Below are 70,922 nucleotides of genomic sequence, written 5' to 3' on the forward strand. Positions count from 1 at the left end.
GCGAAGGTTCACCAGACTGATTCCCGGGATGGCGGGACTGACCTATCAAGAAAGACTGGATCAACTGGGCTTGTATTCACTGGAGTTCAGAAGAATGAGAGGGGACCTCATAGAAACATTTAAAATTCTGACGGGGTTAGACAGGTTAGATGCAGGAAGAATGTTCCCAATGTTGGGGAAGTACAGAACCAGAGGTCACAGTCTAAGGATAAGGGGTAAGCCATTTAGGACCGAGATGCGGAGGAACTTCTTCACCCAGAGAGTGGTGAACCTGTGGAATTCTCTACCACAGAAAGTTGTTGAGGCCAATTCACTAAATATATTCAAAAAGGAGTTAGATGAGGTCCTTACTACTAGGGGGATCAAGGGGTATGGCGAGAAAGCAGGAATGGGGTACTGAAGTTGAATGTTCAGCCATGAACTCATTGAATGGCGGTGCAGGCTAGAAGGGCCGAATGGCCTACTCCTGCACCTATTTTCTATGTTTCTATGTTTCTATTCTGAGGCGCATCCTAGTCCTCCTCTCAAGATTTATTACACTGAAGAAGGTGTGGGTCTTTTTCCACTCCATGTTCTCCCCTTCATCTCCTCTTTGAAGATGCTGACTTGGGGTCCTGATCCACAAGGGTATCTCCTTGACCCAAGTGGCCATCCTCTACGTTTGAATCTGGATGGTGAGTGTTGGCTTGCTATTTGACCACAAGGGGGCACTGTAGCCAAGCCTAATCCTGTCCACACAAGCACACTTCCCAGCAGGACTCAGTGGATGGCAGTCAGGAGCAAGAATCCTGGCTTGTATTGTTCCACGTACACTGACGGCAATGATAGCATTATCAATGCTGCTCTGACTAAAATCAGCAACAGCGCTGACTTGGGATTGAACATGGGCCTTCCCGCTCTGTATGACTGCTTTCCACACTGGGCAGTGCATTTACCAACTGAACCATGAAGACAACCTGTTGCTTATTTCTTTAATAAAGAGCCTATACAAATCTCTCTTGCCCATATCCTAACTTGCACCAAGCTCTGTTCACCCATCCCCACTGTGCTCACTGACCTACAATGGCCCTTGGTCCTGCAGATTTTATAATTCTAATTCTCATGTTCAATTCCCTCCATGGCCTCACCCCTGCACATCTCTGAAGCTTCCTCCAGCCCTAAAATCCTCCGAGAACTCTGCGCTCCTGGAACTCTGGCCTCTTGTGCGTCCCTCAGTTCCGTCGCCCCACCTTTGTAGGCCTGGCCTTCAGCTGTCCAGACCCTACACTCTGGAAATCCCTCCTCAAATCTCTTCGCCTAATGTCTCCTTCTTTGGCTACCGGTATCTGAAGCGCCTGTGAAGCACCTTGGGACGTTTTACTATGTTAAAGGTGTGATATAAATGCAGGTTGTTAACAATTGGACAGTTATTGGAGACCCCGTAAGGAGGATTGAGATGGCATGTTTGAATTGTATTGCTGGCTGAATGGAAGTCATTGACATACTTGCCACTGGACCAAGACCTAGCTCTGTCAAACCCGTGTGGTGGCTGGTGTGCAACGGCCACCCCATGTTAAAAAAAATTCATGCACAGGCATCTTCCACCCTTCAGAATGTAGTTCGGGTCCTTCATTCGAAACACCTGTGAACTCGTCCTTTTTTGGTGTGGAAGCAAGTCATCCTCGTTTCGAGGGACCGCCTATGATGATGATGATGATGGCATACTTGTGTTGGAGAGCACTATAGGGTATGGGGAGAGGAAGAGAAATGGAAGCAGATAGTTCTGAGTCTGGGCCAGTGGATGTCTGCAGGCTCAGTGCTGTACAAAGACTTACTTAATATCCATCAAGCGGAAACAGCAGCAAGTTCTAGAGAGCAGCTAAAAATGAAACCTGTTGCCCACAGAGCGAGTTACCGCTGATTAAGGATAAGAGCAGGGTGCAGGCCAGATCAGAAAACTACTCACTCTGACACAAGCTGCTCTCATGTGATTCCTGGTGACCAGTTATAGAGCTATTCCCTCAAATCAGAAAAGGGAGAAATAATTATGAAAAATCTGGTCTAGTCAATATTTCTAACTCAGCCAATGATTTACAGCTCTTACCCCATAGGGGGCAGTAGGGTATTAAACATGCGCACCGCTGCCAAAGGCTTTATGTATGAACAATTTAAGTTGACTGGATTAGCTGCAGTAATGTTATTTTTACAACTTGAGTAATTTACTGTCTGCCTTGTTGTTATTATCCACCTTTTATCAGCCTATTATCCAATCACATTATTATCTTATCCAAGATGCATGCGGAGTTTAATCAGGCATTGTTTATGATACAGAATCTTATTATTGAGTGGCCAACGATTTTTTGTCCCAACACGTTGTGCTCTGTGGTGACAGGAGAGGAGTTTAAACCCATTACCGCACAGCAGGGTATTGGAGTGGAGGTGGGGTTTGGGGTAGAGTGTTAGCTCCTAGCGGGGAATGTGAGTTTGAGCTAAACTTCTTCATCTCCCTATTGCCATCCCCCCTGAGAGAGTTCATTTGCGGGTGAGTCATAGTCCTGTTCATTCGAGCAGGCAGTTAAGAGTGACATTAGAAAAGATTGGGGAGCAGACTTAATTTAGTTAGGCAAATGGCATGTGACCTGAGTGAAATTACAGAAAGGAGAGAATAAAACATAAAATAACTTACACCAGGAAATGTATATATAACGGATAGCTGGGAGTGAGTTACAGGTGGGGTTCTACTTGAGGTGTTAAGATGGTTTATATATGGTGTAATGAACACCTGGGAGTAAGTTAATGGCTGGAATCTAATCATATGGTTTATATAAAGAAAAGAAAGACTTGCATTTATATAGCACTTTTCACAACCTCAGGACATCCCAAAGTGCTTTACGGCCAATGAAGTACTTTTGGAGTGTAGTCACTGTTGTAATGTAGGATATGTGGCAGCCAATTTGCGCACAGCAAGCTCCCACAAAAACCTTTGTGATAATGACCAGATAATCTGTTTATTTTTGTGATGTTGGTTGAGGGATGAATATTGGCCAGGATACCAGAGAGAACTCCACTGCTCTTTTTCGAAATAGTGCCATGGGATATTTTACATCCACCTAAAAAGGGAAGATCTTATCTCAGCTGACAGACATCGCCTCCAACAGTGCAGCATTCCCTCAGTACTGCCAGCTTAGAATTTTTTTGTACTCTAGGCTCTGGAATGGGACTTGAACCTGTAAGCCACAACCTTCTGACTCAGATGCTGGAGTACTAGCATTGAGCCACAGCTGACATATATAGACTAATACCTGGGACTGAGTTATAGGCTGGATTTTAATTGAGGGATTTGTACAGTTTATATATAGAATAATAGATACCTGGGAGTGAGTTTCAGGCTGGATTCTAATTGAGGGATTTGTACGGTTTATATATAGAATAATGGATACCTGAATGAGTTACAGGCTGGAAAATAATTGAATGGTTCAGATGGTATATATAATAATTCAAACCTGAGATTAAATTATTGGCTAGGATCTAATTGAGTGGCCTGAGTGGTATTCTAAACTATGAACTTTGCAAGGTATTTTATTCAGTTTTGAGTACTGTGCTAAAAATAACGCCTTGGCATGAAACCAACAGACTCACTCCACTGCTGTACGTGTGCTTTGTTTAAAGCAGGAATTTGTGGTTTGCAAGAGCCATTTCTGCCAAGATTCCTTTTACTGTTTAAAACAGCTTCTGGGAACGTGTAAATGATGTGATGTGATTTGACCATGGTCATCAGATTCTTTTCACTGGTGATCTTGCTTCTGTTACACACCGGGGCAGTACTGAGGGAATGCTGCACTGCTGGAGGCGATGTCCTTCAGATGAGATATGAAACTGAGGCCATGTCTGCCCTTTCAGGTGGATGTCAAAGATCCCATGACACTATTTCAAAAAAGAGCAGTGGAGTTCTCCCTGGTGTCCTGGCCAATATTTATCCCCCAACCAACATCACAAAAAAACAGATTATCTGGTCATTATCACAATGGTGTTTGTGGGAGCTTGCCGTGCTCAAATTGGCTGCCACTTATCCTACATTACAACAGTGACCATACTTCAAAAGTACTTTATTGGCTGTAAAGCACTTTGGGAGTTTGACCTTGAACACTTTGGGGATTCATTTAGCCTCCACTTGGACATCTCCAAAACCTTTGACAGGATATAGCACATCTGAACTTCCACTCAACTTCTGTCTGCAGATATCCCCTTGCCTCATCAGTGGTTCTACCTGTCTACAGTTGATGCCCCATCCTCTGATTCTTTCTGTCAACTCAGGAGTTCTCCAACGATCTGTTCTTTCCCCGTATCACTGACCTCGTCCACTCATCGTTTAACACTATCTACTCTTTGGCCGATGATTCCATGTATTCAGCAGCTTCCTTCAGATTGCATTCAATCTCCATTCCTTTCACTGAGCAGTGACTGAATTGCTACATCTATTCATTTAATAACACTCCCAGTTCTCCTCCATTCTTGGCTCAATGGTAGCATTTCCACCTCCAAGTCATAAGGTTATGGATTCAAGCTTCACTTGAGCAATAATCTAGCCTGCCAATTCAGGTCACTACTGAGGGAATGCTGCACTGTCAGAGGTACTGCCTTTTAGAGGGAGTGTTAAACCGAGATCCTATATATCTATTCATGCAGTGTCAGGATTCACATGTACGCTGACCACTCCCAGTTCTACCTTACCGCCACCTCTCTCGACCCCTACATTTTCTTTAAATTGTCCGACTATTTGGCCAGTGAGCAGGAATTTCCTCCAACTAAATATTGGGAAGACCAAAGTCATTATCTTTGGTCCACAAATTCTATTCCCTAGTCACCAACTTCATCCCTCTCCCTGGCAACTGTCTGAGGCTGAACCAGACTGTTCGCAACCTCGGTGTCTTATTTGACCCCGAGACGAGCTTCCGACCACATATCTGCAGCATAACTAAGACCGTCTATTTCCACTTCCATAACATCGCCCGTCTCTGCCCTTGCCTTAGCTTATCTGTTGCTGAAACCGTCATCCATGCCTTTGTTACCTCTAGACTTGATTATTCCAACACACTGCTGGCTGGCCTCCCATCTTCCACCCTCCATGTACCTCCAATCATCCAAATCTCTGCTGCCCGTATCCTAACTCGCACCACGTCCCGCTCACCCCCCCCGATTCCAATCGCTCCACCATTGGTGGCTGTGCCTTCACTATAATGGCCCTAAGCTCTGGAATTCCCTCCGATAATATCTGTGCCTCTCTACCTCTCATTCCTCCTTTAAGGTGCTCCTTAAAATCTACTACTTTGACCAAGCTTTTGGTCATCGGCCCTAATATCTCCTTATGTGGCTCGGTGTCAAATTTTCTTTGATAATGCTCCTTTGATAATGCCTTGGGACGTTTTACAATGTTAAAGGCGCTATATAAATTCAAGTTGTTGTTGTTGATGATGATGATGATGATGATGAGCAGGGGAGTGCTCCTGCCCAACATTTACTCCTAACTCTCAATTAGGACACAAACAGATTAACTGGTCATTATCCCATTGTATTTCTGGGAACTTGCTGCGGAAAAATTGGCCACTGTGTTTATGTGACAATCCTTTTTCTTAGGCAGTCGCTCGGAGTTGAGGATGACTTTCTTCCACACTGATATGAGTTCTCAAGTGACTGATGAGTCCAATGTGGGACCTACAGTATCTGTCACAGGTGGGGCAGATGGTGGTTGGAGGAGCGGGTGGGTGGGGTGCTTGGGTTGCCATGCGCTCCTTCCGCTGTTTGCGTTTGGCTTCCGTGTACTCCCGGTGAAGAGACTCGTGGTGTTCGGCACCTTCCCAGATGCTTCTCCTCCATTTTGAGCGGTCTTGGGCCAGGGAGTCCCAGGTGTCGGTGGGGATGTTGCAATTTTTCATGGAGGCTTTGAGGGTGTCCTTGACGCGTTTCCTCTGCCCACCTGGGACTCACTTGCTGTGTCGGAGCTCTGAGTAGAGCGTTTGCTTTGGGAGTCTAGTATCAGGTATGTGACAATAGTTCTAAAGTAAATCATTAGCTGCAAAGCACTTCCACACATTCTGGGGACATGAAAAGTGCTATATAAATGCAAGTTCTTTCTTTCTTGAGAACTTCCAAGAAGCTTTGTTTTTTTCTTTCATGTGATCAAGAATAAAGAACTCGGGATGTGAGGTGAGGAAATTTCATGATTTAAGTAACAGAGAATTTAACCAATACCATTAGAAATCTGGGAATGGGGACATGGGCCCCTACAAATGCTACATACTTCATTTCCCATAACTATTCTTACCTCTCTATAAAGTCCAAGTTTGTCCAATACTTGAATACTGCTCCCATATCAGAGAAGCTCTCATACCAGCCCCTCTCTCACACTCCACAGCAGCACATAAAAGAGGTCTCATTTGATAGATGATCTATTTCTCACCTACAACAACAACTTTTATTTATATGGTGCCTTTAACATAGTATAACGTCCCAAGGCGCTCCACAGCAGTATTATAAGACAAAACAAATAAATTTGACACCGAGCCACATAAGAAAAAATTACAGCAGATGTTCAAAGAGATAGGCTTTAAGGAGCATCTTAAAGCAGGAAAGAGAGGTAGAGAGGCGGAGAGGTTTAGGGAGGGAGTTCCAGTGCTTAGGGCCCAGGCAGCTGAAAGCACGGCCACCGATGGTTGAGCAGTTATAATCAGGGATGTTCAAGAGGGCTGAATTTGAGGAACGCAGACATCTCGTGGGGTTGTGAGGCTGAAGGAGATTACTGAGATAGGAAGGGGCGAGGTCATGGAAGGATTTGTAAACAAGGATAAGAATTTTGAAATCGAGGCGTTACTTCACTGGGAGGCAATGTAGATCAGCGAGCACAGGGGGTGATGGGTGATCGGGAATTGGTGCGAGTTAGGACACGGACTGCCGAGTTTTGGATGACCTTAAGTTTACACAGGGTAGAATGTGGGAGGTCAGCCAGGAGTGCATTGGAGTAGTCAAGTCTAGAGGTAACAAAGGCATGGATGAAGGTTTCAGCAGCAGATGAGCTGAGGCAATGGCGGAGGCGGGCAATGTTACGGAGGTGGAAATAGGCGGTTTTAATTATGCTACGGATATGTGGCTGGAATCTAATTTCAGGGTCAAATATGACGCCTCGGTTGTGAATAGTCTAGTTCAGCCTCAGACAGATGGTAGGGAGAAGGATGGAGTCAGTGGCTAGGCAACGCAGTTTGTGGCGGGGACCAAAGACAATGGCTTTGATTTTCCCAATATTCAATTGGGGAACATTTCTGCTCATCCAATACTGGATGTCGGACAAGCAGTCTGACAATTTAGAGAGAGTGGAGGGGTCGAGAGAAGTGGCGGAGAGGTAGAGCTGGGTGTCATCAGCGTACCATCATCATAGGTGGTCCCTCGAACGAGGATGACTTGCTTCCACAAGCGTTCACAGATGTTTCAAAGAAGGACCCGATGTTCCAGTCCTGAACTCCAATTGAAGGGGTGGAAGATGCCTGTGCGTGGATTTTTTTAACATATGGTGACCGTTGCACACCAGCCACCACACGGGCTTGACAGAACTGGGCCTTTATCCAGTGGCAAGGGTTAACCAGGGTGACTGGAGACCTGCTTTGCTCACAGACCTAGTGTGCACACATATCACAGTGTGGGCTGGTCCGTGCTGCCCCTGGACCCTCAGCTCCCCTTCTGGGCCCCGTACCCTCATTCACCGCACCTCCAACACGATCCCTCACCGCTTCTCCGCACCTCCGCCACGATCCCTCACCTCTTCTCCGCCACAAAGACACTCGCCGCACCTCCGCCACGATCTCCCGCCGCACCTTCACACCAAACATTCGCTGAATCTCCGTCATGAGCGTGCATGTGGAAACTGACTCCATGCTTTCGGATAATATCGCCAAGGGGCAGCATATAGATGAGAAATAGGAGGGGCCAAGGATAGATCCTTGGAGGGACACCAGAGGTAACGATGCGGGAGTTGGAAGTGAAGCCATTGCAGGTGATTTTCTGGCTACGATTAGATAGATAAGAATGGAAGTGCAGTCCCACCCAGCTGGACGATGGTGGAAAGGCATTGGAGGAAGATGGAATGGTCAACTGTGTCAAAGGTTGCAGACAGGTCGACGAGGACGAGGAGGGATAGTTTACCTTTTCACAGTCACATAAGGTGTAATTTGTGACTTTGATGAGCGCCGTTTCGGTACTATGGCAGGGGCGGAAACCAGATTGAAGCGATTCAAACATGGAGTTCTGGGAAAGATGGGCAAGAATTTGGGAGGCGATAACATGTTCAAGGGCTTTGGAGAGGAAAGGAAGGTCTCCTACCTAGTCACCAACCTCTCTGCAACATTTCTTCTCTCTATCACTATCTTACATCTCTAAACTTATCTCATTCCTCCTAATTTCTGAATGTGGTATTCCAACACATTTTCCTCTTCCCTTCAACTTGTGTTGAAATCAAAACTGATCACACTCCGCCTGTTCTCATTTCAAAACTTCCTGCTGGGGTCTAGAGGCTTTTGAAATGCAAGCTTGACCTCACCCAACTAATAACTTTGGTTTAATCTGGTTCACCTCTCCTGTCTGTTTATCAGCCATGATAATGTGCTACATTTAGGGATTGACCCTTCACTTGGGTTCATTAATAATAAAGTGTGTCAGCTGTGGCTCAGTTGGTAGCAATCTTGTTGAAGCCCCACTTCAGGAACTTGAGCACATAATCTAGGCTGACACTCCAGTGCAGTACTGAGGGACTGCTGCTCTGTCGGAAGTGCTTTCAGATAAAACGTCAAACCGAGGGTCTGTTTACCCTCTCAGGTGGCACTATTTCGAATTGGAGTTCTCCCTGGTGTCCTGGTTAATATCCATCCCTCAACCAATATCTAAAAAACGATAATCTGGTCTTTTATCACAGTGCTGTTTGCGGGAGCTTGCTGTGCAGAAATTGGTTGCCACGTTTCCTACATTACAACAGTGACTACACTTCAAAAGTACCTCATTGCTGTAAAGGGCTTTGGAAGGTCCTGAGGATGTTGGAATTCAGAAGAATAAGAAGTGATCTTATCGAAACGTTTAAGATTGTATAAGACTATGAGGAACTGCCTATGATGATGATGATGATAAGATTATGAGGGGGCTTGACAAGGTGGATGCAGAGAGGATGTTTCCACTGATGGGGGAGATTAGACTCGGGGGCATGATCTTAGAATAAGGGGCCGTTCATTTAAAACTGAGATGAGGAGAAATTTCTTCTCTCAGAGGGTTGTAAATCTGTGCAATTCGCTGCCTCAGAGAGCTGTGGAAGTTGGGACATTGAATAAATTTAAGCCAGAAATATACAATTTCTTAACCGATAAGGGGATAAGGGGTTATGGGGAGCGGGCAGGGAAGTGGAGCTGAGTTCATAATCGGATCAGCCATGATCTTATTGAATGGCGGAGCAGGCTTGATGGGCCGTATGGCCGACTCCTGCTTCTATTTCTAATGTGAAAGGTGCTGTATAAATGAAAGTCTTTCTTTCTTGGAATAGAATTCTCCATTCCATGTTTGGAAGCAAATGGTAAGGTGTTGGGGAGATAGTTTCAGTCAAACTGACCAAGACCAGGGAAGCTCCCATTTCCCTCCACATACGGTGCTGGAGTGGCCACCCTGTTGCCCCGGGGATTGCTGGAGGCGCCTGATCCCAGCACCCTGCGCCACGTGCGTGTGTGGGCCCTTCCTATTGGTTGTATCCGGGCCAGGGGGGGTGGGGGCGGGGCTCCGAGCCCGGAGGCGGTGCTGGGGCAGGCACGGCCGCGCGCCTCGGCCTTTCTTTATGAATCAAAGCGGCGGTGCGCGCTGGCTGTTAACGGCCGCGCGTGCCCGTGCGGCGCGCACCCTCCCCCCACGTGCTCTCGCTCCCGCTTCAAACACAAACATTCGGCGCCGCTCAGTTCCCATTGGCCGCGCGGGGGACGCGAGAGGCGGGATCATAACAGACACCGGCAGGGGACCGGACCGCACCGGGACCGTGATCACACCGGGCGGTGAAACAGACCCGGGACAGGAACAGAGCCGGGGCACCGGGAGAGGTGCCGGGGCTCGGGAGGGGGGGGAAATAACGTGCAGCGAGCGGGCCGGGATTCACCCGCCCCGACCTGAAGTCCGGGAGCGGGCGGGGAGGCTCGGGAAGCCCGGGCACCGCGGCAGCCGGTAGCAGCACCGGGAAAGAAGCTGGCTCCAAGCCGGCCCTTGCTGGCGGCGGGAGACGGCGAGCAGCCCAGAGAGCGGGGCTCGAGCATTGCACCGGGGGCTGAGTGAGAGAGAGAGACGGCTGGCCAGAGCCCCCGGATCGGCCCGGCCCGGCTCGCACCCAGCCCACGGTAAGGACACCCGTGTACCGCGGAGATGGGGTCTCCTGGCCGGGGCTGGATCGCTGCTCCCTGCCCGGCCAGGGCTGCAGGAAACGCGCCCAGTGACTGTTGTAAACATTCGTGTAGAGGAACAGCTGGGGTTCCGGGGTGCCCAGCTCCAAGACTGACGTTTGGTTTATTTAAGCAGTGACTGTATTTATAGTTAGTGTCGGTCTTTGGGGATGAAATGCCCACTCGGCCCTGGATTGGCAGCAGCCGGGGCTCCAGAACCTGGCAGTTCCCTGCAGCAATGTTTTGTGGTCGGTGTTTGGACATCGCTCTGCTGTGCGTGTCGCGTTGCGGGGCACCTTGCAATGCCTCACTGCCGCACGTACACATGCCCACGTCAAACACAAACCCTGGCGTTTGTAAACAAGCAGCTGGATGATAAACTTTTTAAACAAATCCATCCCTTTGTGTTTACTGCCTCAACACGTTGGCCAGACCTCCATGAGGCTGGAGGTCTGGCCAACGTGTTGAGGGTTAATTGGTTTCTTTGTGGAGTGCCCTGGCGACTTGTGAAAAATTAAAGCCCCGAGTCGCTTTAACGACGTGCAAAGCCCTTTTTAAAAAAGATTGTTAAGGCTAATTTTTCTTAAATAATGCAGTCCATGTGTAGACTGCTCTGGCGAGACTTGTTGCCACAACTATATGTGGGCATAAGTGAGACTGAATGTGTTATGTAACTGGCAAGAGTTGATGCAGGATGAGTATTGAATGAGTTAGCATGCGGGAGTGTGTTTACTGGGTCTATACAATGGGGAGCATCAGTCTCGGATCACTTCCCTTTGGATATATGTGTGGATTGGTTGGCACAGCAAGGTGCGTATGATGGGGTGGATTTTATACATGCGCAGGGCATATATCGCAAGGCATACAAACATGTGTACGTCGGGCGAAAGGTGCATTGATCTGTTTGTGTGTGTGTGGATATCGCACCGCCGGTACCGTGCAGGAATGAAATGCATGACTTTTATAGTTGCAGGGCTGGAATTTGGGGGTCGGTGCATGGACACGGTAGACTTGTGTATGCGGGAGGTAGAATATTAAATGGGTCCTGGGTTATGCAGTTACGAGGCACGTCATCGGCTGGCAGTAATATGCCGGCTGTATTTTGAGGTGTGCAATAGTCTTTCTGCATCTGCACCCCCCGAACCCCAACATTCTGCTGTTTACACGGAAGTGATGTGCGGTCCCGGGAATCAGCTGTAGCGATGATTGACGGCGCGCCTCGTGCGCTGATTGGCCGCACTGCTTTAATTGACGTGGGAAGTTGCCCCGTGCTGCGGCGCGCTGATTGGCTTGTCGGCCTGGCTCGGCCGCCGCGGGTTAATTGGCTTGCCTAGCTCGGCCGCCGCGTGCTGATTGGCTTGCCTGGTTCGGCTGCCGCGCGCTGATTGGCTTGATTGGCTCGGCCGCCGAGCGCTAATTGGGTTGCCGGGCCCGGGCTGGCCGCCTCCCCGGGGCTGGCGATTGAAGAGGCTGCTGGCGGGCGGCTCAGAGGCTTGCGCGTCCCGGGCCATGGGCAGGCGGCTCCCCCGAGTGCTGAGCGGCGCCGTGCCGCCGTTGTAACGCTGCTGCCCCGAGCCCCCGGGCTCCCTCCGCCTGGTCGTCACTCGGCAGCCTGACGTCACTGGCCGCATTTGCAGGCGGCCGCCCGCTCTCTCCTGCCCGAGAGCCCGTGCCCGCTGCCTGCGTGCACACCCGGCTGCGGTCTGAGGCATTTGCATTTTATTTACCTTTGATTTGCGGCGGGAGGAAGAACTACATTTATCGGTCCCAGCGCTGGGGAGCTGCGCCGTGATTGGGGATGTGCCGAGGGACACAAGCCCTCCTTGTCGTGACCCAAGCCGTCATCTGTGCCATCTGGGTCTCTCGCACAGTGGAGCTTGTCGCTGCAATTGTATTTCCTCCGGTGATCGTTTATTGTATCGCGGAGAGTGTCGGTGGGATTGCAAGTTTATCCGAGAACCCTTTGTTTGCAATCCACGCTGTATCCATGTTGCCTTTGGACTAGGAGGACAGGGGCTCCTGGCGGCAGACTTTCCCCCACCTCCTGCCCATCCCCTGCTTACCAGCTCTCCTGCCTCCCTCTGACTTGTTTCACTCTCTACAACCCTCGCAACGTTCAATCACTCCGCATATGCCAACTGGAGCTTGTCAACTCGGGAAAGCCAAGTCGGATGTTGTTGATGGTGACATTTAAACCTGGGTACAAGTGGAAGTTTTATGATATCTTGTGGTAATGATTTTTGGTTTAAATTTTTTTAAAAGATGGGCAATGAACGATGCCCATTTTAGGGCGACTGATTATTCCATCTTTAATCAGTGTTTTCTGAAAAACGCTTCAGATTCTACCAGTATCTGAAAATGAATGTTGTATAATTTAATGTTGTACAAATTTAAAAATAATACTCTGAAACAATGCAAACGATAACGTCCCTAAAATACTTTAGAAGAAACAAGGCAAGGACTATCGTGATTATAATTTGTTTTTAAGCTGTTTCCTAACCACTGTACCCCCAGCAGGGTTTGTTTGGCATTGTACAGCACTTAATCACTGCCAAACAACAGATGGGCCAAAACATTAATATAATTCAAGTAACGTCTGGTAGGAAAAATATTTACAAAGATCATTGTGGTCAAGCCAATTTACCCTACCCTAAACATAGATTTATTGTTTTAATAAAGTAGCACAACCCTTTCTAGCTGAAGAGGACTAGAAGAGACCGAAGCACCCAGCAGAACTTATTTAAAAATTATATTTTTGTTCTGCAACCTCTGGTAGTTACAATGGATGTTTTTAACATTTTGACATCTTAAAAAAAATCCTTCTCCCCATGGGACTTCAAATTGACATATCTCCAGAACTTGATGGTTTCCACCCCAGGGTATTAAAATAAATAGGTGAGGAAATTGCAGGTGTGTTAGTCATTTTCTAAAGCTCTCCAGATTAAGGAATTGCAAATATCACACATGTTTAAGAAGGGAGGGAAAGAGAAACCAGGTAACTACAGAGCTGTCAGTTTAACATGAACAACAACTTATATTTATATAGCACCTTTTTAATGTAGTAAAACGTCCCAGACCGCTTCACAGCGGCATTATCAGACATTTGACATTGAGTCACATAAGGATTTATTAGGGCAGATGGAGGTTGGTTTTAAGGGTAGTCTTGAAGGAGGAAAGAGAGGTAGAGAAGTTTAGGGAGGGAATTCCAAAGCTTGGGGCCTTGACAGCTTAAGTAATGGCTGCCAGTGGTGGAACGATTAAAATCGGGGATGCTCAAGAGGCCAAAATTGGAGGAGTGCAGATATCTCTGAGGATTGTCGGGCTGGAGGAGATTACAGAGATAGAGAGTGAGCCTATGGAGGACTTTGAAAACCAGGATGAGAATTTTAAAATCGTAGTGTTGCTTAACTGTCAGCCAATGTAGACGAGTAAGCACAAGCCCGTATCCTAACTCGCACCAAGTCCCGTTCACCTCTCTTGACCCTGCCACTGTCTCTTAAATTGTCACACTGCTTGTCCGATATCCCGTACTGGATGAGCGGATATGTGGTCGAAAGCTTATCTTGGGGTCAAATATGACACCAAGTTTGCAAACAGTCTGGTTCAGCCTCAGACACTTGGCCAGGGAGAGGGCTGGAGTCGGTGGCTAGGGAACGGAGTTTGTTGGGGGGACTGAAATCAATGGCTTCACTCATCCCAATGTTTAGTTGGAGGAAATTTCTGCTCTTCCAGTACTGGATGTCAGACAAGCAGTGTGATAATTTACAGACAGCGGGAGGGGTCGAAAGAGGTGGTAGTGAGGGTGTCATTGGCATACATGTAGAAACTGATGTGTTTTCGGATGATGTTGCTGAGGAGCAGCTGTAGGTAAGAAATAGGAAGGGGCCAAGGATAGATCTTTGGGGGGAAAAGAGGTAACCTTGTGGGAGGCACATTGTCAGGAGGCACAGTAAGATGGGTGGAGATAGTTACGAAGGGACATAGGCTGAGTGGGCCAAACTATGACAGCAGTTGACTCTTCAGAATTTGAATGTGGCACAATTTCAATGTGGGGATGTGTGAGATCATTCATTTTGGATCTGAGAATGACAAATCGAAATATTTATTTAATGGTGAGCGGACTAGGAGCTGTGAAAGAGCACAGCGATTTGGGTGTCCATGTACACAAACCACTAAAATCTCGTGCACAGGTACAAAAAGGAACCCGATTTGTTAATGGAATGTTGGCCTTTATCGCAAGAGGATTGGAATTGAAATATGAGGAAGTGATGCTTCCATTGTGCACAGCCTTGGTCAGACCCCATTTGGAGTTCTGCATTCATTTTTGGTCACCGAACCTCAGGAAAGATGTCTTGGCCTTGGAGTGGGCACAGCACAGATTGGCCAGAATGATGCCAGGTTTAAATTTGAGGACAGGTTGCATAAACGTGGCTTGTAGTCCCTTGAGTTTAGAAAGTTGAGGAGTGGCCTAATCGAGGTGTTTAAAATGATAGTGATTCGATTCGGTGCGGGGAAACCCAGAATAAGCAGGCAAAATCTTAAAGTTTGAGCTGGCCCATTTAGGAGTGAAATCAGGAAGCACTTTTTCCACACACAGGGTAGTGAAAATGTGGAATTCACTCCCTAAAAGGCTGTGGATGCTGGACCAGTTGAAATGATCAAGACCGAGATCAATAGATTCGTTTTGGGTAAGAGTAACAAGGGATATGAAACAAAGGCGTATAACTTGAGTTAAGATACAGATCAGCCATGATCTAATTGACTGGTGGACAGGCTCAAGGGGCTGAATGGTCACATGTGACCAATGTGCCACATAGGCTAATTCAAATTCTGAACAGTCAATTGCTTTCTGTGATTGTTTTTTTTGTCCATTTTTCCAAGAAAGGTATCAAGACCTGGATGTTATACATATCCACTTATTTGTATTTTAATTTCTTATTTTTCAAGAAAACAATTTGCGGAACTGGGATCCGAGGGAATGAAAATCCAGGTGGTGTAGGAACAGCTGAATTTGGATTTGATTTGAATTAATACTGGAGGCTGGCTCAGTGAAACTGCAGCTAAGAATGCAAAGGTAAAATGACAAACTACAAGTACTGGAAATCTAAAATAAAATGCTGGCACTTCACCCAAAACTTTTTTTCAGATGTTAACTGACCTGTATATTTCCTGCATTTGAGAATGCATGGGGCGGTGGTGGTGGTGGTATAGAGACAGTGGATGGGCTAAAAAATCTAATATCATAGAGCAACAGAATTATACATTTAAAAAAAAAAAGACTGACTTTATTTTTGCTAATTTACCGGAGAGGAGAATGACCCAGATCGAGAAGCTGTCTTTATGCTTGATGACTCGCATAGAACCAAATCTCATGTGTATCTCGAGCTAGTTAGTTAGTAACTCTGATTTTAAAATTTAAAAGAAAACCTGGGAATATTAAAATACAGACAATTTAATGAGGAGAAAATTGAAATTTAAGCTGTACTCTTGTTACCCATGGATACCTGTTGCTGCTTCTAGTTAGCGTCCTTGTTCTCTTCGATTTATATTCATTTTAGAAATGGGATACACTTTCATCAATTGGTTATAACCCATGCCCTGTGAAATCAGACAGGGGCAAGAGCTATTTTCTTGTGCTTGATGACTTCAGGCAGAGAAACTCAATGCAAACCAGGTAACTGATAAGGGCCAAGCCACTTGCCATTCCCGTCTTTTGTTCCAATCACTGAGTGGAATGGAATTCGCCAATTACCTGGCGATGGCAACAAGTACTCAGTGCGGTGTGGCGTGGGCTGATGCAGCGTAGAATTTTCTTCCTGTTATTCTGTTTGCTTTTCTCACATCAGTCTCCTGGGTGAGACTGGCAGTTTGTATTGTATTATGGGGCAGCTTTATGCTGTGTACTTGTGCCTATTTGTGTGGGCCTTAGAGACCAAGCTTTATGTCACTTCAAGCTAGCTGTTAAAACAAACCCAAGTGCTGGAGCTGTAAAGGTTTTTTTTAGCCCCATAGTATCTCCTGATCCCATTCTACAAGGTGCAGAGTTTAGTCTTCTGCTTCAGTGCTTACATCGGAAGGTACCAATTTAGCACCAATACAAACTGGGGAGCTAGGGTGGCAGTGCTCGAGTGGGTTTGGTGTACCTGTACTCGTGTGAAAGAGTAGACGAGGCTTGCACGTTTGTGAATCAGTGTGCACATTGCTCTGTACCGCTCCCATTTACTTGAAGCCCAAGCCTTGTATGCCTCCCCTTAAGCTCTAACTAAATTGTGTGAAGTACTCGTGTAGTGTGTTCTCTCGATTGATTAGGTAGTTATAGTGTCAGCTGTGGCTCAGTGGGTGGTACTCTCTCCTCTGAGTCTCAAGGTTGTGGGTTCAAGTCCCACTCCAGGGACTTGAGCACAAAGAAATCTAGGCTGACACTCCAGTGCAGTGCTGAGGGAGTGCTGCACTGCTGGAAGTGCCATCTTTTGGATGAGACGTTAAACCGAGGCCCCGCCTGCTCTCTCAAGTGGATGTAAAAGATTCCATGACACTATTTCGAAGACGAGCAGGGGAGTTATCCCCAGTGTCCTGGCCAATATCCTGGTCACGAAAGGCGCTACATAAATGGACGTCTTTTTTTTAGGTAATGCAAACGGGGCACTGTTCTGTGATTGATACTCACTCCATTTAGATGCATTAGGAGTTTAGTGCTTGAGGTTTCATGATCAGGGTTTATTTGTTTACAGTTTTTAATTTCCTCGGAACCTTTCCGGTTTTATTTTCTTAAAGGTAAGAGGACAATGAATGATGCCCAGAAGGCCACTGGGTTACGACCATTACGTTAACATTTGTTTTTATTGCATAGCCAGTTTTCAGGGTCGCGTTCCAGGTTACACTGGCACTCCTGAACATTAGTGCTCCCGCATTTAATATTGCGCAGTTAAAACAAGGGCTGCGTCATGGTGGCGAGAAGGATGGGCTATTGGTCAGTGATGTGCTGTGTGTATGTACAGGATGTGGGCTGTACAGTTGGTTGGACACGGAGTGTGTGGTAGTTGGTTATTGTGGGTTTGGTGCTTGTCTAATCTAACTTTTGAATGTCTTGGTGCCTGCGCTTGAACCAGAACTCCACATGAAAGATTCTTTTGACTACCTTCAGTGAGGACAGCTTCCCTCTTCTCCATGGGCCACTTAAATTTGCCTGCACAGGTGCCTTTTGAACTTCATCTGCCCCGCTACGTGTTCCACATTTGGAGTGCCGAGTCTGGTCCGACTTGAAGCCACTTTTTGTTCGTTCAGCAACTTTGTACTTGATTTCAAGTGTCCTAGATAAAATTTAAAGATTTTGTTGGAATTTGAGATTATACAGAGGAAGGAATTCAAGTAACGGGACTACTGTAGTCTAATAACAAACCACACAACGGGCAGACTCAAATATGACGCGTTGCTACTGAAGTTTAACATGGCGGTCTCCAATTGCAGTCATCGTGCCAAGTATTGCCCCTGTATTTGGAGCAATGCACTGCGGGCTGGCTGGGTTTACTTAAGCTGCAGGAAATTCCTATTGGATGTGAAATGAAAGTAAATTTTGAAGGAAAATGGGTGAACTCATTATCTGGATCAAATCAATCTATGCTGACCCACAAGATCTTATCGCTGGTACATGGTGCGCTTTTCCCTCCTGCCAAAGATATTGACTTGTGTAAACCAACGAGTAACGCTTCCTGCTCTATACCTTACCCAAGTAGCTGTTACTCTTGGATGTCTGCTGCCTTTTTCACCAAGCCCTTCAATTGAAGCTAAGCGCAATCCTACAATTCTGTTCCTTCCTAGTCAATAGTATTTTGAGTAAAAATTACCAAACAATGATCAGGAGCCTTGGTGGTTCGTGTGTCTGTCTCCCCAATCTTCAACTTCTCCTCCAATTTCAAGCCCAAGGACACTTTGACTGTAGTGACCCCCCCCCCCCCCCCCCCCCCCCCACCACAACAACCCATGTATCACGGGTGAGATCCACAGCAGCATAGACCAGGGATTGTAGCTCTGACCTCAACGAGCCAAACAAACCAGAATCTCATCACGTGGTACATTTAGGGCCATGGGTAGGAGCTGGTTATCGCTCATTACAAGAAGGAATAAAGAAGTAAGCAAAAATGCTGCTGATTTATTGTGTGCACCAGCTCATGGTACGGGAAACTGTTCCACTTAGATACAGAAAAATGTCCTTTGGACCAATAAGCTTGTATCCACTAGCAGCAGGGTTTCAGTCTTCAGAAATAGTAGTTACTAGTGGTGCTTTGGCCTAATCTACGTGGAACACTTGCCTTTCACAGTGGGTTACTTTGTCACAGGGAAGGGGAAGTTAGTGAAAGCATTGAATCCCGTCAGAGATCTAGTTTGTTCATATGGGATGGTTTTAAACAGTTTGATATGGACAGTTCTTGGCTATGTTAGCTGCCTAGGCCCTAAACACTGTAATTCCCTCCCTAAACTGCCCCGCATTTGCCTCTGCTTCTTTAAGACGCTCCTTAAACCCTACCTCTTTGACCAAACTTTTGGTCACCTGTCCTAATATCTCCTTATATGGCTTGGTGTCAAATTTTGTTTGATAACGCCATGGGATGTTTTGCTACATTAAAGGCGCTCTATAAATGCAAGTTGTTGTGTACACAAAATGAACGGTTTAGAGAAGCTTGCCCTGTTTAAATTTTTGTGAGTGCTATATGGCACAGATGACGAGTGCTGCCCGTTTATATTATTTGTTCTCAGGATATGGACGTTGCTGGCAAGGCCACTTTGCCCAGCCATAGTTGCCCCAAAAAGGTGGTGGTGGGCCTTCGTGAGTAAAATAAATCCCAAAGCACCAGTAATACGCCAGCCTTCGGATGGGAAAGTTGTGTGCCAGGACCGCTTGCTTATACATCAGACAAGGACAATCTGAGTGGCTCCCACTGATTACATTTAATAGAGCCACTCTAAATAGCTTATTTAGAGAATTGTTTACAATGTGAATCAAAAATAATTGAACGCTTACGGCAGATGTACAGTTATCTGGCCATGATGCTCCAGTGTGGGATAGGCTTGATTCACACGCTGGTCAGTTCTTGCCCGCCTTGTTAGTATGTTGGGACTGCAGGTTAGAATGGGCATGTCCCTTCTCCTGAAGGGCATTAGTGAAACAGTTGGTTCCATGGTCATTTTTCTTTCTCTCTGGTGCCAGTCTGAGGAATTCCCAGCACAGAATCAGGCATTTCAGCCCAACAGGTCCATACTGGTGTTTATGCTCCACACGAACTTCCTCCCACCCTACTTCATGTCACTCTGTTAGCATATCCTTCTATTCCTTTCTCCATCATGCACTTGCCTATCCTAGCCTCCCCTTAAATGCATCTCTGCTATTCGCCTCAATTGCTCCATGTAGTGATGATTTCCACATTTTAAGGTTTTGCTGATTTAGAACATAAGAAATAGGAGCAGGAGTAGGCCATTTGACCCCTCGAGCCTGCTCCGCCATTTAATACGATCATGGCTGATCTGATCATGGACTCAGCTCCACTTCCCTGCCCGCTCCCTATAACTTTTATTCCCTTATCGCTCAAAAATCTGTCTATCTCCGCTTTAAATATATTCAATGACCCAGCCTCCAAAGCTTTCTGGGGCACAGAATTCCATAGTTTTACAACCCACTGAGAGAAGAAATCGCTCCTCATCTCAGTTTTAAATGGGCGGCCCCTTATTCTGAGACTATGTCCCCTAGTTTCCCCGATGAGTGGAAATATCCTCTCTGCATCCACCTTGTCGAGTCCCCTCTATCTTCTATTTCGATAAAATCACCTCTTATTCTGCTGAACTCTAATGAGTAGAGGCCAAACCTACTCAACCTTTCTTCATAAGTCAAATCCCCTCATCTCTAGAATCAACCTAGTGAACCTTCTCTGAACAACCTCCAATACAAGTATATCCTCCTTTAAATACGGAGACCAAAACTGGCCTCACCAATACCCTGTACAGTTGTAGCAGGACGTCTCTGCTTTTATACTCTCTCCCCCTTGCAATAAAGACCAACATTCCATTGGCCTTGCTGTACCTGCATACTAACTTTTTGCATTTCATGAACAAGGACCCTCCAGGTCCCTCTGCACTTTGCAATCTTTCTCCATTTAAATTATAATTTGCTTTTCTATATTTTCTGCCAAAGTGGATAACCTCACCTTTTCCTACATTGTACTCCACCTGCCAATTTTTTGCCCACTCGCTTAGCCTGTCTATTTGTGTCCTCTTCTCAATTTGCTTTCCCACCCATCTTTGTATCATCAGCAAACTTGGCTACATTACACTCTGTCTCTTCATCCGAGTCATTAATGTGGATTGTAAATAGTTGAGGCCCCAGTACCGATCCCTGCGGCATCCCACTAGTTACTGTTTGCCAACCGGAAAATGACCCATTTATCCCGACCCTCTGTTTTCTGTTAGGTAGCCAATCCTCTATCCATGCTAATATATTACCCCCAACCCCGTGAACTTTTATCTTGTGCAGTAACCTTTTATGTGGCATCTTATGGAGTGCCTTCTGGAAATCCAAGTACACTGCATCTACTGCTTCCCATTTTCCACCATGCTCGTTACATCCTCAGAATTCCAGAAAATTTGTCAAACATGATTTCCCTTTCATAAAACCATGCTGACTCTGCTTGATTGAATTAGGCTTTTCCAAATATCCTGCTACTGCTTCCTTAATAATGGACTCCAGCATTTTCTCAATTACAGGTGTTAGGCTAACTTTTCTATAGTTTCCTGCTTTCTGTCTGCCTCCTTTTTTAAATAGGGGCATTAATTTGCGGTTTTCCAATCTGCTGGGACTTCCCCAGAATCCAGGGAACTTTGGTAGATTACAAATAATGCATCCACTTATCTCTGCAGCCATTTCTTTTACGACCCTAGGATGCAAGCCATCAGGTTCAGGGGACTTGTCCGCCTTTAGTGCCATTACTTTACCGAGTACTACTACTTTAGTTTAAAAAAAACTAGTCAACACTTTTAGCAGGTTATTCCCCATCTGTTACGCAATTGTGTCTCTGATTACAGGCATGATGTGAATTGTGATGCAAAGCGTCATGTCATAATGTGGCTTTCGCTGTGACAGAACTTGGCAAATGGTGCAGTCAGTGTGTATATGTAACGGGTCATGTAGTGTGGGCTTGTTCTGTCTGGCTTGTGCTTGCACTGTGCCGTGTAATTGATCACCTCGTCATGGAGATGGTTCGTGCAGGCATGGTATAGTATTGTGAAAACAAGTTGCTAAACTGGTGCCATTGTTGCGGTAATGGAGAAACTGCTGCAATCCAGTACTTGTTTATAATCTAGGGTTTTCTGCCCCCCCCCCCCCACCCCGGGATTACAGGAACATGGCATTTCATAGTCACCATTCACGTGCGTGATTAGTCGTTTTGTGATGTCTCTTTTTAAGAACTGATCCCCCCGGGTTCCCTGTTTATGTACTGTATGGGGGGAAAAAAATCATATCATGTTTTTACATTTAAAACTCCCTCTTTGCTGATGGTCCTTTAGGTGGCTTCCAGTCCCGTGGAGAGGCTTTGTTGGTTTTGGCCTTCTGTCTGGTTATTCCCCTGGGGTCAGGGTGCTCATGAGGGGTGGAGCCCTCCCTTTACCTTTTTTTTTCCCCGCCTCCTCAAATTCTTAGCCCCTCTGTCTGTGGCCTCTTGTGCATCCCTCCCTCGGCCCCATCTTTGGCGAGTCCTTCAGCTACTCTCCGGTCAACTCTCTGGAATTCCTGTCCTGAACCCCTCTGTCTGGCCACCTCCCTCTCCTTTTTAAGACCCTCTATCGCCATGTTGTTGGCACTTCACCTAACATCTCCTCCTTTGGCCTCGGCACCTGTTTTCCTCATGTCTCTGAAGTGCTTTGGGACATGTTTTGGTACATTTGAAGGTGGCGGCATCCTCATTATTTCAGTCCTTGTTACCTTTCTGTGCAAGTCATCCAGATTGGGAGTGGGATGTATTCACAAGCTGCAGTGAATGAGTTGTGCTTTTATTATGGCTCAGTGGGCAGGAGAACACATTCTGACACAATTGTAAAGTTCCGCCCTACCGTATTAAGTGCAATTATGTTTTTATTCTCTTGTCTTTTATGCTTCTCGCTGTCTGTGATTCTCTCTCCTTCACCACAGCAACTCTGCAGAACAGTGTTATTCCACAACAAATTTCAGCTAATCCGAACTTGCCACTTTACCCCCCACCAGTTTGTAATCTGCAGTCTATTCCACATTTCTGTTCCTCTCCAATTCCCGTTTGTATCAGCTTTATGCAGATATACATCCCAACCATTGTTCTTGGACATATGATTCTAAACTGGTTTAATCCATTGAAAAGCAGCCACTTAAAGCCTATTCTGCTCTTGTCAACCCCCCTGTCTTATTTCCTTGCTCAATGTCCTCTACTCAACAATGACTGGCATTTACATAGCACCTTTAAGGATAAGGCTTACGATTAATGATAACGTCACTGAACACCTCAAATTTTCAGTTGATCAGAGAGCACCAGCGTAGGTTTGTCAGGCATGACCTGATTGAATGTTTTTGAGGAGGTTACTAAAGTCGTGGACAGGGGAATATCTATGGATGTTATTTATATGGACTTCCAGAAGACATTTGATAAAGTCCCACAAAAGAGGCTGTTTAACTAAGATAGAAGCCCATGGAATTGATGGCAAATTATTGGTCTGCTTAGGGAATTGGCTGAGCGGCAGGAGACAGGCAGTAGGGATAAGAGGTGACTAGTGGTGTCCTGTAGGGATCTGTGCTGGGGCCTCAACTATTCACAGTATTTATTAACGACTTAGATGATGGCATAGAAAGTCATATATCCCAATTTGCCGATGACACGATGATAGATGGAATTGTAGGCAGTGCAGATGGAAGCATAAAATTACAAAGGGATATCGATAGATTAAGAGAATGGACAAAACTGTGGCAAATGGATTTCAATGTAAGCAAATGTGAGGTCATCTGCTTTGGATCTAAAAAGGATAGAACAGGGTACTTTCTAAATGGTGAAAAGCTAAACACAGTGGAGGTCCAAAGAGACTTGTCCAGGTACATAGATCATTAAAATGTCACAAACAGGTACAGAAAATAATCAAAAAGGCTAATGGAATGCTGGCCTTTATATCGAGAGGACTAGAATAGAAGAGGGTAGAAGTTATGTTGCAGCTATACAAACCCTGGTTAGACCACACCTGGGGTACTGTGAGCAGTTCTGGGTACCACACCTTAGGAAGGATATATTGGAGGGAGTGCAGCGTAGGTCTCCAGAATGATACCTGGGCTCCAAGGGTTAAGTTACGAGAAGAGATTACACAAATTAGGGTTGTATTCCCTAGAAATTAGAAGGTTAAGGGGTAATCTGATTGAAGTTTTCAAAATATTAAGGGGAACAGATAGGGTAGTTAGAGAGAAACTATTTCTGCTGGTTGGGGATTTTAGGACTAGGGGGCACAGTCTAAAAATTAGAGCCAGACCTTTCAGGAGTGGTGTACACACAGGTGGTAGAAGTTTGGAACACTCTTCTGCAAACGGCAATTGATGTTCGATCAAATGTTAATTTTTAAATCTGAGATTGATAGCTTTTTGTTAACCAAGGGTATTGAAGAATATGGAGTTAGGTCGCAGGTCAACCATGATTTCCTTGAATGGCGGAACAGGCTCGAGGGGCTTAATGGCCTACTCCTGCTCCTGTGTATGTCGTAAAATGAGCGTAATCCGACAAAAATTGACTGAGCCAAAGGAGACATCAGGACAGGTGACCAAAAGCTTGGCCAAAGAGATAGTTTTGAAAGAAAGACTTGCATTCATATAGCGCCTTTAACGGCTGTGGGACGTCCGAAAGCGCTTTGCAGCCAATGAAGTATTTTTCAAGTGTAGTCACTGTTATAATGTAGAAAACACGATGGCCAATTTGTGCACAACAATGTGATAATTTTGACAGTGCAGCACACCGAGTACAATAAGCAGTGTCTTTAAAGGAGAAGAGGGAGGGAAGGAATTCCTAGGTGGCAATGAATGAGAGTTGAAGCTAGGTGGGGCCTGTAAAGTCCCTTGCAGACTATCTATCAATGTCTTGTTCTGCCGTTTGATTCCTATTAATGGCAGGTACTCTGTTGTGAATTGGGTCTAAGGCTTTGTGGACACTCTGTACTTCTACATATCATGTCAAACAATCCAAGCATAAATATAACCATGTTCTGAGTTCCCCACTTAAAACATGCAAATTTACAGTCAGGCAGATAGAGGGGTCACGTTATTTCTTCTGAACTTCTGGTCTAGGATCAGTAAACATTGAACACTTCATTTCATGGTAACCAGATCTACGGAATGATTCTTTGACTGGTCTGTCTAAGCTAATTATTTTGGATGGGGATGTCGTGCTTTGCTCAGAAGTTTGTTCAGAAATGAAGGTGTCACCCTCCATAGTGAGCTGCAGGTTCTGACTTCCAAAAACTCGCCCGTCCTGTTGCACCAGTAGACAATCCTCCCTTTGAGGTTTGCTGCTCGACTCTGCTTCTTGCCACCGACTCCTGGAGTGCAATCTTGGTTGCAGGCACTAGGTGGAGGTGTGCAGAAACTGCAATGGCTGAGAGTTGAACCCGGCAGGCAGGATGTCCTAGCAAAATCCAACTGATTATAGCAGGTTTTTTTCCTCTTTAAAACTGCAGCATAAACCTTTTTGTGAAGCCGATTCTGTAGCGCAAAGCCCAGTGGAACTGATCCAAATGCATTGCGATGCTGCGCGGCCTGGGTCCAAAGTATGCATTTGCAAAGCACTTTATTGACTCGTGTTTGGTTTTTTTTTCAAGTTGTGGTTTATTCTGGCTCGACCTTTCTGATTTGGGAAGTGTGCTTTGGGCTGTAACACAGAGTTTTTGTGAGTGCTCAGAATTGCAAAGTTGAAGTTTGTACAGTGACCCATTCCCCTCGGTTATGTCTCAGCCTGTGATTCCCAGCTTTAACCTCTATTTGATGATTGTAGTTCTCCAGTCACCTTTGAGAGTAGACTGATAGGATGGTAATTGTCGGGTTGGATTTGTCCTGTGTTTTGTGGATGAGAACTTACCTGGGTAATTTTCCACATGGCCGGGTGGCAGCTATGCTGGAACAGCTTGGCTAGCGGCACGGCTAGTTCTGGAGCACAATCCAACAGCACCACAGCTTTGGTATAGCAGCGATGGTAAATATCATTCTTCAATTTTTACTAAGCACGGATGTCCTACAGGAGGATGCAAGAACTGTAGCAAAGGAATTGGTTCTGGAAAAAATGATCAGAACTGGAGATGGATGTTACTAAGCTGTGATGGCTAGCGCCCTCAGCTGTAACCACAAATTTATTTCAGTCCTCCTTGGGGATCTAAATTGTGCTCGGCGACGAGACTCGAGGTGCTCGGCGCCCTCCCGGATGCTCTTCCTCCATTTGGGCGGTCTTGGGCCAGGGATTCCTAGGTGTCGGTGGGGATGTTGCACTTTATTAGGGAGGCTTTGAGGGTGTCCTTGCAACGTTTCCTCTGCCCACCTTTGGCTCGTTTGCCATGTAGGAGTCCCAAGTAGAACGCTTGCTTAGGGAGTCTCGTGTCTGGCAGACAAACAATGTGGCTGAGATGTGACATTGCCGAGAGCATGCAGAAACCAAGCACAGGCAGTGGAAGGAGTGTGCGGTAAACCAGACTCCCCACCCACCCTTTTCTTCAACCACTGCCTGCCCCACCTTTGACAGGGACTGCAATTCCCACATTGGACTGTACAGCCACCTGAGAACTCACTTTTAGAATGGAAGCAAGTCTTCCTCGATTTCAAGGGACTGCCTATGATGATGAAATTGTGCTGGGGAGTGACTAATTTAGCACCTCCCTTCATGAAGGGAGAGCAGGATAAACCAGATAACTGCAGATCAATTTGACTAGTGGCCATTATAAGCAAACTTTGAAATAAAATTAGGGATTGTTTAGAAAAGTACAGGATAATTGAGGACGAATCAGGAATTTGTAAAAGGCAAGTCATGTTTGACAAATTTAATCATTTTTGGATAAAGGGAATGTACTAGATGTAATGTATATAGAGTTTCAGAAGGTATCTTGCAGGAAGCTTGTTGCAAAAAAAAGGCAGATATATGGTATAGGAGGATAGAAAGCTGGTCGGGCGGTCAGTAAACCAGAATAAGGGTTGATGAGTGTTGCTCGGAGTGGAGAAGGGTTGGAAGGGAAGTAGTGTATCCCAGGGGGGTCAGGACCTACTGCAGTTCTGTTCTCTGTATATCTTGATGATTTTTTTGACTTAGACACAGTGAGCATGATATTGAAATTTTAAGATAACAGTAAAGTTAGAGAGTTTGGCAAACAGCGAAGGGGAGGGGAACTGTAAAAAGACTTCAGGGAGGACATAGTGGAATGGGCAGGCGTAGTATATTCGGTCTAATGCAGAGACATGCGAGATGATACATTTTGTAAGGAAAATGGAAGCATGTTGCTAAAGGGTGTGAGTGCACAAAGAGACCTAGGGTTTTAAATACAGGTAGATAAAGCCATAAAACCAGCAGCATTTTAGGTTTAATAAATTGCAGCATTGAGTACAAGAGTAAAGTAATGATTAATTTATACAAATCAGTGGCTGGGGCCACAGAGTGCATTTTTGGTATGTCATTATGGAAAGGACAATAAAGCCATAGCGTGTGCAGCATGGATTCACCAGAATAAAGCCGGAGATGGGAAACTCTAATTATGAGGAGTGACTTGGGATACTGAGATTAAGCACTAGAGCAGAGAAGGCCAAGAGATCGAGAAGCTTTTTAAAATGAGGAAGGATTTTGATGAGGTAAATGGGAAAAGGTTGAGGAGTCATTGACGAGGTGTTATCGAGTTAAGATTCTCACTGAGCGAGGGGAGGGTTTAGCAGACACCTTTGCAAAGCACTTTGTTGGATGATTGGGCGGAACGGGTGAAATTGCTCTTCTTGTTAATGTAAAAGAAAATCTGTCGGTGTAAAACTGTCTGCCAGTTCAGTACCTGTTGTTGGCACCAGTGCCCAAGATCATCATCATCAGAGGCAGTCCCTCGGAATCGAGGAAGACTTGCTTCCACTCTTAAAATGAATCCTTAGGTGGCTGAACAGTCCAATACGAGAGCCACAGTTCCTGTCACAGGTGGGATAGATAGTTGTTGAGGGAAGGGGTGGGCGGGACTGGTTTGCCGCACGCTCTTTCCACTGCCTGCGCTTGGTTTCTGCATGCTCTCGGCGATGAGACTCGAGGTGCTCAGCGCCCTCCCGGAGCACTTCCTCCACTTAGAGCAATCTTTGGCCAGGGACTCCCAGGTGTCGGTGGGGATGTCGCACTTTATCAGGGTGGCTTTGAGCGTGTCCTTGTAACGTTTCTTCTGCGCACCTTTGGCTCGTTTGCCGTGAAGGAATTCTGAGTAGAGCGCTTGCTTTGGGAGTCTCGTGTCTGGCATGCATCCCTGCCATGTAATGTTTTACTACATGGGCAGGTTGAAGCAGATAATGTTGCGCCTTAAGGGAAAATTGACTAAATATTTGAAACCGAGGAAGATACAGAGCTATGAGGAGAGAATGTGGCTGTTGAATTTGGTATTGACTTGTTGTAGCAAAGAGCTAGCACAGGTACAGAGAGCTGAGTGCAATGCGTTTCTTTCTTGGACCAGAAAGGGGAGAGATGGAAAAGCAAGACCTTGCTATTAGACAGCGATTTATCGCACACTCGAGGCATCTGACAGCACTTCACAACCAATGAATTACTTTCTGAAGTGCACTGTCTGTGGTGTAGGTAAACACTACAGCCAATTTGAACACAGCAAGGTTCCACAAACAGCAAATGAATAAGTGAAGCTGGAGCTGACTCGCTGCTGGGCTCTTGGAATCTGAATTAAAAGAACGTTTTCAATGCAGCTGGACACACGAGCAGCCCGAGCTGTGATTTAATGCCGCCGGGAATTGTGTGTTTTTTGAAGATTAACAAACAAACTGGGAGTACAACAGATCACCCACCTTGTGGATGCTACTGTCTTCATATTAACACGTTCCTTTTAAATCCATCTGCTCTGGTCTCCACTCTGCTGCATTTTTATTTCAGATAGTCTGTTTTGATACCTAATAGTAATTTGAAAACTGCAATCCCATCTAGCTGGTTTGCAATGTAAACACCATTTGGATTTTGCTTGGTCTAAGGCTGTCAGTTTTTTTAAAGTAACTTGGAGTGGGAACAGCTAGCTGGGGGGGGGGGCGGGGGGAACAACAAATAGCTGAGGGGTGGGGGGGAGAAACAGATAGTTGAGGCAACACCGTCTGCAGTTGCCGGCCTAGTCTCGAGGAAGCATTTGGCCTCCCGTTTTTAATCCTTAATCTGTAAAATCTCATCTGCTGCAGTGGGCCTGGAGCCCAACAAATATAAACAATTCCTGGGTGAATGTGAAAAGTTAAGTAAATCACAACCGAGGAGAATAGTGCGTAGCAATGCTGACTTTAGGACTCCTGTTTATAAGCAGCATTTAAAGTTGGAGCCGTTTGGAGATAAAGCAGAGACCACTAGTTATAGGAACAGGAGTAGATATCCACAACCGCACCCCCCCCTCCCCCCGAGATATCTGCGCTCTTCTAATTCTGCCCTCCTGAGCATCCCTGATTATAATCGCTCCACCTTTGGTGGCTGTGCCTTCTGTTGCCTGGGCCCCAAGCTCTGGAACTCCCTCCCTAAACTTCTCTACCTCTCTTTCCTCCTTCAAGACACTACTTAAAACCTACCTCTTGGTCACCTGTGCTAATTTCTACTTGTGCAGCTCAGTGTCAAATGTTTATCGCATAATATTCCTGTGAAGCGCCTTGGGACGTTTCACTATGTTAAAGGCGCTATATAAATACAAGTTGTTGTTGACCATTTGGCCTGTTTTGCTATTGAGCGAGATCGTGGCTGATCTGTATCTTAGCTCCATTTACCTGCCACGGTTCTGTAACCCTTAATACTCGAACCTAACAAAAATTGTATCACTCCCCTGCACCGAGGGGCCGCAAACTGGATACTCTGTTATCCTGGGGCACGAGTTTCTACTTTACCCACTTTGTTGTTCCTGTGTTTTTGTTGTTCCTGTGTGTTCCCGATGTTGGGGAACTCCAGAACCAGGGGTTACAGGCTAAGGATAAGGGGTCAGCTATTTAGGACCGAGATGAGGAGAAACTTCTTCAACCAGAGAATTGTGAACCTGTGGAATTCTCTACCACAGAAAGTTGTTGATGCCAGTTCATTGGATATATTCAAAAGGGGGTTAGATATGGCCCTTACGGCTAAAGGGATCAGGGGGTATGGAGAGAAAGCAGGAATGGGGTACTGAAGCCATGATATTGAATGGTGGTGCAGGCTCAAAGGGGTGAATGGCCTACTCCTGCACCTATTTTCTATGTTTCCGTCTGTGCTAATGTGAGGTTTCTGGGTTTGCCACTGCAGGTTCTGACACTTTCCCTCGTGGTGTCTGTGTGGAGAAGGCCACACACACTCCAGTACAACGACGGCTTTTGCTTGCGTTTTCCAGTGTTTCTTCTGTCAGAGAGTGCACCAGGCTTGTAACTCTTCGACTGCCAGCCCCGAGCTCAGCAGCGAAGAACACCCGTTGGAAATGGTGAAGATGACGAAATCAAAAACCTTCCAGGCTTACCTGCCAAACTGCCACCGGACATACAGCTGCATCCACTGTCGGGCTCACCTAGCCAATCATGACGAGCTAATTTCCAAGGTAAGGCCTTGGTGGCGAGGGAGGGGTGTGTGTGTGTGTGGGGGGGGGGTGAGGTGGGAGGGAGGCATGGGGGGGCTGGTGGGGTACTTGCTTTTATTCTGAGCAGTTTCAAAATGGTTGGCAGTAGGCCAGTAAATCTGATGTTGCACTGTTGAAGAGCAGGGGAGTTATCCCCGGAGTCCTGGCCAATATTTATCCCTCGTGGGGGTGGTGGGGGGGTGGGTGGTGGGGGGGTTGGGTGGGGGTGGGGGGGTTGGGTGGGGGTGGGGGTGGTGGGGGGGGTGGGGGTGGTGGGGGGTGGGTGGGTGGTGGGGGGGTGGGTGGGGGTGGGGTGGGGGGAGGGGGGGAGGCATGGGGGGGGTGGTGGGGTACTTGCTTTTATTCTGAGCAGTTTCAAAATGGTTGGCAGTAGGCCAGTAAATCTGATGTTGCACTGTTGAAGAGCAGGGGAGTTATCCCCGGAGTCCTGGCCAATATTTATCCCTCGTGTGGGGGGGTGGGTGTGGGGTGGTGGGTGGGGGGGGGGTGGTGGGTGTTGGGTGGGGGGGTGGGTGGTGTGGGGTGGGGGGGGGGTGGGAGTTGGGGTTGTGTGGGGGGGGGGTTGGTGTTGTTTGGGGGGGGGGGGTTGTGTGGTGGTGGGGGGGAGGGAGTGTGGTGGTGGGGGGGGAGGGAGTGTGGGGTTGGGGGGGGGAGGGAGTGTGGGGTTGGGGGGGGGAGGGAGTGTGGGGTTGGGGGGGGGAGGGAGTGTGGGGTTGGGGGGGGGAGGGAGTGTGGGGTTGGGGGGGGGAGGGTTGGTGGGGGGGGTTGGTGGTTGTGGGGGGGGGGGGGAGGGCGTGTGTGAGGTTGGGGGGGGTGGTGGGTGTGAGGTGGGGGGGTGTGTGTGTGTGTGTGTGTGTGTGGGGGGGGGCAGTGAGGTGGGGGGGGGTGTGTGTGTAGGTGGGGGGGGCAGTGAGGTGGGGGGGGTGGTGTGTGTGTGTAGGTGTGGGGGGGGGGGGACAGAGGTGGGTGTGTGTGTGTGTGTGTGGGTGTGGGTGGGGGGGAACAGGTGGTGAGGTGTGGGGGTGGGGGGAAGAGGTGGGGGGGTGGGGGGGGTGTGTGTGTGTAGGTGTGGAGGGGGGGACAGGCGGTGAGGTGTAGGTGGGGAGGGGGGGTGGGTGTGAGGTGGGGGGGTGTGAATTGGGGGGTGGTTGTGTGTGTAGGTGTGGGGGAGGGACAGGCGGTGAGGGGTGGGGGGGGGGGGAGAAGAGCTGGGGGGGGTGAGGGGAGAGGCAGTGAGATGGTGGGGGGGGGGCGCGTGGAGAGGTGGGGGGGGAGAGGCTCTTGTGGGGGGGGGGGGGCGGGGCGGAGAGAGGCTGTGGGGGAGGGGGGGAAAGAGGCAGTGAGGTGGGTGGTGCAGGGATTTGCCTTTTGGGAGGTACCAGGCGGAAAAGGCCCTTTCCATTGAGCTGCAGCCTTTCCTGCTGTGCCACTCCTTCTGTTTCTGTGGGTTTGAGATTACAGAGCGCTAGCCAATACAAATAGCAGCCTCTCACTGCCCAGAAATGCTTCTATTTTTATCGCAATGCTGGACAGTGATCGACAGGTTTGCTGCGCGTTGCCTCCGCCAGTTTTAAATCCAAACGTGTGTTTGTGGGGAGGAGGGGGAAGAACCCCCTGATGTGAGGGCAGAAGGTCCGATCAGAAGCTAATTGATGCTTTACGATTTCCTGCTTTTTGCACAGGCTGATCTGGGCCTCCTTGGTGTCGGGTTAGTTCTGGCCCTGTAGCTGGTGAGAATCTGTAAATAATTACCGACCCTGACTCTGTTCCCTGTTTTACATTTGTTACTGGCTTGTCCTCTGCCAATGGGCCGGAGTGGCTAAGCGTGGTACAGTTTCATATTTCTGCTATTTCCCCCCCACCCCAACCCCCGTGTTGATGGTGGTGTGCCTTGCTTTTTAATTGTACTACTTTGCCCTGTGTCCCTCAGCATGAGTCGTACTTGGGAATGTTGCAATGTGTAATTCTCCACACGCTCTCTTCCCCAGCCCAGCCCCACAGTGTTTTGGGATTCAAGTTGCCGTGTACATCACCTCCTCACCCTCATTACCACCCACCCTACTTTTCCTGTGGCTGTATCTCTCTCTTGTGCTCGCTGTGTGTGTCTCTCTCTCTCGTGTGTGTGTGTGTGTGTGTGTGTCTCTCTCTCTCTCTCTGGTGTGTGTGTGTGTGTCTCTGTGTCTCGCGCTCTCTCTCTCTCTCTCTCTCTCTCTCTCTCTCTCTGGTGTGTGTGTGTGTCTGTCTGATTTATCCTCCCTCTTTTACTTTGTTGATCTTGATCGTACAGAACTATTAGCGATGTTACTGCGTAAGCCAGGCTTTCCAGGTGTGGCTCTGAGAGCTTGCGATGTTGTAGCATGAGATGGAGTTGGCAGCGAGCACCGAGGAAATTTCTGGAAACTTTTCTCTGGAAGGATGTATTGTGTGTTTTGGATTGCCATGCATCATGCTGCAGTGAGGAGTGTCAATTAACCCATTCACCCCGAGTGGAATCGCCTGGGACTCGGGCAAATGCTTTCAGAGCAGGGAGACCCATTGGCCAGTGCAGCCCTTGCTTGCGAGCACAAGTTATCGGCTGGTTTTTGCTGCACTGTTGTTGGAACATGGTGACTTGTTGCTGTATCTGTGCTTGCTGCTCACTGTCCCCTTGCTATGGATGGACCACCCAAGGGACTCCGCGCCCCAACTAGGTGTCTGTGGCTTGGCTTTCACTGGTGTATTTTCTGTCACTTGAGCAGATAGACACGCTGAAGGAGCGAGGCACTGTTGCATTTTAACAGCATTTTGGGTGAGAAAACTTGTTGCGGAAAGTCCATCGGTGAAATCCAACTTTAGTCATTGAGTCGGAACTCGTCGTGACCGGTACAAGTGAATCATGACTGGGAATTTGAAGCCCTGTCGTACGACCCGAGTGTTTTAATGTGGAGGGGTGAGGCGTGAGGGCCAGGAGGGGAGAGGGGGGCCGAGGGCAGGGGAGGAGGAGGGGGACTTGGACAGTGCGTTGGGGAAGAGGAGATCGTTGCTGGTAATTCACGTGGCTGACCGATTGGGCCGTTTATTGTTTCCTGCACCTCCTGAGCTTTTTCCCCCTGCTCCATGTCCTCCTACCCTTTGACCAAAGCACTCTGGAACGTCCTTGCAAAGGGGGATTGTGGTACAAACGCACTCTGTTGACCAGAGTTTGTTTCCCTGCTGAGTGTGTAAGGAAGTTGATGACGTGGGGTAAATGAAAGGATTTTGAAAATGGTCACTGGAGCACTTTCAAGCGGAGTCCACCACAGCACTTTTCCCCTGAATTCAGACGCGATAGTTATTGAGCCTCTTCTATATTGAGGTGGTGGCTTGAGCTTCAGTGGAGATCATCAGTTGCTGTGACGGTTCTTTGGAGCAACCGAGACAGCGAGTTTCGGGCTGCTCGAAACTGATTATTGAGCCGATTGCACTTTGATGTCAGGGGAGAGGAGCTGATTGCACAGGCTGGGCATGGTGTCTCATCTCTCAGGCTAAGGTTACTGCCCCTGTTCAAACTGCCATGCCATAGGAAACCTCCGTACTGGCAACCAATAGGGCAGAGGAACCGAGTCAAGCCAGGCACATGGCTTCCCCCAATCCTGTTTACACTGCCCAGCCCCTGCAATGTGGCCGACACACATACCACCAAAACATTGTACTGCACCCGATACACCCCCATCACTGGACAAGTGAATGGAGATCTAAATTCCACTGACCCCCAACGGTTTACATAAGTCTGAATGGCAGGTGGTTCCACTCCAGTTTTGCTGGTCGGCTGTAACACCTGCCCAAAAGGAAATTTCAGCATGGGTTACATTGCACTGCCCATCTTCTCTTCCTCCTTTGATCTGCTTCTCCCCAAGCACAACCATGACCCACACCCGCCCACCCCCGCCCCATCCTGCCTCAGAGTTTGAAGATAAAGACTGGGTACCTGAATGGCCTGCAGAAACCTGCCGAGAGTCTCATATAGTCTGCTGTGTAAAGTGAGCATGGATTGTGGGTGGTTCTTGTAATTAGGTCACGCTCTGACCTCTGTCACGGTGGGTCGGACCCCCGGCGACCTGTGTCACGGCGGGTCAGACCCCCCCCACCCCACCCACCCCCCGCCCCCCAGGCGACCTGTGTCACGGCAGACACCCCCCCCCCCCGGCGATCTGTGTCACGGCGGGTCAGACCCCTCCCCTCCCCTCCCCCCCCCCCCCCGGCGACCTGTGTCATGGTGGGTCAGACCCCCCCCCCCCCCACCCCAGGCGATCTGTGTCACGGCGGGTCAGACCCCCCCCCCCCAGGCGACCTGTGTCACGGCGGGTCAGGACCCCCCCCCCCCCCCGGCGACCTGTGCCACGGCGGGTCGGCTCCCGGTGACCCGTGTCACGGTGGCTCGGAACCCCCCCCCGCCGACCTGTGTCACGGCGGGTCAGACCCCCCCCCGGACGACCTGTGCCACGGCGGGTCGGACCCCCCCCCCCCCCGGCGAACTGTGCCACGGCGGGTCGGACACCGGCGGTAGCAGTCACTAACTTTAAAAATAGGACCAGTTTTAAAAAAAAATTTAATTGATTTTTCCCTGCACTTGCTTCCCAAATAATTAGCATGGAACAGCATTGTTGCTAACGCCTCTGTGCATTGTGGGGTTTGGAGTGGAGTTGATCAGCTCGCCGCTGCGGTCTCCCCGCCAGATTCGCTGACGAGGATGGTACGTGAAGAAGCTCTGGACGCTCCCAGCTGTAACCCTGCACTGCTGGGAGAGGTGTGAGTTTCCTCTTGGTAATGGAAAGCTGATGATGTAATCAGGAACCAATCGGAATCGCTCACTGCACATGTGCCAGCTGATTTGTTTCTGGCAGAAGCCTACATCACTCTCTTCGCTTGGGCAGATTTTCTGCAACAAAGGCAAGACTTGTACCAGCCTATTAATGGAAGATGCAGTTATAACATTGACAGCGAGCAGCCCATAATCACAGGGGAGTTGACAATCCGGTTACACTAGAGGTGATTACATGGTGCAGGCATTTACTGGTGACTGCTCGGTCGCTTATTAGCATTGTGTTTAATATTGCAAGATCTTACGGGCCTCGGATGTCACACACTGGTGGATCTGCACAAAATCTGGTGGCCAAGCATCCAGTGGGAACCATGTTTTTTTTTTTAAAAAAGCTCTACCAAGAATAGTAATAAGGGGTGATTACAGGTTAGGAAAAAGTAGCGCGTTATTCCGTGTTTGTGGATTTCAGTCCTTAACTTCAAGCCCACCTGTTCTCCTCTGACTCTGCAATCTGTGTTCTGGGTTGGAAGCCAGCCTGACTATTTGAATTGAGATGTATTTTTTAAATTAAACTGCTCCCTGTGGTCGCCCAGCTCAAGAACGCCCTTTGCTATCAATAGCCTCAAATTCTTGGCAGACGACGAGATATTCCGGTGATCTAAGTTTCTGCAATTCTTTTGATGTTTTAAACATCTTAAAGTTGACTAGTTCTAGCTCTCCACATTGTGGCTAACATTTCACCGAGCGCTCGCTTCTCCTCGCTGTCCAGGATCGCTGTCAACCCGAGAAGTTTCGCGAGGGGCACGGCAAACTACCTCGTGTTGGTTAACATGTGGAAAAGAGAAAGACGTGTTAACATTTCGGGTGTAATGCGCCTTCTCTTTAAGATGCTGTGTATTTCCAGTATTGGCCGGTTCTTTAACCTGAAGCGTTTCAGGTAATTAATTGCAGGACTGTGACACAATTGGGACAAATGGGAGCAACTTATGCAAAGCATGATGGGCAATTAGTACAAAGTGGGCCTTTGTTGAAATATGGCGAGCAGTGCTTTATAAAACGAAGATGGTGTAAGTGCCATGAGAATATATCTTTGCAGTAAACAGGTGGTTTCTCTCTTGCTACCCAGTCTGCGTGTGTGCGTGCACCCAAACACGTCTGCTTCATTACAAATGGTCTTTGTGGTTTAAGAAGGTCTTGTAGTGTGAAACTCACATGCCTATTAGTATGAAAACATAGCTGTTATTTTTATACAGGTGAACTTTGGACTGCAGGCTCTTATTGCTGTCGTCTCAAACTGTGTTAATCTTTACCTCTTTCTCTCTCTCTCTCTCTCTCTCTCTCGCAGTCGTTCCAGGGCAGCCAGGGACGTGCGTACCTGTTCAACTCCGTGTAAGTATACGGCTGTTTGCTCACTGTTCCGGGATGCCTGCCTGCACTTGCAGCCTGCGGGTCTATGTTGGCTCCCGATTCCTGTGCGCTTCCTGCGCTCGGGGACCAGCTTCCAGGGCCTTTCGGGGCTTGGATTGTAAGCCAGGAGGCGGCGAGTACTCGGTTGGCTCGAATACGATCATTGAAGTGTTTTGCTGGGGGGGGGGGGGGGATCTTGAGGTTGGTTAATTGAACCCGATTAAGCAGCGGAAGTTGCATTCACTCGACTCAATGCCCCGTGAGATAAAATGACACCTGCTGCATGTGTCCCCCATCTGGTCGGATGTAAATGGTTTGAGAATGTGCGCAGCTTCATGTCCTTCACACTGGCACCATGATCCCACCCGGAACATTTAAACCTTTGTGTTTGAGAGCGGCTCGTTGCTTTAGATTCTTAAAATTTGCTGTGTAACGGGGTGTGGCATATGCAGTGGAGCAGGGTCTCTGCTATTGGGTAAGGGGGTGTGGCGTATGCAATGGAGAGGGGTCTCTGCCATTGGGTAAGGGGAGGTGGTGTATGCAGTGGGCAGGGGTTGTTAGGTAAGAATTTGGTGCCCTTCTGGATGAAGGGGTTTGATGGTATAGGGTAGGTAGGGGCATCTCTCTTTCTGGGTTACGGAATTGGTGGTTGTCAAAAGGGAGAAGGGTTTTTTCCGGGTGACAAGGTTGCTGCACATGGCCGGGGAGGGGTTGCCACTGCTGGGTTGGGGGTGTGGATTCCCTCTTGCTGGGTAAGCAATGGTGTCTATCTGATGCTGGGTATGGCTGTTTGGGATTTCCTTGGCTCAAGTGCTTTGAAAACCCTCCTGTGGTTCTTCTTTTCTTTTGTCTGGAACATTGAGCAGGGTTTAAGTCACCGATAGGAGAAACTTTCAGGGTTGTCTGGAATTAAGCTAGTGCTTTGGTCAGGGGGATGATGATTGTTGTGGGGTCTGGAAAACTATGTGTGGGTGTTACCAAGGTCCTTTTATACCTTGGTATTTCTACCCTTAGCCAGGCCTTCAAGGTATCCGATCATAGCAGATTTTTCCAGTTCCAAACACCGTGCCTTGAAGGAGGGATTGGGTATCCCAAGAGGAGAGCGCCCTCCGGTGGCCCAGATGCTGTTGTATTGGGAAGAACTCTCTGTTAGGGTCAGATATCGGGGCTCTGGTCCAGCCAAGTAATGGATGATTGTCTGCAATGTGTTTGGGGTTTTATGCCACAAGTGAACCACAAAAGTGTTGAAATCATGGGATAACATTGTGTGCTGCAGCTATATATTGGGGTCGGTGTGTGTCTGTATATAGTGTGTGTGTGTGTGTGTGCGTCTGGGCATTGTGTGTGTCTTTTTTCAGGGCGGATGGGGAAGGAACTTTGTTATTTAAAGTCGGGAAGCAACAGTTGGGGAGAGGGGGGGGCGGCAGTGGGGGTGAATGAAGAGTGCATGATAGAATAATCACCCATGGCTTCTGGGCCGAGCAGTTTTGAAGAGTTGAATAGCCTTCACATTTTGTTTATATTGATACTGAACTGAGGGCAACTAAAGAAATGTGATTGCTACAAACCTAGTTAGGGTTGATCTCTATTGGGGACTAAAATAAGTGCTTTAAAGCTCACTGTGACTTTGCCAATCTCGCAGCTATCTTGACATTCCTTATTTATACATTGGTATAACTCCTGAACCTCATCCAATTTTTGTTCCCTCATCTCGAAGGTGGCCCATCCATGGGACTGACTGCCCTGCACTGTCTCAGTGAAATGCACTTTGTTCACGTGGGAGTTTGGCGCACAAATGTCAGTGGGCTATTCGACTATAGAGGGCATCACGAACATGCCCAATTCTGTCCACACGAGGCCGTTTTCCAGCAGGTGCCGCTGGGTAGGCAGTACTTAGGAGTTGGGATCCTGGGTTGTGGTGTCCCCTTCCCTAGCTCCGGGGTCTGGGCTGATTGCCCCAGTTGCTGCCCAAGCTGTGATTAGCTAACTCAGTAATGAGGTGGCATCAAATGCGGGTCCTTCTGCTCTTGTAAGGCTTTCGTGCTGCACCAGGGGATTCCATTTCGAGACAGTGCTTTAAATGTCCAATGTAAGAATCGTTGACTGCCCGTTATGAGATTGTGGCTGTATAATATTGAACAGATTACGCACTGAGCGCAGATAACTACTCCATGCTCTGTGCTATTGGCAAATTGAAGAAGGAACTTGAAATGGAGCCAATTAAAACCTCTGCCATGTCCTGTGACTCCACCCTCTGCCCTGTAGAATGACCCTGTACAGTGCTAACTGATGTCTGACTCCTTACGTAGTTGGGAAAGACTAACACACCTGTTCTCATCTCCACTGTGTCCTTTTGTCTGCCCTGACAGCAACTTTAGTTGCTCTCTGAGTTTGATACCTATCCCTGTTCTCCTGAGTTATTTTCTATAAACCTGTATTAAAACCATTTTTTAAATAAAATCTGTTTTTGTGTCATTTTGTCTTTGGCCTTGACCCATTGGCCAGTGTGGTTTTGATTTGCCACGTGCCCTTAATATAAAAATAAACATAAAACATGGCTTCCTTCTGTGTAATAATGGATTTAAAAGCATTAGATCTGCACTCCAGTAAAGATTGGTCATCTGGGTGAGGTGCTAGAGGGCTCCTGGCTCCTACAGCCCAGAAAAAATACAGTTCCCTCGGGGTAGGGGACAAGTCCTAAGCCATTTTCTGTGGGTTTTGGGGGTGACAGGGTGGGTGGGTTTCAGTGGAAGCCCATTTATTCAATGACTTCTGTGCTGGATATAATCTCCTGGAGATAAATTTCCTCCTCCTTTGTGGACATACAGATGTAGTTGTTGCCAAGTCATATCCCCTCGGTCTGATGTACCGTTGCCAATCTGTGGTCGGGCTGCAGCAGACGAGCCACGGGAACTGCAAGATCTGTGGGAATTGGGGAAGTGAAATATGTAAAAGTGCTTTACTTTTAGAAATTACATGGAATACACAGCATAGTCACAGGCTGATTGGTTCCTGCTTCACACGCGCCTCCTCCCATCTCTCTTCATCTTCATCTAAATCCTTCAGCATAACCCTCTACTTCTTTCTCCCTCCTGTGTTTATCAAGCTTCTCCTTAAATGTATTTGCTATTCGCCTTGACCACTCTCTTGTGGTAGCGAGCGAGTTCCACATTATAACCGCTGTGAGTAAAGAGTTAAATATCTGTTTTATACGGAACCCTCTCTCTCTCTCTCTCTCTCTCTTCCCCTTATTCAAACAGAAAAGCTTAAATTCTCCCACACTTTGTCCAGTTATGTGTTGTGTGTGTTTCTGCTTTCCCACAGTATGGGTGTGAACTTGTCCTGTTCTTCAGGAATGTGCATTCCCATATTGATGCTTTGTGTGTTTTGTCTATTCCTCCAAAACACAACTTGTTGCCTTTATAACGTAACAAATTGTCCCACGGCACTTGACGACAACAACAACAACAACTTGTATTTAAATGGCGCCTTTATCGTAGTAAAACGTCCCAAGGCGTTTCGCAGGAGCGTTATCAAACAAAATTTGACACTGAGCCACATAAGGAGATATTGAGTCAGATGGCCAAAAGCTTGGTCAAAGAGGTAGGTTTTAAAGAGTGTCTTAAAGGAGGAAAGAGAGGAAAGAGAGGAAAGAGAGGAAAGAGAGGAAAGAGAGGAAAGAGAGGAAAGAGAGGAAAGAGAGGTAGAGAGGTAGAGAGGAAAGAGAGGTAGAGAGGTAGAGAGGTAGAGAGGTAGAGAGGTAGAGAGGTAGAGAGGTAGAGAGGTAGAGAGGTAGAGAGGTAGAGAGGTAGAGAGGTAGAGAGGTAGAGAGGTAGAGAGGTAGAGAGGTAGAGAGGTAGAGAGGCTTAAGGAGGGAATTCCAGAGCTCAGGGTCCAGGTAGCTGAAGGCCCGGCCACCAATGGTAGAGCAATTTAAAATGGAGGGTGTGCAAGAGGCCAGAATTGGCAGAGCACAGCTTTTGAAGGTTATAGAGCCCGAGGGTTAGAGAAAGGGAGGGGTGAGGCTGTGGATGGGTTTGAAAACAATTAGAATTTTAAAATCGAGGTGTTGCTTTAACCGAGAGCAAATGGAGGTCAGCGAGCACAGGGGTGATGGGTGAGCGGGACTTGGTGCAAGTTAGGAAACGGGCAGCCGAGTTTTGGATCACACCTACTTTATGGAGGATGGAAGATGGGAGGCCAGCGAGGAGTGCGTTCGAATAGTGAAGCCTAGAGGTAACAAAGGCGTGGATGAGGGTTTCGGCAGCAGATGAGCTGAGACAGGGACGGAGTCGGGTGATGATCCGTAAGTGGAAAGAGGCTGTCTTGGTGATGATGTGGATATGTGGCCGGAAGCCCATTTCAGGGTCAAATATGACGCCTCGGTTGTGAACAATCTGATATAGCCTGAGACAGATGCTGATCATCACTGTCACTTCCTGATCCCTCAAACTCGCACTTTAGACCAGATACTCCTCCTCCCTCCGCCCCCCCACTCACAATCTCTCCTCCCTCCTCCTCCCCCCCCACACCCTCCACTCGCGCTCCCTCCCTCTCCTCCTTCCCCCCCCCTCGCTCGCTCTCCTTCCCCCCCCCTCGCTCGCTCTCCTTCCCCCCCCCTCGCTCGCTCTCCTTCCCCCCCCTCGCTCGCTCTCCTTCCCCCCCCCCTCGCTCGCTCTCCTTCCCCCCCCCTCGCTCGCTCTCCTTCCCCCCCCTCGCTCGCTCTCCTTCCCCCCCCCTCGCTCGCTCTCCTTCCCCCCCCTCGCTCGCTCTCCTTCCCCCCCCCTCGCTCGCTCTCCTTCCCCCCCCTCGCTCGCTCTCCTTCCCCCCCCCTCGCTCGCTCTCCTTCCCCCTCCCTCGCTCGCTCTCCTTCCCCCCCCCTCGCTCGCTCTCCTTCCCCCCCCCTCGCTCGCTCTCCTTCCCCCCCCCTCGCTCGCTCTCCTTCCCCCCCCCTCGCTCGCTCTCCTTCCCCCCCCCCTCGCTCGCTCTCCTTCCCCCCCCCCCCCCCCCGCTCTCCGTCCCCCCCCCCCGCTCGCTCTCCTTCCCCCCCCCTCGCTCGCTCTCCTTCCCCCCCCCTCGCTCGCTCTCCTTCCCCCCCCCTCGCTCGCTCTCCTTCCCCCCCCTCGCTCGCTCTCCTTCCCCCCCCCTCGCTCGCTCTCCTTCCCCCCCCCTCGCTCGCTCTCCTTCCCCCCCCCTCGCTCGCTCTCCTTCCCCCCCCCTCGCTCGCTCTCCTTCCCCCCCCTCGCTCGCTCTCCTTCCCCCCCCTCGCTCGCTCTCCTTCCCCCCCCCTCGCTCGCTCTCCTTCCCCCCCCCTCGCTCGCTCTCCTTCCCCCCCCCTCGCTCGCTCTCCTTCCCCCCCCTCGCTCGCTCTCCTTCCCCCCCCTCGCTCGCTCTCCTTCCCCCCCCCTCGCTCGCTCTCCTTCCCCCCCCCTCGCTCGCTCTCCTTCCCCCCCCATCGCTCGCTCTCCTTCCCCCCCCCTCGCTCGCTCTCCTTCCCCCCCCCTCGCTCGCTCTCCTTCCCCCCCCCTCGCTCGCTCTCCTTCCCCCCCCCTCGCTCGCTCTCCTTCCCCCCCCTCGCTCGCTCTCCTTCCCCCCCCCTCGCTCGCTCTCCTTCCCCCCCCCTCGCTCGCTCTCCTTCCCCCCCCCTCGCTCGCTCTCCTTCCCCCCCCCTCGCTCGCTCTCCTTCCCCCCCCCTCGCTCGCTCTCCTTCCCCCCCCCTCGCTCGCTCTCCTTCCCCCCCCCTCGCTCGCTCTCCTTCCCCCCCCCTCGCTCGCTCTCCTTCCCCCCCCTCGCTCGCTCTCCTTCCCCCCCCCTCGCTCGCTCTCCTTCCCCCCCCCTCGCTCGCTCTCCTTCCCCCCCCCTCGCTCGCTCTCCTTCCCCCCCCCTCGCTCGCTCTCCTTCCCCCCCCCTCGCTCGCTCTCCTTCCCCCCCCCTCGCTCGCTCTCCTTCCCCCCCCCTCGCTCGCTCTCCTTCCCCCCCCTCGCTCGCTCTCCTTCCCCCCCCCTCGCTCGCTCTCCTTCCCCCCCCCTCGCTCGCTCTCCTTCCCCCCCCCTCGCTCGCTCTCCTTCCCCCCCCTCGCTCGCTCTCCTTCCCCCCCCTCGCTCGCTCTCCTTCCCCCCCCCTCGCTCGCTCTCCTTCCCCCCCCTCGCTCGCTCTCCTTCCCCCCCCCTCGCTCGCTCTCCTTCCCCCCCCCTCGCTCGCTCTCCTTCCCCCCCCCTCGCTCGCTCTCCTTCCCCCCCCCTCGCTCGCTCTCCTTCCCCCCCCCTCGCTCGCTCTCCTTCCCCCCCCCTCGCTCGCTCTCCTTCCCCCCCCCTCGCTCGCTCTCCTTCCCCCCCCCTCGCTCGCTCTCCTTCCCCCCCCCTCGCTCGCTCTCCTTCCCCCCCCTCGCTCGCTCTCCTTCCCCCCCCTCGCTCGCTCTCCTTCCCCCCCCCTCGCTCGCTCTCCTTCCCCCCCCCTCGCTCGCTCTCCTTCCCCCCCCCTCGCTCGCTCTCCTTCCCCCCCCCTCGCTCGCTCTCCTTCCCCCCCCCTCGCTCGCTCTCCTTCCCCCCCCTCGCTCGCTCTCCTTCCCCCCCCCCTCGCTCGCTCTCCTTCCCCCCCCCTCGCTCGCTCTCCTTCCCCCCCCCTCGCTCGCTCTCCTTCCCCCCCCCTCGCTCGCTCTCCTTCCCCCCCCTCGCTCGCTCTCCTTCCCCCCCCCTCGCTCGCTCTCCTTCCCCCCCCTCGCTCGCTCTCCTTCCCCCCCCTCGCTCGCTCTCCTTCCCCCCCCTCGCTCGCTCTCCTTCCCCCCCCCTCGCTCGCTCTCCTTCCCCCCCCTCGCTCGCTCTCCTTCCCCCCCCTCGCTCGCTCTCCTTCCCCCCCCTCGCTCGCTCTCCTTCCCCCCCCCTCGCTCGCTCTCCTTCCCCCCCCCTCGCTCGCTCTCCTTCCCCCCCCCTCGCTCGCTCTCCTTCCCCCCCCCTCGCTCGCTCTCCTTCCCCCCCCCTCGCTCGCTCTCCTTCCCCCCCCCTCGCTCGCTCTCCTTCCCCCCCTCGCTCGCTCTCCTTCCCCCCCCCCGCTCGCTCTCCTTCCCCCCCCCCGCTCGCTCTCCTTCCCCCCCCCTCGCTCGCTCTCCTTCCCCCCCCCTCGCTCGCTCTCCTTCCCCCCCCCTCGCTCGCTCTCCTTCCCCCCCCCTCGCTCGCTCTCCTTCCCCCCCCCTCGCTCGCTCTCCTTCCCCCCCCCTCGCTCGCTCTCCTTCCCCCCCCCTCGCTCGCTCTCCTTCCCCCCCCCTCGCTCGCTCTCCTTCCCCCCCCTCGCTCGCTCTCCTTCCCCCCCCCTCGCTCGCTCTCCTTCCCCCCCCCCTCGCTCGCTCTCCTTCCCCCCCCTCGCTCGCTCTCCTTCCCCCCCCCTCGCTCGCTCTCCTTCCCCCCCCCTCGCTCGCTCTCCTTCCCCCCCCCTCGCTCGCTCTCCTTCCCCCCCCCTCGCTCGCTCTCCTTCCCCCCCCCTCGCTCGCTCTCCTTCCCCCCCCCTCGCTCGCTCTCCTTCCCCCCCCCTCGCTCGCTCTCCTTCCCCCCCCCTCGCTCGCTCTCCTTCCCCCCCCCTCGCTCGCTCTCCTTCCCCCCCCCTCGCTCGCTCTCCTTCCCCCCCCCTCGCTCGCTCTCCTTCCCCCCCCCTCGCTCGCTCTCCTTCCCCCCCCCTCGCTCGCTCTCCTTCCCCCCCCCTCGCTCGCTCTCCTTCCCCCCCCCTCGCTCGCTCTCCTTCCCCCCCCCTCGCTCGCTCTCCTTCCCCCCCCCTCGCTCGCTCTCCTTCCCCCCCCCTCGCTCGCTCTCCTTCCCCCCCCCTCGCTCGCTCTCCTTCCCCCCCCCTCGCTCGCTCTCCTTCCCCCCCCCTCGCTCGCTCTCCTTCCCCCCCCCTCGCTCGCTCTCCTTCCCCCCCCCTCGCTCGCTCTCCTTCCCCCCCCCTCGCTCGCTCTCCTTCCCCCCCCCTCGCTCGCTCTCCTTCCCCCCCCCTCGCTCGCTCTCCTTCCCCCCCCCTCGCTCGCTCTCCTTCCCCCCCCCTCGCTCGCTCTCCTTCCCCCCCCTCGCTCGCTCTCCTTCCCCCCCCCTCGCTCGCTCTCCTTCCCCCCCCCTCGCTCGCTCTCCTTCCCCCCCCCTCGCTCGCTCTCCTCCCCCCCCCCCTCGCTCGCTCTCCTTCCCCCCCCCTCGCTCGCTCTCCTTCCCCCCCCCTCGCTCGCTCTCCTTCCCCCCCCCCTCGCTCGCTCTCCTTCCCCCCCCCTCGCTCGCTCTCCTTCCCCCCCCCTCGCTCGCTCTCCTTCCCCCCCCTCGCTCGCTCTCCTTCCCCCCCCCTCGCTCGCTCTCCTTCCCCCCCCCTCGCTCGCTCTCCTTCCCCCCCCCCCTCGCTCGCTCTCCTTCCCCCCCCCCTCGCTCGCTCTCCTTCCCCCCCCCCTCGCTCGCTCTCCTTCCCCCCCCCTCGCTCGCTCTCCTTCCCCCCCCCTCGCTCGCTCTCCTTCCCCCCCCCTCGCTCGCTCTCCTTCCCCCCCCCCTCGCTCGCTCTCCTTCCCCCCCCTCGCTCGCTCTCCTTCCCCCCCCCTCGCTCGCTCTCCTTCCCCCCCCCTCGCTCGCTCTCCTTCCCCCCCCCCTCGCTCGCTCTCCTTCCCCCCCCTCGCTCGCTCTCCTTCCCCCCCCCCTCGCTCGCTCTCCTTCCCCCCCCTCGCTCGCTCTCCTTCCCCCCCCCTCGCTCGCTCTCCTTCCCCCCCCCTCGCTCGCTCTCCTTCCCCCCCCTCGCTCGCTCTCCTTCCCCCCCCCTCGCTCGCTCTCCTTCCCCCCCCCTCGCTCGCTCTCCTTCCCCCCCCCCTCGCTCGCTCTCCTTCCCCCCCCTCGCTCGCTCTCCTTCCCCCCCCCTCGCTCGCTCTCCTTCCCCCCCCCCTCGCTCGCTCTCCTTCCCCCCCCCTCGCTCGCTCTCCTTCCCCCCCCCTCGCTCGCTCTCCTCCCCCCCCCCCCTCGCTCGCTCTCCTTCCCCCCCCTCGCTCGCTCTCCTTCCCCCCCCCTCGCTCGCTCTCCTTCCCCCCCCCCTCGCTCGCTCTCCTTCCCCCCCCCTCGCTCGCTCTCCTTCCCCCCCCCTCGCTCGCTCTCCTTCCCCCCCCTCGCTCGCTCTCCTTCCCCCCCCCTCGCTCGCTCTCCTTCCCCCCCCCTCGCTCGCTCTCCTTCCCCCCCCCCTCGCTCGCTCTCCTTCCCCCCCCCCCTCGCTCGCTCTCCTTCCCCCCCCCTCGCTCGCTCTCCTTCCCCCCCCTCGCTCGCTCTCCTTCCCCCCCCTCGCTCGCTCTCCTTCCCCCCCCCCCCTCGCTCGCTCTCCTTCCCCCCCCTCGCTCGCTCTCCTTCCCCCCCCTCGCTCGCTCTCCTTCCCCCCCCCTCGCTCGCTCTCCTTCCCCCCCCCTCGCTCGCTCTCCTTCCCCCCCCCTCGCTCGCTCTCCTTCCCCCCCCCCCTCGCTCGCTCTCCTTCCCCCCCCCTCGCTCGCTCTCCTTCCCCCCCCCTCGCTCGCTCTCCTTCCCCCCCCCCCTCGCTCGCTCTCCTTCCCCCCCCCTCGCTGGCTCTCCTTCCCCCCCCCCCCCCTCGCTCGCTCTCCTTCCCCCTTCCCCCCCCCCCCCTCGCTCGCTCTCCTTCCCCCCCCCCCCCAGCTCGCTCGCTCTCCTTAATTCACCGACATAGACTAATTTGCTGGGCCTGGATTTTTTTAAAAAGGCCATTTCTCTCATTTTTACATTCTAAAACTGGTCCTACAACACCTTGATTTTTAAAATTCTCACCTTTTCGTTTTCAAATAATTCCCTGGCCTCACCTCTCCCTATCTGCGTGACTCCTACAATCCTCCGAGATCTCTGTGCTGCTCCATGATTAACCTCTTGTGCATCCACAATTTTCAACGCTCCACCATGGTGCCATGCTGAGGCCTTAACCTCTGAAATTCCCTCCATAAACCTCCTCCTTTCTACCCCTCTCTCCTCCTTTAAGTTGCATCTTTAAACCTGCCCATTTAAAACTGAGATGAGGATGAATTTTTTCTGAGGGTTGTAAATCTGAGGAATTCGCTGGCTCAGAGCTGTGGAGCTGGGCCTTTGAATACATTTAAGACAGAGATACACAGTTTCTTAACCGATAAGGTAATAAGAGGTTATGGGGAGTGGGCACGGAAGTGGACCTGAGTCCATGGATCAGCCATGATCGTATTAAATGGCGGAGCAGGCTCAAGGGGCCGTATGGCCTACTCCTGCTCCTATTTCTTATGTTCTTTCTGGTCCTAATATCTATCAGTGGTGCAATGTAAATTTTTTTCTGAATGCTCTTCTGAAGCACCTTGGGTCATTTATACTATGGTCTCAAGGATCTATCCCTGGTCCCCTCTTATTTCTCATCTACATGTTGCCCCTCGGCGGCAGTATTCGAAAGCACAGCGTCAGTTTCCACTTGTACACTGATGACACCCAACTCTACCTCACCACCACCTCTCACAACCCCTCCACTCTCTCTGAATTGTCAGACTGCTTGTCCGACATCCAGTATTGGATGAGCAGAAATTTTCTCCAGTTGAATATTGGGAAGACGAAGCCATTGTTTTTGGTCCCCACCACAAACTCCGTTCCCCAGCCACTGACTCCATCCCTCTCCCCAACTCCTGTCTGAGGCTGAACCAGACTGTTCGCAACCTTGGTGTCATATTTGACCCTGAAATGAGCTTCCAACCACATATCCGCAGCATAACTCAGACCGCCTATTTCCACCTCCGTAACATCGCCCGTCTCCGCCCTTGCCTCAGCTCATCGCTGCTGAAGCCCTCATCCATGCCTTTTTTACATCTAGACTTGACTATTCCAACGCACTCCTGGCTGGCCTCCCACATTCTACTCTGCATAATGCTTCAATGCTGGGGATGTTGGCCTGGTGCATCTGTCTTGCCAAGGGATTTGCAGGATCTTGTGGAGGCAACGCTGGTGGTACTTCTCCAGCGCTTTGAGGTGTCTGCTGTATATAGTCCACATTTCTGAGCCACATAGGAGGGTGGGACTCCTGGGAATCCCTGGCCCAAGACTGGCTAAAGTGGAGGAAGAGCATCCGGCAGGGCGCTGAGCACCTAGAGTCCCATCGCCGAGAACCAGCAGAAACCAAGCGTAGACAATGGAAGGAGCATGCATCAACCCAGGCTCCTCACCCACCCTTTCCTTCAACCACTGCCTGCCCCACCTGTGACGGAGACTGTAGGTCCTACATTGGACTCCTCAGTCACCTGAGAACTCACTTTTAGAGTGGAAGCAAGTCATCCTCGACTCCGAGGGACTTCCTATGATGATGATGAACTTGCGTAAACTAGAGAGGATCCAAAACTCGGCTTCCCGTGTCCTAACTCACACCAAGTCCCGCTCACCCCATCACCCCTGTGCTCGCTGACCTACATTGGCTTCCGGTTAAGCAACGCCTCGATTTCAAAATTCTCATCCTTATTTTCAAATCCCTCCATTGCCTCGCCCCTCCCTATCTCTGTGATCTCCTCCTGTCCGTCCCACCCACCCACCCACCCCACCCCCAATCTCTCAGCTGATGATCTTTATATTATCCCCACAAACTCAACCATACACAAGATAATTTCTACAAGTCTGCTCCAGTTTCTTATTCAGTCCCACTTGGGAGTTGGGAATTAGCAATGAATTATTAATTTACTCTGCCATATTTGAAACCGTTGTTACCGCAGCCATTTTCGAACCCGAGTTGCTACGGGTACTATATAAATGAAAGTTGTTATTTTCTAGCACATCATAATTGTGAATCAGACAGTTACACTAAACGAGCTCTCTGTAATCTGCAAAGTTGCTAATGTATAGGTGTAGTTTGCCATAGAAAAATGAGAATAGATAGCTTACCACAGTCACAAAGGATGTGAATTGTGACTTGATTCGCGCCGTTTCAGTGCGTTGGCGGGGGTGGAAACCTGATTACAGATTTAAACTTGGAGCTGCGGGAAGGATGGGCACGGAATTGTGAGACGACAACACGTTCAAGGACTTGCAGCAGTTTGCAAGGACCGAGAACAAGGGTGTGCTTTTCGAGGAGGGGTTGATTGACGGCAGATTTGAAAGGGAGGTGGGACAGTGCCAGAGGAGAGTGAACCATTTACATATTATCCAGAACTCGATGCAAAGAGAACACAGCTGGCTTTCCCTGGACAGCTGCATGCTGCTTTGTAAGTAAAGTACTGAAGCTTTGGAGGGCGAGGGGATTTGCCAAGGTATTTTTTAGTATGCTGGGATGCAAAATAAACTGGATAACATTTTCTGCATCCTCCGCCCCCCCCACCCCCGGCCTCCCATTTGAATCCCGGGAGAACCATGTGTGTAGAATGGGACTGGACATGCACTCCCTGATTTTATTGTGTTTAATGACTTACGATGAACAAGATGGGCGTGACCTGAGAATCTGTGGGGCAAATGAATGGAGATAAATTTCCCTCGCTGCATATTTGTGACCGTTGCCCTCGTCCCTCCCCAGAATGCTGGTTTCTGAAATGTTGCCCCAGGAAGTTTGAAGATCGTGTGTATTTATTTTAAGTGTAATATGAAGTAAGGGTGCCGGACCGACATCTCCTCTATTGGGCGGATGGGTTTGGAGGGGGGTGCCGAGGATGATACACACACTCACGTTCCTGCACCCTCCAGTATCACTGGCCTTTGCCCCATCTCTTCCTCCAAGTGCCAGCTTTATTTTTATCCCTCCAATGTTCTCCATGCCTCCTGTGCATCAGCTAAACTCATCCAGCTGTGCCTGTACCACCCTGCCTTTGCCCAGCTTCACTGCTTCCCTCCCCTTATTTTGATTTAAGATCCTTGCCCTCTCCTTCAGATCCCTCTTTGTTTAGCTCCGTGATCTCCAGCTCCAGCGTCCCCACAGACGTGATTCACTCCTCGTCCCCCCCCAGCCGCCTCACCATCGGTTGCTCCTTCAAACTCTCTGCTTTCAAACCGGTACTAATAGTTTTTTCTTCATTCAAGCTTTAACCATTACCCACTCCCAGCATACTACAGCACTCTTTTTTTTTTTTTTCAACTCTTCCCTGCAGCTCTGTGCCCACTATCCATAAATACTTTGACATGTCTATAAGTGGAGCAGTGTTACAGAAATGTAACTTGTTGCTTTGCATTTCACTAGCACATGTACATCCACATGGTGGGTACAAGTCCTGCAGCCTATCCTTCTGCTACACTGCACGCACCTGTAAACATGTACTTGCACCCTGCCTTCTATACTGGTATCCTACGTGCTCAGTATAATATGGAGCGGGCATGTGGGGTTTACAATTGTACTGTGAGCTCTGCAGTATAATGTGACACGTTGTGTGAAGTCTTGTGTGTGTGTGTTGCGGGCTGTGTGTGTGTGTGTGTTGCGGGCTGTGTGTGTGTGTGTGTTGCGGGCTGTGTGTGTGTGTGTGTTGCGGGCTGTGTGTGTGTGTGTGTGTGTGTTGCGGGCTGTGTGTGTGTGTGTTTGTGTTGCGGGCCGTGTGTGTGTGTTTGTGTTGCGGGCCGTGTGTGTGTGTTGCGGGCCGTGTGTGTGTGTGTTGCGGGCCGTGTGTGTGTGTGTGGCTGTGTATGTGTGGCTGTGTGTGTGTGTTGCGGGCCGTGTGTGTGTGTGTGTGTGTGTGTGTGTGTGTGTGTGTGTGTGTGTGTGTGTTGCGGGCTGTGTGTGTGTGTGATAATGAGCAGCAGCATCAGACTGAAGGCTCTGATCTTTCCCCGTGCAGGGTGAATGTGGGCTGCGGCCCTGCAGAGGAGAGGGTGCTGCTGACTGGATTGCACGCTGTAGCGGACATCTACTGTGAAAACTGCAAAACCACTCTGGGATGGAAATACGTACGTGTCTCCTTCTTGCTCTTATTACAATTTGCAAAGCATTGCTCGTTTCCAGTGCTGGCACTGAATGTGGGGAAGGGGACCGGAGCGGAAGGGGTTCTGGTCCTCCTGCTCTTTGGCTGTACAGCCCTCCATGTCCTGCTGATAATTGCTGTGGTGTTGCCAATCGATGCACAGGTTGTTGTTCCTGCGAGCGTGCTTGCACAGGAGCAGCACGATGCACTGGCATAGGCGCCACTGGGTTAAAGAAAGCCGTCCGTCACCGGGCATCCAAACGTGCCATTGGTCCGCCCTACCCGCGGTGCCAGCGTGGGGCGCCGTGTCCTTCGGCCTTCCGGTGACCCCTCCACAACTGGTCTCCGTTGGGCCCCTCCCTCAAAGATTGGCTGATGTTTTGAGGGCACTAGTTGGGTGGAAACTAAATCAAATGGGAGTCTGTAAAGTGGCTCCAAGGGCAAAATGAATGAGACACTTTTATCTACATGAATAGTTGTTGATTTCCTCCCTCTCCCCTTCATTGTCCTCTCCAGATCTGTTTGGTGGGTAGGGGGGGGGGCTTTGTATCTGCCGCACCTTCCCTCCTGCCTCGAACGTGCTGTTGACATGTGGATGTTCTCTCTCTTTCTCCTCCCCCACCCCCCCCATCCCAGTTTCTCTCTCCCTCTGTTTCCGTGTTGGTTCCTGCTCCTGGTTGCTGTCCAGTGACTGCTGAATAAAGGCAAAATAGGATGTATTCCCCTCCCCCTCCCCCCTCCCTCTCCCCCCCCCGCCCTCCCACCTCTCCGGTGAACACTGGGCCCACCTGCTGACATTCACTGTCCGTCACGGTTTGTGTGGAAGGCAATCACTTGGGCAAAGTTCCATAATGCCGGGTACTTGTTGTCTTGCCTTCAGGAGAGGAGAGGGGAATTATAGATCCCTCCACAAACTGCAATAATGTGCCAATCGGCCGGGCTTCACTTTGCTGGGCAACGAAGTGGTAATCCCGTGAGCTGGCGCATACAGTTTATATTGGGAACGGAGGTAATACTGCCATGTCCTAGACGCTCTGCGAGTGAGACTGCTTCACGGCGAATTTCATCGTGCAGTAACCCAGGGAAATGACTCCCATCAAATCACCGAAGATTGTTTTCTAGTGGGCGGGAGTTGATGGGCAGGGCTTTACCATCGGGGGTCCACCCCCACCCTCCTCTCCAGGGACCACAGACTATGGTAACCATAAAATGGGCCATGGTCTACAAGTGCTTTTTTCCATTTACGTCATTTATATCAAAATACATCGGCAGGTGTCGAAGCAAAATGTGATTTTTCTCAAATCCTTGGGTTTGTAAGAATTGGCGTTCGGCACCCTTTTGCCCCCTGCACTGGGCTCCCCAAAGAGAGAGCCTGACAGCAGGGACCACACGAGAGGCACCAACTCAGTAAAGGGGGCTTGGAATGAACCACGTGGCCAATGATGGCTCTGGAATGACCCCAGACTGTGTCCCAGGAGTTTCTCGTTCTCTGGCTAATACCAGAGCTCATTTGCATGTGGGGGGTGGGGAGGGGGGGACTGCATTCAAGGAATGAGGAAGACTCTTGGCCGAAGTAAGCAACGCAACATGCGTGCAGCAACAGAGTGTCGCTTGTCCTGAGTCCCTCCCCTCTGCAACGTTTGTTTCCTGGATCTTCCCGTCGATGACATTGGTGCCTTGGGGTTCCATTTCACCGTAACCGTCAGCGATCTCTTTCGGGGGCGGATCGCCTGAACTGTTGCGGTTTTATGGTTCGGACTCCATTCTCTTTTGGTCTTTGCTTGGTGTTGGGAATGTAGCAGTACAACGCCCAATCTTACCTCCTCCCCACTGACGCTTTTCCTTCTTTTTCTTTGCAGGAACACGCCTTTGAAAGCAGTCAGAAGTACAAAGAAGGAAAGTTCATTATTGAACTGGCCCACATGATCAAAGACAATGGGTGGGAGTGAGCAGCGTGCTGCAGACCCTTGCTGCTCTGTTTTAAGACTGAGGGCTGATCTAATGGACAGAAAATGCTCTGCTATGAGACAGCTCCAAGAACATTTGCTGACTCATTTTTAAAACCTTACAGCTGAACCATTGATGTCGCCTTCTTGTCGGCCCTTGCTTTTTTTTTAATCTCTCCATCTAGGTTTGGTGTTCTCATGTGTGAAACACTGTAAGCATCTATAGATGAATTGTTTTTTTTTCCTAAGCTCTTTACAGTTTGAAAGAGCGAGGCGGAAAAAAAATGGAAATTTTTATTTTTGGAGAGTGTGGCTTTACAAATGACTGTTCTGAACTTAGCTGTTCTTCCCTCCCTTCCTTTAAACTCCACTGTGTGCCTCTCTTCTATTGCTGTGCATGCTTTTACACTAGTCGACTGGGTTAGCTGAGCAGCATAGAGAGGGTTGAGGAGGGAGTTTATATATGTATGTATAATGATGTATATACATCTACATCTAAATGTAGCATTTTTATTTTTTAAGAGAGTTGCTTTTGGACCGGGGATAATGGTCGCAGTGTTGTGACATTGAGATGCGGTTTGAATCCCATTGGTTGCAATTGGCTCTTCTGTTACTCCCAAACTGTAGCTAGGTGTCCGCTGGGCATCAATCTAGCATTCAGCAGCTGCAACGTTAATGGGAACGGTGGAGGCGGGGGGAGGGCGGGCGGGAGGGCGGGCGGGCAAGAGAGGGGAACCACTGAAATTGAAGAAAAAGACATATGTGGCTGGTTCCATGTAACAGTACACTAATGCACTGGACAAAACCGGGCGCAAACAGAGAGGTCTACTGGACATGATATCCATTTTCTACATGTAGAGCTGGGCTCCCGGTCGGTGGACCATTGAGACTTAACGGAACGCAGGAAGTTCCTTTCCACATGCCTGGGAAACGGGGCTCACAACACAGGCACACATACCAGAACTTTGCTTTTTGTTCCTTTTTTTTAAAAAAAGAATGATATATTTTTATCTTCGCATTCTCCTGTTCTGGTCTCTGTTTCCTGCCATCTAGGGTTTTACTTTTGCAGATGGCCATTATCTGCTCTTGGAGTGTGGAGAGTTTTTTTTTTTGGGTGCAATGGTTTGCTGGTTAAATCATTTTTCTTTTGTCGTGTGGGTGCGCTCACTCCGTGTAACGGTGCACTCTGCTGCTAAAAGTCTCTGGCGCAGTGTTAACGGGAAGGTCCAGCAGATATTCCGCTTTTCCGTACCGTCTTGTCCCCCTTGGGAAATGTTACAAGCGCGATCGCTCTCTCATTTCCTTTTACTCTGTGTTCCTATCGCTGCTTGTATGTAACATTTTTTTTTTGCCTGAGCTCTTGCTGTCAGAATTCTCATTCCCCTGGCACGGTGCATTGAGTTGGAATTCTTTGGGGATGGGTCCCGGTCAGAAAAGTGCCACTGAAGGAGGAAAAAACAAAAGGGGGCCAGTCTGGTTACTGAGCCAATTTCAGCAGGGTCACACTACAGAAATTATATACTTGAAGCAGACTACAGATCGAAAATCTTGTTCAACCAGTTTCCCTATATATAAAAGAAAAAGTTTTTGTACATTTAGAAGAAGAAAAAAAAACATATTTAAGGTTTTATACATATTTTTACTGGGTAAGTTGATTTGCTTCCCCTACCTGAGCACTTTTGTTCTCTGTGACCTGTCTTTTGTTGCTATAACACTTTGTAAGCTGATTTTAAAAATTTATTTTCTTTTCATTTTTCGCTTTAAAACAATAAATGATGGGCGGGGGGGTGGGGGGGGGCAGGCGGGGTATTTGTGGGGGTGCGTCGGGAGGGAGGAGGGGGGGGCGAGGGATTGTGGGGGGGATGTTGGGGGGAGGGGGAGCTCTTATTGGACCAATGGAGCAGACCCATGAGCTGGCTGATCCCAGGATGTTTGTCTGTTGGTTTAACCTCCAGAGACTGGCAACGCTTTTATTTTTAAACTTTTCCCTCTCCTAAATCAAAAAGATAGACTTTCTGATTTTTTTTTTTTCCTTCTCTAATATATTTTGAATTTCCTTAGTTTGTTGAGACTTTAGAGTTGTTAATATACATCCAGTAGTAAGTGAGCATTGCTCTGAAGAGCAGCGGCCAATTGATGCAAGTGTGAAACGAGAGTGCAAGTCTGAGATGTGCTTTTCTACAAGGACCGTTGATACTATTACAAGTTCTAAAGCATGTTCTACATAGAAAAGCAATGTTGATTTTATTTTTTGGTGCCTGAATTCTTTTGTTCATTTTTGAAAAATAAACTTTTTAATGCTTTCTCTTCTCTTCCTCCTCCCCCCCCCCCCCCCCCCCAATAGCTATTGGACTATACATTGCTTTGCTGATCTGTCTTGGAACTACATCAACTTTGTGCAGCAACTCACTGTATTGTACTGGAGTTAAAATAAAAACTTTCACCAGGACACAACCTGTCTGTCAATGATGGTTGAAGAGCTACTCAAGTGTGAAGCTGAGGCACTAGCGAGGGTGTGGAGTACACAGATGGGGCCTGGAGCCTTGTTGCCATGGCAACTCTTTCCTTCTGTGCTGAAGCAGATGGAGGTGTCGTTAAACACTCCCAAAGATTTTATTTGCTGGTTGTGATCATTTCCACCCCTCCCCTCTCCCCAAGCATATACCACCCTGGAGTGAAAATAGGTGATTCCTGTAACATTGCTCGGTGAGTTTCCCTGCTTCCAAATTTGCTCTTTTTTAGCAGAATTCTCAAGAGATTACACAAGAATGCGTTGGAGTGGGATGACTGGGCACAACTTGTAGGGCTTAAAGGCTGGAGGAAACTGCTGTGTTTCGGAATGAAGTCGGAGTTGCTTTAAGATGGAGCTCCATCACATCCAACTCATCCCAAACGCTTCACGCACGACGAATTGGTTTGAAGTCCCTGTGGGTAAATGTACCAACCATTTTGTGTGCACACCAATGCCACGCCCAAAGTCATGAAACAATGACCAATTGATGTGTTATTGGCAGCGCTGATTGAGAGAGGAATGCTGGCTGAGACATCTGAAGGGGTCTGTTACCCTCAAACAGTGGCGTGGGCGCTCTAACGTCCGCTGGAACCACTGGTGCAGGCAGAAAGGTTCTCCGTTTGAGCATGGTCATCTGAGCAGTGGACAGCTGCACTGAAGGACCAAATCTTTTGTCTCTGAGGCACCTGGAAATGCTGGCATGGTTATACCCGAAACATTAACCTGTCCTTTCTCCTCGCAGATCCCCTGTATTTCTAACAATTCCTTTGCATTGCGCGCACTCTCGGCTTAGCTCAGTTGGTATCGGTTGCGAGTAATCCAGGTTCCCCGGCCGCTCTGAATATGCCCACTTTTAGTTTTCCATTCCTGTTCAGTGTCTGGCGATGTGTCATCACATCTTCTGAAGACTACCTCCATCTCAGTAAAGCTTGGTTGCAGAGGTAGGTTTTAATGAGCGTTTTAAAGGAAGAGAGGCGGGGAGCTTTTAAGGAGGGAAATGCAAGTAATAATGAACCAGCATGAAATGCAGGTAATAAGTAAATTTAATGCAGTTCCTGATGCTAAATCTTTTAAGTGGCGTTCAAAGCATTGTGTTTTGTACAACAAGTCAGTGATTACAAGGCATTGGGTGGAGGCTGTTTAAAGCCTAGTGTAATCACCGAGTGTTTCATATAGTCCGCTGCAAATGTATCTAATGCTCAGACAAAGTGATGAATTTTATCTATGCAAGTAACCAGGTGCTGACTTACTGGCGCCCAGCAATATAAATGGAGTAAACTCCACTTGGTGTGTAATTGTGTGTCTGTATATGGATCATAGGAACAGGAGTAGGCCATTGAGTCCCTTGAGCCTGTTCGACCATTCAGTGAGATCATGGCTGATCTGTGACCCAATTCCATATACCCACCTTTGCCCCATATTTCTTAATACCTTTGGTTAGCAAAAATCCGTCGCTCTCTGATTTTAAAATTAAGAACCGACCCAGCATCAGCTGCCGTTGGCGGAAGAGAGTTCCAAATTTCTGCTCCCCTTTGCGTGCAGTAGTGTTTCCTAACTTCACTCCTGAAAATCTACAGATTTGAGTCGGGCCTATGTTCCTTAGTCCGGGATTCTGCTCCGGAATTGGCAACCTGCTGTGTTCGTGGCTGACTTACAGATTCTGTCTGAGTGCTGTCGAGCAGGAAGCACATTGTTGCTGCTGGGAGAGGAGTCTGCAAAGACTGATCAAAATCTAGGCATATGGCCAGTTCATCCTGGCACTGGGACTTCCATCGTTTGTCAAGTCCAGAAGCAGACTGGTGGCTTGAGTGCTGATGCCTGATTTTGTTGATTATGAAAAGCATTGCAGACACCTAAATAAGTTAACACTACGAGAATGAGCAGAAAATTAACCCAGTGCTCTAAATGAAGTATAGATTTTACAATGGATGTTCAAACAGGCCTGAGGGCCAAATGCAGCCTGTTAGCCGTGCAATTCGGCCCACAAAGTCCAGGCAACTCTGTTTTAATTGCCCTTATTTTTTGCTTATCCGTCTTTCAGAGGAGAAGTTAAACCAAGGCACCGTCTACCCTCAGGTGGACGTAAAAGATCCCATGGCACTATTTCGAGGAAGAGCAGGAGAGTTCTCCCCGGTGTCCTGGCCAAAATTTATCCCTCAACCAACCACACTAAAAAACACATTATCTAATCATTATCATATTGCTGTTTGCGGGACCTTGCTGTGTGCAAATTGGCTGCCACCTTTCCCGACATCACAACAGCGCATTGGCTGTAAAGAGCTTTGAGATGTCCTGAGGTTGTGAAAGGTGCCAATTAAATGCAAGTATTTCTTATTTCTTGCTTGTGCTTTGTCCTGTTGGTCATGGCGGTTGTTTACTTGACATAATCGCCTCATTGGCGGAATGTTAAGTTTGAACATCAAGGTCTGCATCAGCAATTGCTGTACATGCAAATCAATAGTTGGATTTACATTTTATGGCCTAGATTTTTCCAACGCTGACTTTAAATATTGATTTGTAAAATGGGTTAATGCTCGTGTTAAAGAATGTCGATCAAAAAAGCAATGTAGGCAAATATGTCACTCCTGTTCCAGTGACTGAGTGCACAGGTAGCTACCCTGTCTGGCACTGACTGTGGACCTGAGGTGGAGCAGCTGAGCCCCAAAGAACTGGGTGAGGAAAAGGTCAGAATAGCACTGGGAGGAACCAAGTTACCCATTTCCCTTTTGAATGGAGTGTGTGTGCTGGACTGAAATGGCTTCTCCAACTCTTTGTTCTTGCATTTTTTTTATTTTCTTTTGTTTCCGTAGTTTGCATTGCCTAATGGTGACGGTATGAAGAAAGCATCAAAATGTGAACGTTACGAGATGCGATTAATGCTCGTTGTGATGAACCTCCACTGTATCAAAGCAGTTTCAAAAAAGACAAACTGGTTTCAATTCCTGTTGCTGTAAGTGAGTTTGAGTCTCAGGGGCTTGTCTGTGTAACGATCCAATGTTTCTGAATTACAGACACCCTTCAGCCAGCTAACTGAAACTCAGCCCTAGTTCTACATCGGAGTGGTTACAGAACTGGACATGGGCATTGCATACAATAAAAAAGGAAAGACTTGGATTTATATGGCACCTTTCACAACCTCAGGACATCCCAATGCTCTTCGCAGCCAATGGAATACTTCCTGAAGTATATTGAATGTTGTAATGTAAAAACATGTGGCGGCAACTTAGCACAAGGCCCCAGAAACCGCAGTGTGGTAATGACCAGATAATCTGATTGTAATGTTGATTGAGGGATAAATATATGCCAGGTCATCCAGAACTTATGTACTCTTCTTCAAAATAGTGCTACTGGATCTTCCACCTGAGAGGACAGGCAGAGCCTCGGTTTTACATCTTATCTGAAGCATGGTGCCTCCAACAGTTCAGTGCGACATCCCCACTGACACCTGGGAGTCCCTGGCCCAAGACCGCCCTAAGTGGAGGAAGTACACCCGAGAGGGCGCTGAGCACCTCGAGTTTTGTCGCTGAGAGCATGCAGAAATCAAGCGCAGACAGTGGAAAGAGCATGCGGAAAACCAGTCCCACCCACCCCTTCCCTCAACAACTATTTGTCCCACCTGTGACAGAGTCTGTAGCTCTTGTATTGGACTGTTCAGCCACCAAAGAACTCGCTTCAGGAGTGGAAGCAAGTCTTCCTCGATTCCGAGGGACTGCCTATGATGATGACTGGATTTTGTGCTCAAATCCTTTGGAGTGGAACTTTGAACTCTCAGCCTTCTGACTAAGTGGCGAGCGTGCTACCATTGAGCCATGGCTGACACCATGAATGCTCATTTCCCAGGTAGCTTATTAGTCTACTAAACCTTGCTTTTACAGAGCTGACTTCCACGGGGGATAACAGTATAAACTTAGAACTGATGAGAAAAACTTACTCAAGTGAAAAATGTTTAGAATGGTCTACCAGACTTTCAGAACTTTAAGACCACTGTTTTACATTCAAGGCTTCAGCAAAATCCTTCAGTAGACCGGATAAAGTGCCAATATTGAAAGAAAAGAGCAAGTAAGTACTCTAGAACTGATGTATGAACTAAAATAATCTCGCGAGAAATATTTCTGAAGAAATTGAATTTTAGCTTGGGTTTCAGAGGGCAAGAGATACTTCCCAACACCTGCACAGTGCTGCACATTGACTTGACTGTGCAACCAACTATAGCACTTAACAATCTAACTGATCTAAAGGTTGTATGGAATTTGCTAAGGTCGCCACTGAAAATGGGGCGGCCAGTAAATTTCAGCACAGCAGCCTGATCGAAGAGTTCAATGGAAAGACCGCCTGGAAGGTGTGCCCCAAATTCCTGATTGAGCTAAAATTAATTATATATTTCTGAATCTCCTGTAGTTCTACTCACGACAAGTCAGAGGAAAGGCTTGGGAGCAATTGCATGGAGCCCCGAGGTAGTCGGGAGTCCTGAGCAGATCCAATGATGTGTCTAACAAACTTTCCTTTCTCGTTGTAGGGACCCCAAACCAAGCCTTTTTACTGGGACACCCCGCAAGCCAAACTCGGCACCTGGATATGCTGTTTTATAAGAATGGGAATGTCATATTGTGCAAGATGCAATGTAGGAGTGTGACTATTTAAGACTAATTGCTCTGCATTCTCGAATGGTGGGATCACTGGTCAGGCTACAGAGGAGATTCCTGGGTTGGCTGGGTGGTTTGTTCGACAGGTTAGTTAACAAGTTGGAGGCTTCATGGAACCGATTATGATGTGAGCTAAACTACAATACATTTTGATTGTGAGAGGAAGCCGTGTGCAGGAGATTTAAAAAATGTAACTTGCCCTGATTTGTAAGAATCGTTGAGTTAACAAAAACACTTCGATGTCCTATCTTCACACTTGGATTGCCAACCCTCCTGGATTGCCCCAGAGTCTCCTGCAATTGAAGATAAATCTCTAGGGTACTGCTGCCAGCAATCCAGGATCATGTGGACATTTAAAAAAAAAACTGTGGTTTTAACTTTTGCTTATTATGGAGAAAAATAAAAAGGACTGTTTGGCGGGGCAGTTGGAGGCGGGAGGTCATGTGAAGGAACCTCCAGGGATAAGTACAACCCGAGTTCACACCGAGCCTAGAAGCTGGGCTGGGAGTCATTGACGTGGAAGAATGGCTCAACCATGTGCGAAGTGAGATATTTGGTTAGGTTCGGATAGCGAGGGTGTGACTGCATACTAACCTAAAGGCTTTTAATCTATTACTGGCAGATTTCTCATGGTGAATTGGAAGTTTTTTTTAACAACCAGCATCTTCTCCCAGGGTCTGGCGGCTCATGGTCTAGCAATACTTGAGGGATGGGTTGGGATCGAGAATGGGTGTAGCAGTGTGGAGAGGAGTTTTTGGATTATTGGAGAAGGCTCTGGGATCAGTGCAACTGCCGCTCTGGACTACACTGGGAGGAGAATCCCAGATCTCTGGTTTGGCAGGAGAAGGAAGTCTTGGGGACGACAGGACTGGGGTGGTGGGGCGGGGGGGGGGTCCAGGAGCAATGGGGGTGAACAGGTGAGAGCCCAGGGCAATCGCTCTTCGGCCCTTTTTAGAACACAAGGTCCCCTTCTCCCTCAACCTATCTGGCTTCTTTTGGGTGGTAAGGCTTGACCCTAACTGCTTTCCCTAATCCGTCTATTCCTGCTAAAGTTCTGAGTACGGTTGGTATATTTGCTATTAATAGTCTTTAGTAAAGGCAGATTTTCACAAACATTAGCTCAGAAATGTTCAAATCATTTTGGTGCAGTTTCCAATCAAGTTTTTAATTTAAAAAATCTTGCTCTGAAGAGGAAGATTTAACAGAATGTTGAGCCAAAATGAATAGTCGGTCTGTTTCTGGAAACTGCCTGTCTGCTATTGGCATGAGTGAAGTTCAAAAGCCCAAACCATAAGGGTTGGGGCAGGCACTGTCCCGTCAGCTCCTGGATTATGAAAAGCATTTGGAAATCCAACCAGTCCTGGATTCTGTTTCTCCCATCTTGAGATCCTAAACTGGTTCTCTTTATAAACTGATGAATCTCCCCTTCAAGCCCCTCAAGTTAATATGAGGATTGTGTCTTACACAATTATTGTCACTTTATCAGCTTTTCCTAACTGATGGACTTGGGTCAGTTAGTGCACCCCTCCCCCCCCCCCCCCCCAAACCTCCCTTCTCCCCCACTGTAAAAGTACAGCTATGTGGATGGCATACATTCAACACCTCACAATAAGCAACCTTTTCACTGGGTCAAGATGCAATTCCCCTTGAGCAGAATTTCTGTATTAAACCTTTTCCCTATAAACATTGCTAATCTATTCTCCCCTATAATGCATCTCGGCGCTCTAAATATTATCATCAATTTAAGACTTTCCACACAGTTAGATTGCAGGTGCGAAGCCCATGGGATTAAAGTGGCAGTGCCAGTGTGGATATGAATTTTTGCCAAGAGACAAAGTAGAGAGCATGATTTTTCATACTGGAGGGAAGTATACACTTGTATTTCCCAGGGGTCAGTATTGAGACCACAGCTCTTTTTGATGTATATTCATGGCCTGGACTTGGGTATGAAGGGAAAAATGTCAAAGTTTGCAGATGAGACAAAACTCAGAAATATAGTAAACCGTGAAAAATTTGTGTGTCTGGACATAATTCTATTCTAGCTTTCAAGTTTTAAAACATTCTCCACATCTGGCCTATTCGATGCCCTGGCGTTTGGTTTGAACCCCCTACTTCCTGATCTAGAGGTGTGGGTGCTATCAAATGACACAAACTGACACCTGCATTGGTATTATTGAGCTCCAAAGATGTATTATATACCTGCTATCTCTCTTCAATGAACTTCATTCTTCCAACACTTTGCCTCTGAGCCCACCCCTGCTGTCAGAGCCTCAAGGTCAGCCACATTCATCAGCTCCTACCCTCTTTCCTTCCCCGGCTCTTTTCCTCCCCCCCCCCCCCCCAAAAAAAAAAACATGTTAGCTTTTTGCTGTGGCTAAGGGGAGCCATCGTAAGGGGAGTAAGGGTTCACATCAGCGGTTTTCCCCCTTTCCCTGTGTATGTTCCCCAAGGGCAGCATGTACTCCTTGTGTTCCAGCTGTTTGTCAGTGCGAGGGCCTGCACTGCATTGCTTGTAAAAGGCGCTGGTGCATGTTATGAGATCTGTAATATAAAAATATTTATTGTTTTGAGTTTACAGCAGCCCATGCACAATATTTCAACCACCAGGTTTTATTGAAGTCCTTTTGCTGTGTTCACTGAGCAAAGGTCAAAACGGCATCTGAAAACTTAATTGAAAGTAAATGGTTAAAATGTTTGGGTTGAGTGGTGGGGTTCGGGATTTGGATGCTGACTGGCAACAGGCCCCGACCACTTGGGGAGGGGAAGTCACACATCACTGGCAAGGAGATTTTAGGGACAGGTAGTGCGTGCAGAAGATAAAATAACTCTTTGTTCTTAATAAAAGTCTTCGGTTGGGAGCAGAGAGGGGTTGGAGGCTGATTGACCTTGGGCCCAAACCAGGGTTCTTATGGGGAGGAGAGGCTGACCAGGAAGAATCAAGAGATCCAGCTTCTTCACTGGAACTGTAAAGTAACAGAGAACTGCAAATTGGAGCCATAGACATTGCACTCTTTGATGACTGAGGACTTTGCTCAGAGTGGGAAACATTCACGCACATGAAAGCAGTGGCAGATAGGCCCCTACAGACAATATCAAGAATAGTGCATGATAAAAACAGGAAATGCTGGAAATAGTCAGCAGGTCAGGCAGCATCTGAGGAGAAACAGAGTTAACGTTTCAGGTCGATGACCCTTCGTCAAGAATTGTGCAGCACCCTGGCGAAGTGACTGCCACACAGGTGAGCGAGGAGCTGGCGCATGCTCGGGTGAGTGTTTTTTTTAAAGACTAAAATGTCACAAGATTTTGAAATGTTGCAGGATTTATGATACATAATGGTCCAAAATTGCCAGTAGTCTTAACAAAAATCCTGATGCAGCTTAGGCTTTATAGGGGCCTCTCGAATTGTGTTGTGGGGTGCAGGTACCTGAGAACATAGAACATACGGGTGCCTTAAGCCAGCACAGGGCCAGTTCCTGACGACTTTAGGCAAAGATAGACTATCCAATCTTCAGAAGGGAAAGGGAGAATGATGGGAAAGAAGACTGTGTACGCTCCTGTTCAGTGTGCGTAAACACACCTCAAGAGATGGGCAAGCTCTTCACCTGTCTCTGTGGGTACGCTGCTCTTTTGTGTTTACACTGTGAACATAACTATAGGCGCATGAAACAGAAACCCAAAGTTTTTCTCGAGCAGTTTTCCCAGGATAGGTGACCCAGTGCAGATGCAGGTGTCCTGGGCAGGCACTGTTGGCTCTTGAGGACTGTGTTACATGCAAGTAGTTTTTAGGCCTCCTGAAGTTGAACAATCTGATTTTGATCAAGTACCGTTTGTCGGCACAACTCGTGACAGGCTGCACATCTCTGGTTATGACGTTAGCATGTTGAACTGGCTCAGTGTAGTCCCTCGAGTGTAATAGATTAAGTGGGGGTCCGGGGGTGGGGGGGGGGGGGGGGAGATGATCTAATTGAGGTGGTTAAGATGATTAAAGGATTTGATAGGGTAGATAAAGAGGTGGGGAAAGTCCAGAACAAGGGGCGCATAACCTTAAAATTAGAGCTAGACAATTCAAGGGTGATGTCAGGAAACACTTCTTCACACAAAGAGTAGTGGAACTCTGGAACTCTTTTTCCCCCACCCCCCCCAAAAAAAAATCTGTTGAGGCTGGAGGTCAATTGAAAATGTCAAAACTGCCATTGATAGATTTTTGTTAGGCAAGGGTATTAAGGATTATAAGAATTAGGAGCATGAGAAGGCCATTCAGCCCCTCGAGCCTGCTCCGCCATTCAATAAGATTATGGCTAGTCTTCTACCTCAACTCCACTTTCCTGCACTATCCCCATATCCCTTGATTCCCTTAATATTCAAAAATCTATCGATCTCTGACTTGAACATAGTCCAAGGCTGGTAGATGGAGTTAAGATACAGATACTATTTGATCTAATCGAATGGCAAAACAGGCTGGAGGGGCTGATTGGCCTACTCCTGTTCCTATGTTCCTAATATAGTTTAATAAAAAAATTTCACGGATGCTTACCCTTTTCACAGTAAGATATTTGGTTGCAGATTTAGCCAGTCACGAGTTACCTGCTGAGGCCCAAGGTTGCTGTGCAATTTGTAAAATGGAGTCTCTTCTTGGGTCTGATCTTCAGGGACTGGCAGGCAGCTTTGTCGTTGCTATGTGGAATTGCACTGCCATCCAGTTAGCTAATGAAATGGGTAATTTTCAGGTTGGCAAACTGTAACTAGAGGTGTGCCACAGGGATCAGTGCTGGGGCCTCGGCTATTTACAATCTATATTACTGACTTGGATGAAGGGACTGAGTGTATTGTAGCCATTTTTGCTGAAGATACAAAGATGGGTGGGAAAGCAAGTTGTGAGGAGGACATAAACATTCTGCAAAGGGAGATAGACAGGCTAAGTGAGTGGGCAACAATTTGGCAGATGGAGTATAATATGGGAAACTGAGGTTATCCACTTTGGTAGGAAGAATAGAAAAGCAGACTATTATTTAAATACAGAGAAATTACAAAATTATGCAGTATAGAGGGATCTGGGGTCCTCGTACATGGAACACAAAAAGTGAGTATGCAGGTACAGCAAGTAATTAGGAAGCAAATGGAATGTTGGCCTTTATTGCAAAGGGATGGAGTATAAAAGTAGGGAAGTCTTGCTACAACTTTAAAGGGTATTGATGAGGCCACACCTGGAGTACTGCGTACAGTTTTGGCCTCCTTATTTAAGGAGGGATATATTTGCATTGGAGGCTGTTCAGAGAAGGTTCACGAGGTTGATTCCTGGGGTGAAGGGGTTGTCATGAAGAAAGGTTGAGCAGGCTGGGCCTATACTCATTTGGAGTTTAGAAGAATGAGAGCTGATCTTATTGTGTAATAAGATTCTGAGGGGGCTTGACAAGATAGATGCAGAGAGGATGTTTCCCCTCGTGGGGGAATCTAGAACTAGCTGGTATAATTTCAGAATAAGGGGTCGCTCAATTAAAATGGAGATGAGGAGGAATTTCTTCTCTGGGTTGTGTATCTTTGAAATTCTCTGCCCCAGAGAGCTGTGGAGGCTGGGTCATTGAATATATTCAAGGTGGAGATAGCCAGATTTTTAAACTACAGGGTAGTCGACGGTTATGGGGAGCGGGCAGGGAAATGGAGTTGAGGCCAAGATCAGATGGGCCATGATCTTATTGAATGGCGGAGCAAGCTCGAGGGGCCGTATGCTCCTGTTTCTTATGTTCTTGTGGAATTTCAGCGACAGCCACAGGCACTGTGTGCTGTTTCAATCTGCAGCCCTGTTGATCAAGGAAAAGTGCCAGCCAGCCTCAATACTCATTCATTCAGAACGTTCCTGTCTCGTCGTCTTCAGCTGTGGGATACTGACCTAGATTCCAAGTTGCTATTTGAATCTGTTTGTAGAATATGATATTATGAGAGAGAAATGTCCTTCCAAGAGTTTTGAACTGCCTTGGCAGTGCCGCAGGGCACGTTACACCGTACGAATCTTTCACAAGTGTGAATGCCATTACTCAGTTTACAGTATCAGCCGTGGCTCAGTGGTAGCATTTTCACCTCTGAATAGAAGGTAAGCTCCCGGGACTTGAGCACATAATCCAGGCTGACACTTCAGTGCAGTGCCGAGAGAGTGCTGCACTGTCGGAGCTGTCCCCTTTCAGATGAGACATTAAACCGAGGCCCCATTGGCCCCCTCGGGTGGACCGGCAAGATCCCATGGCACTATTTTGAAGAGCAGATGAGTTATCTCTGGTGTCCTGTCCAAAATTTATCCCTCAACCAACATAATTTAACAAAAACAGAGGTAGAGGTTTGGGAATGTGTCCCTTGTCCCTGTTAATTGGTGCTGTGCGATCTCTATAGACAGCACCAAGCACCGTACCTGTTTACAGAAAGGAATCCAAGTCAAGCCCCAATAACCACAGCCCTGTTTATGTCAGAGCCCATTGACCCATGAGCAGGGAGAAGCTACTTCGAGCTGCACCGATTGCTGGCCAATTTCCAAAGTAGCTGTAGAGCAAACTGTGCACCTGGGACATAGAAAATAGGTCATTTGGCCCTTTAAGCCTGCACCACCATTCAATATGATCATGGCTGATCATTCAACTTCAGTACCCCATCCCAGCCTTCCCTCCATATCCCCTTAGCCGTAAGGGCCACATCTAACTCCCTCTTGAATACGTCCAACGAACTGGACTCAACAACTTTCTGTGGCAGAGAATTCCACAGGTTCACAACTCTCTGGGTGAGAAAGAGAGCGAGAAAGAGAGGGACATCGGATGGCCCAGAAATGGAGCTGAGAAATTTGACCTCCTCACAAGACACAAACCTTGATTCCGGAGATGAGGGGGTTGAGTTATGAAGAAAGGTTGAGTAGGTTGTGCCTCTACTCATTGGCATTCAGAAGAATGAGAGATGATCTTATCGAAACGTATAAGATTATGAAGGGGCTTGACAAGGTGGATGCAGAGAGGATGTTTCCATTGACTGGGGAGACTAGAACTAGAGGGCACAATCTTAGAATAAGGGGCCGCCCATTTAAAACCGAGATGAGAAATTTCTTCTGAGGGTTGTAAATCTGTGGAATTCGCTGCCTCGGAGAGCTGTAGAAGCTGGGACATTGAATAAATTTAAGACAGTTTCTGTTGGGGTTATGGGGAGTGGCCGGGGAAGTGGAGCTGAGTCCAGGATCAGATCAGCCATGATCTTATTGAATGGCGGAGCAGGCTCGAGGGGCCGTATGGCCTACTCCTGTTCCTATTTCTTATGTTTAACAGCAAAAGGTTACAAAGAAACTGGTAGGAGCTGCAAAAGGCAATGCGAGAAAAGACTTGCGAGGGATATCAAGGATAACATTAAAGGTTTTGATGAATATATTAAGAGAAAGAGGGTGGCTAAGAGTAATGTGGGCCACTTAAAGACAGACGCTGGTGGTACTTGGAAATCAGGAAATGGTTGACTTACTAAATAGTTACTTTATATCAGTCTTCACAGTAGAGAATGGGGACTATAGTACTAGAGATACGAGGAAAATAAAAATTCAATGTGGGGGGGACTAATATTCAATATTTATTTTTTTAAATGGTGATGGAGAAACTGAGATTAAAGATAGACAAATCACCAGAACCTGATGGTTTCCACCCCAGGATATTAAGAGAAGTAGGTGAGGATCTTCCAAAACTTTCTTGATTTAGGAATTGTCCTGTTCGATTGGAAAACTGCCAATGTCATGCTATTATTTAAGAAGGGTAGGGGAGATAAACTAGGAAATGAAAGGCCTACTAGTCTAATGTCAGTTGAGGGGAAGTTACTAGAATCTGTTATTCGGGAAAGAGTAACTGAGCATTTGGACAAATGAGCCGATCAGACAGAGCCAGCATAGATTTACAAAGCGTAAGTCATGTCCAACTAACAGAGTTGAATTTCTTGCAGCGTAACTAACATGGTAGTTAAGGGAGTGTCTATGGATGTTATTTATATGGACTTCCAGAAGTCACTTGACAAGGTTCCACACAAGTGACTTTACAAAAATGAGAGCTCATGGAATTGGAGGTAACCCATTGGCTTAGATAGGGAATTGGTTGGGAGGTAGGAGACAGAGTTGGGATAATTGGTTTGTACTCACATTGGCAGTGGTGCGCCCTAGGGAACTGTACTGGGGCCTCAGCTTCCCACTATTTTTTATAAATGACTTGGATGAAGGAATAGGGAACCATATATCTAAGTTTGCTGATGACACTAAGTTAGGTGGCACAGAAAATAGTGCAGATGGGAGCAGAAAGTTGCAAAGGAACATTGATTGATTTAAGAGAGTGAGCAAAACTGTGGCAGATGGAGTTCAATGTGGGAAAGTGTGAGGACCTCAAAGATATATCATATTTTGTAACAGAGAGAAGTTAGTAACTGGATAAGCACAGAGATTCAGGTGTCCAAGTGCAGAAATCACTAAAAGCTAATGGACAGGTCCAAAACATAATTAAACAGGCTAATGGAATGTCGCGAGGGGGCTGGAATACAAAGGGGTGGCAGTTATGTTACCGCTGTACAGAGCTCTGATTAGACCCCATGTGGACACTGTGTTCAGTTGTGGGCCCCGCCTCTCAGGAAGGATATATTGGCTGTGGACAGGGTGCAGTGCAGATTCACCAGGATGATACCGGGGATAAAAGGGTTAAATTATGAGGACAGGTTGCATAGACTAGGCTTGTTTTCCCTTGAGTGTAAAAGATTAAGGGGTGATTTAATTGTGGCACTTAAGATGATTAAAATAGTTGATAGGGTGAATAAAGAGTCAGAACAAGGAGGCATAACCTTAAAATGGGAACAAGGCCAATCAGGGGTGGTGTCAGGAAACACTTCTTTACACAAAGGGTAGTGGGAATCTGGAACACCGCTCCACCCCCCCCCCCCCAAAAAAAGCTGTTGAGGCTGGGGGTCAATTGAAAATTTAAAAACTGAGATTGATTGATTTTTGTTCGGCTTGGGTATTAAGGGTTACGGAATTAAGGCAGGTTGACCAAGTTAAGATACAAAAGCAAAATACTGCGGATGCTGGAAATCTGAAATAAAAACAAAAAATGCCGGAAATACTCAGCGGGTCGGGCAGCATCTGTGAAGAGAGAAACCGAGTTAACATTTCAGGTCAATGAATCCATCAGTTCTGCTGAATGGTCGTTGATCTGAAATGTTAACGGAGTTCAGATACACATCACTCATGATCTCATTGAATGGCTGAACAGGTTTGAGGGGCTGAATGGTTCCTATGGTCATCTTATCATGGTCGGAGGTACGGTGAATGTTTTTGTGGCGGAGGAGCGTCAAATGAGATTACGGGGCCTAGAAGAGCCGGGGGCCCAGGGGCAGCACGGGCCAGCCCACACTGTGATATATGTGCATACTAGGTCCGTGCAGCAGAGCTGGTCTCCAGTCGTCCTGGTTAACCCTTGCCACTGGATAAAGGCGTAACTCTGTCAAGCCCGTGTGGTGGCTGATGTGCAACGGTCACCACACGTTTTTTAAAAAAAATCCACGCACAGGCATCTTCCACCCCTTCAATTGGAGTTCAGGACTGGAACATCGGGTCCTTCATTGAAACATCTGAGAACCCATGTGGAAGCAAGTCATCCTCGTTCGAGGGACCACCCATGATGATGATGGTCGCTATAACAGGGTTCCTGGGTGAAGTGTGCTCAGCTGTAGTCTGTTTCATCATCTTCAGTAAACTGTTAGATGTCATCAAAGTCAGTTGTGTTAATGAGACCACCCTCCAGAGAGTGGTTACTGCTCCACCTGGAAGACAAGCCAAGATTAAATCGTCTCGGGCAGGTGAACAAAAGAAATCAACCAACAGCTTGCTTTTATCATAGTGAAACACCCCAAGGCGCTTCACAGGAGCGTTACCAGACAAAGGTTGGCACCGGTTGAGACAGGTGATCAAAAGCTTGGTTAAAGAGCTAGGTTTTAAGGAGCATCTTAAAGGAAGAGAGAGCAGTAGAGAGATGAAGAGGTTTAGGGAGGGAGTTCCAGTGCTTGGGGTCGAGACAGCTGAAGTCAAGTCAGTGATCTCAACAACTGCCCATTTGCCCCTCCTGTCGGAGGATCAGCCTCTCTCCCATTCAGTGCTTGGTACTCACGGCGAAGGTACGCTAGGGAATAAACGATCAATAAAAGGTAAACCTTGAGCAGCACAACAGGGACAGCGTCGCCCCTACTGCTTCCTGCCCTCCCCTCCCCTCCACCAGGGTGAAGATGCTTGCTTTGAAGGAGGGGTGTTTCAACCACCAGTATAAAAAGCTATGTGTAAACAAACGATTGCACAATATTTTATAGAAATTATAATTTAGTGGGACCTCTTGGGGGAAGGGGTGCTTCATTATAATCTCATTAAGAGTGTGGAACCAAGGTGCGGGAGTAGGCCCATGGTGTGGGGCAGGGCCCATTTAAGCCACTAGCACACACACACTTGGGTTTTTCACTGGGGTGGATTGGGGCAGGACCTCTGCCCAATGTGAGTTTGACCATTTTCCTGGGCCGGGGCTGATTAATGATGCAAAGCAGGCTCCTGGCAGGATCTCCTCCACTCAAATGGAGCCTGACACTGTAAGGCTGCATCCACGGTACTGCAGTGGGAAGCCCAGATGTGGAGCAGCCCAAATTAAAGAGGGCAGAAGGGTCTCTCAAATTTGCAGCAAAAGTTTATTGAGCCAAGGCATAATAAAAAATGTCAGTGATTGGGGCCTAAAGAGTGGGAAAATGCTGAGCCCTCTTCCTGCACCGGGCCTTCTATCAATCCCTCGGTCTTCTGCCCCCCCTCTCCTGGCAGTCCACTGGGTGGGTGATAGTAGCAGAAGGAGGCAGCTTTAAGGACAGAAAATGAGGGTTGGGTTAAACTGAAGTCGGAAAGCTGTGGAGAGTGGTTTTCTGCATGGGTTTGCACTAGGGCAGCTCTTATTTACAATGTGCATAAACGATCCAGACTTAGGAACTGAGAGCAAGAGCAATATTTGTGGGGGTGAGCATGGCCCAATTGTGATGAGGTTTGTGAAAAACTGAATGAGGATATGGACAGGTTAGCAGGCTGGGCAGACAGGTGGCAAATACTGTAGAGAAACATAAAATAATAGAAAATCTAGAAAGGAGAAGACTGAGGCGTGACCTGATATAGGTATTTAAAATTATGAAGTGCTTTGATAGGGTAGACTTCGAAAGAGATCATAAGAGATCATAAATATAAGATAGTCACCAATAAGGTAGTTAAAAACGCATACGGAGAGCAGGGAGGTTTTGCTACAACTGTATAAAACACTAGTTAGGCCACAGCTAGAGTACTGCGTACAGTTCTGGTCACCACATTACAGGAAGGATGTGATTGCAATAGAGAGGGTGCAGAGGAGATTTATGAGGATGTTACCGGGACTGGAAAACTTTAGCTATGAGGAAAGATTGGCTAGGCTGGGGTTGTTTTCCTTGGAACAGAGGAGGCTGAGGAGAGA

General features: G+C 49.2%; 1 protein-coding gene across 6 annotated transcripts; it reads left to right on the plus strand.

Moving 5' to 3' along the window:
- Positions 1 to 9,892: 9,892 nt before the first annotated feature.
- On the plus strand, positions 9,893 to 54,711 carry LOC139268834 (protein yippee-like 1). 6 transcript variants are annotated; one of them, XR_011594120.1, is made up of 7 exons: positions 9,893 to 10,382; positions 15,372 to 15,498; positions 29,927 to 30,212; positions 36,377 to 36,420; positions 50,189 to 50,297; positions 52,171 to 52,469; positions 54,602 to 54,711. XR_011594120.1 is itself a non-coding variant. In XM_070887578.1 (6 exons), exons 3-6 carry the CDS (start codon positions 30,096 to 30,098, stop codon positions 52,258 to 52,260), a joined length of 360 nt encoding a protein of 119 aa, XP_070743679.1. In that variant the 5' UTR covers positions 9,893 to 10,382; positions 15,372 to 15,498; positions 29,927 to 30,095; the 3' UTR covers positions 52,261 to 52,946. The 6 variants fall into 6 exon arrangements, 1 of the variants encoding a protein (XP_070743679.1); XR_011594122.1 differs by lacking the exon at positions 9,893 to 10,382 and adding an exon at positions 11,857 to 12,654; XR_011594121.1 differs by lacking the exon at positions 9,893 to 10,382 and adding an exon at positions 11,857 to 12,624.
- The last annotated feature ends 16,211 nt before the right edge of the window (positions 54,712 to 70,922 follow it).

This window comes from Pristiophorus japonicus, chromosome 8, assembly GCF_044704955.1.
Source record: "Pristiophorus japonicus isolate sPriJap1 chromosome 8, sPriJap1.hap1, whole genome shotgun sequence".
Lineage (NCBI taxonomy): Eukaryota > Metazoa > Chordata > Chondrichthyes > Pristiophoridae > Pristiophorus > Pristiophorus japonicus.

Coding starts and splice junctions, on each gene's coding strand:
- LOC139268834 (XM_070887578.1), top strand. CDS start 30,096: ATGGTGAAGATGACGAAATCAAAAACCTTCCAGGCTTACCTGCCAAAC. Junction 30,213..36,376: donor ATGACGAGCTAATTTCCAAG/GTAAGGCCTTGG, acceptor TCTCTCTCGCAG/TCGTTCCAGGGCAGCCAGGG. Junction 50,298..52,170: donor CCACTCTGGGATGGAAATAC/GTACGTGTCTCC, acceptor TTTTCTTTGCAG/GAACACGCCTTTGAAAGCAG.